Genomic DNA, 72,089 nt, shown 5'->3' on the forward strand with positions numbered 1-72,089 from the left:
ATACAAATACAATGCGCCGGAACGCGAAATGTACCGGAGGCCATCTTTAAAAATGCAATCCATTGCAATCCTCAGTCTGGAGCGGTTGAACAGGAGAACAGAGTAGCCAGGAAGAAAGCAGTGGAAGATGTCAACCAGACAAGGCACCGTCTGTCGCCATAAACCAAGGTTTAGCGACACTGAGCTGAACATGTTGGCCGACACACTTGTCGAACATGCAGACGTTGTCCTCTGTGCCGACCTGTGCCAGGCAGTCCAATTACGGAAAAATGCTGTGTGGGAGGAGGTGGCTCGCAAGGTATCAGTGGTGGGGACAACACCCTGGACTGTTAGTGATTGTCGCAAGCGGTGGGACGATCTCTGTCTGCGGGTCCGCAATCTCCTCTCTGCGGAGCGCAACTAGGGGCTGGGCACAGGAGGCGGACCGCCATCTCCCATCAAACTTGCCACATGGGAGGAGACATGCAGCACTATCATCAAAATGGAGGGCATCAAGGCGTTGGAAATGCCGAGATGGGAATTGCAACATTGGACGATGATGGTGAGTGTCCCTTACCATAATCCCAAAGTCACATCCACCTTCATCCCCAACGTCAATGGCATAGTCCAAATGGCAAGTAGATGGCACCAAATTCATGCTGCATTTGGTCCCACCTAAAGCCACTGCCCACATAACTAAAATTTCCCTGCCAGGAGCACAACCAACAAACCCCACTGACACACGCCACATGAGCCCTTAATTGCCAAAACAAGCACCATCTGCATGCGCACATACACATACACATCACTGTACAGCTGCAGGCCTCACCACCGTGCCACCTCATGGCAATATGCACACATCACCTCCACCACTTGCACACCTGACACACCCACCATGTCTATACACTCAATGTAAACATCAATGCATCAACGTACTGAATGGAAGCACATCAGTTCCACAATTAAATACCACATGGCACACAGCCCCTGTGGCATGGCCAAAACACGCAAAACACTAGACACCTGTAGGCCACCCAACAGACACCATGCACAACATGGCTGCACCAGAAGGATGGTCTGACACTGCAGCCACCAACCCCCATTCTTGTGTGCACCATGCCAGGCCCTCCAACATGTCCATGAGAATGGGCATGACTTGGAATGTACTAGCACCGATGTATGTCGGATGTATGCCAACCCATGACTAATGCCCTGCCTCACGGTCCCCCACAGGCACAGCAAGAGATATTGAGGGTGAACACGCCCCAACACCACAGGGAGCTGCTGTATGTCGGCGCTGTGGCAAAGACACTGCCTCCAGCCAGGATCCTTCAACCTCCACGGGAAGACTGAAGCATGCCACACCTTCTACGCAACTGCCCCCGCCAAGTGGACACACAGCAGGCCGAACAGGCATCACCTACCTCCAGCGAATCCCCCCAGCAAACTTCCACTGCTGGCAGCAAGGCCCCTCAGCCAAGACCTACTCCTGGCAGCAAGGCCCCCCGGCAAAGATCCACATCTGGGGTACAGCTGGAATCCCCCCTGGCCAGTGAGGAGGAGGTCATGCGGCTTTCCCTTCTATTGCCTAACACAGTTTATCTGCATTTCATTGCATTCATGGTAATGCTTACACCTATTTTCAGTAATGATTATGGATTCATGCATGTGGTGTGCACTTGTGCTCCTCATGCATGCAATCCTGTGCTATGTTACAACACCCCTCATGGCCCAGCCAGCAGACACGTTGCCTATGCTTCTGACCCCCCCCAATCAACACCCCTCATGGCCCAGCCGGCAGACACGTTGCCTATGCTTCTGTCCCCCCCAATCAACACCCCTCATGGCCCAGCCGGCAGACACGTTGCCTATGCTTGTGATCCCCCCAATCAACACACCTCATGGCCCAGCCGGTAGGCACGTTGCCTATGCTTGTGATCCCCCTCCCCCAATCAACACACCTCATGGCCCAGCAGGCAGACACTTTGCCTATGCTTGTGATCCCCCCATTCAACACCCCTCATGGCCCTGTGGTTAGACTCATCCAGCAGCCAGGTACTTTGTACAGCGTGTCATGCCATGTAGTGGGTAAGCGTGGAGTTGCGCAGCAGCATGGCATCATGTGTGGAGCCAGGGAATCTTGCACAGCAATGTGTGAGGATTTTGCGTGCATGACACACCATCTGCACATTCAGGGAATGGTAGAGCTTCCTGTTGCGGTACACTACCTCCACAGCATGCCGGACTACCAGCTCCACATGGGTACTGTCGAGTGCACCAATTACAGTTGGCATGTCTGTCAGTGCACAGAATGCTATTTTGGTTGCATTCACCTCCTCCGCAGTCTGTGGTAACTTGATGTGGTTCCTTGTGTGTTTCAGGTGTGCATCTGCCACCTGGTTGAGCACACGGGAGAAACAGGGTTGTGAGATTCCATGCAACTGCCCCACTGCGTGCTGGTAAGTGCCTGTGGCAAAGAAGTGTAGCACAGAAACTACCATGGGGATGGCTGTCTGGATATTGATGAGGCTCACCAGGTCATCATGAATGAGCTCCACTGTTGTGGAGATGGTGTCCCTGTCCAGCCCGTACAGGGTGTGGATCTGTGCAGGGGTTAGGTCATATAGACTGGCCCTTAGGCAAGGGATTGGTGGCTGCCTGCAGGGTACAACTGCCTGCACTATTGGTATGTGCTGGCCCAGTCTCGCCGTCCTTCTCCTCCTGCGCCTCCACTGCATTCTCTGGATCACTGCCTGCTCAAAGAGTAGCCGTGCAGGCATGTCCTCCAGCTCCAGTACTGTAAGTGGTAATCATAGCATTGTGGATTTTGGAGGGGGTGGTGTGTTGGAGTGCTCCTTTTGTGCTGTACCAGACTCCATTGCCTCCACCTGTGCTGAATGTGTGCACCTGTGGCAGGTTTCTACACAGCAGATTCATATTAACACCTGCACTGTGATCCCAGTATTAACGGCATAATTGGATCCGTTATTACCGGCATCTCCATTCCAGTAATTGCATGTCCGTGCACCTCTTAATGTGCACTTAACTGCGGCATGCTGATATCACTGGCATGGCTGCCGCGTGTCGACGCTCATACCGACAAGGAAGAGCCCGGTCACAGCGGGTCCCTGCCAATGCCGGTGACACCGGCACCACAGCTCGTAATAATCCGGTCTGGTAAACAATGCCGGTACGCTAATACCGGCATCGATTTAACCAGACCGCCAACCTTGTATTGAGGCCCTTAGTGTCCCTTGGCAATGCCTCAGCAGATAAAGCCACCAAAGAAGCCTCATATTTAGAACATCCACAGGTGAGTTAATACCCCCGAAGTAGGAGCCCAACATTTGCAGTTAACAGTCTCCTATATGGCAGTAACTTCGTTGCAAATAATTGAATTACAAGGTCAGGCACCCCAGGAGGGGAAGGGCCTATGGGTGAAGCTCAGGTGTTCACTCTCAGCAACATATCTCATTTGGAGACAAAATACTACATGTATAGTGGTGATGCCATGGGAATTGCTCATGGTTGCTCTGGAGCAACTGCACTACCCGGCGCACACATCTAAGCAGTATGTGGCTGCAGACATTCAGGAGGACTGGTTTGTCCCTAATCTGCAGGAATAATTTGATACATTTGTTGATTGCACAACATGTCCTCTGTACAATACATGACACATTCTCAGGACGTTGCATGGCACATTACCGCATCAGAATGGACCCTTCTGGGAACTACACATAGACTATGTGGATATGGTAAACAGGTGCAGTAACTCTTGTTATCTTATTGTTGTTGTGTAGAACCAGAGAATAAGTCAGCGGCTAAATGTTTAGTGCATGAGATATTTCCCCAATGGGGTGTTTGTGAAGTCATAAAATCAGATAATGGGACACACTTTTTCAATGAGTTATTTAAAAAATGGCATCCCTATTAGGGATTAAAAATAATGTGTGCTCGATATATCATCCTCAAGTAAACAGTGTGGTAGAGTGCCTGAGCAGTCTCTTGAAACAAAAACTTTACAAATTGTGACACACTCTGGATAAAAGTTGTCTCCACTGCCCCCCCTTGGCTTTATTCCACCTAGGGAATCAGCCAAGCAAACTCTCCCCACATGAGATTGTGACGGGGAGACGGTTGCATACACCATTCACGCCTACACGCACTGCATCTGACACTCACAGGTTGGCATATATTCTGAGGGAGGAGATCCAATGGTATGTGAAAAATTTGACAAAATGTATTGCCTTAATCTCTAAAAAGCTTGCTCCTAGAAGAGAAGACACAGCGGTTACGCCCACAATTGATTAACCGTCTTTGCTGGCTCCACAACTCTACCCGGGAGATAGGATCTTTGTAAGATCTTTGGTGAGGCGCTGGAATAAAAGAAGATATCAAGGCCCATTTACTGTAGTGTATGCCACTGCATCTGCAGTGTGGGTGAAGGAGCTGAAGTAGTGGGTGCACCTCTCTGATGTTCACAAAGCACCCAATACCAACAATATGGCCTTCGCAACCCTTGACTCTCCAAATTGTGCTGAATACAAATTGGGCATTGTACATGCTGTAATAAAAATGCGGCTGGGATGGAGCCCCAAGGCACTGAACTTTAAGATGCTCTCTTTTTCTACAGGGATCGAGAGTCAGAGGTTGTGGTATTTTTTGTGGTGTACTCTTTTTATATATTAAAAGGGGGTATAGTAATGAGTCATATTGCAATGAAAATGATGAAAAAGACAATGGGCCTCATTCCGAGTACGGCGCTAACCAATGGCGCTATTAACGCCTTGGTTGACGCCGTACCCGGACCGGCAGCGCCTTGGTGGATGGCGGAATCACCGCCCCATTCCAAGGTTGGCAGGGCGGTGATTCCCCATTAACCAAGGCTCTTCCCCATTCCCAAATGAGCCCCCATAGGGCTCAATGGGAATGGGGAAGATGCAAATAACGGTGACCGTTCATTACGGTCACCGTTATTGGCTTGCAGGCCCCTTTGCGCCCTCGACTTTAACACCTGCTCAAAGCAGGCGTTAAGGGCGAGGGCGCAGAGGGAACTCGGAGTATAGCGGTAAGGGAATACCGCCACCGGTCTCGTTACCGGTGGCCGCTATCCCTTACCGCCATACTCGGAATGAGGCCCAATGAGGGAATTATAAGAAGTAAAAAGGAAACTGAAGAATATCTTGCATATGACGCATACAAGGGGCATATTTTAATTACTGTAGTGGATTTGCAGCCCACCCCCAAGTCAGAAATTCTTTGGTATAATCTTATGCGTGCAGTCGGGAGAGCGATGTCAAATGAGAGCTGCTATGTTTGCTCTCTGATATCTGATGCCTCCGGGATGCCCAAGTTGTTTATTCCACAAGAAACTCCACCGGTATAGCCCAATGTCTGGCATAGCTCTCAACCATTTGTGTCGCAAAGGCGGGTGAAAAAACCCGATTTTATTTTTGGCGGGTGAGAGGCCCATTGAAATGAATGGGCGTGTAAGAGGCTTGGCGGGTGAGTCAGCTGTTTACAAGACGGGTGACACCCGCCAAAAGCGTGTGAGTTGAGAGCTATGTGTCTGGTACACCTGGCCCTGTGTAGACTTTGGAGCTTGTTTCAAAGGCACATAGTCCATGCAACCATAATGAGCACAGCTAAGAGTGAGTTTGCTAAGAACAAAGAACAGGCTCAATGTTAAGTAAGACCATTACTGAAGATGGAGGGTGTGCTGTTTTCCAACGAAAGATGGGTGTCAGGAGAAGTGAACTGCACAACAGGGAGGTTACTGGGATTTTCAGAAGGCATAGTGGCAAGGGTTGACCAGAGGTGTTCGAACATTTGGACAATGCATGTTTCAAAACTCACTTGGATTGAAGCAAATGAAAAAACCCAGCTACGGTGCAATTATGGACACAGATCTCATTCTGTTTTAGAGGAAATGGTACTGTATATGTAGGGACAAACTCAAATTGCAATAAGATTTAGCCCCATTATGAGTCCAGTGGGAACCTGCCGGTGCTACCGGTAGGTTGCCGCCGGACTCGTAACACTGTTTCGGCTTCCTGGTATCCCGGTGCCACTGGGACATTACCATAGCTCTCAACCATGTGTGTTGCAAAGGCGGGTGAAATCACCCGATTTTGTTTTTGGCGGGTGAGACGCCGATTGGAATGAATGGGCGTGCAGGAGGCATGGCGGGTGAGTCAGCCCTTTACAAGGCGGGTGACACCCGCCAAAAGCGTGTGAGTTGAGAGCTATGCATTACAATGGCCTTCGGCATGGGATATCAGGCCCCGGAAAATGTTAGTCCCCATTCTCACAGGGGGACTCCACGGGAATGGGGACATGGAATCACCGGCATCGTTGCTAACAGTGCCGGTGCTTCCATGACAGCTCTGCCTACTGGGGGCGATTCGCCCGGTAGTTCAGACCAGTCGGGCAAAACACCCCGCTAGTCAGAGTTGGAGTGTGGAGGTGTGGAAAGGGTGCCAGTACGGTGCAACCAGAATGCTTATTTCTAGACGGCCACACTCATAATGAGGCCCTGTGTTTATTCCAGACCTGACTCTGAACACTGCGGCGTTGATGGACCTGTAATGGATATGTGGCCAGTACTCTATTTCCATCTTCCACCATCATGGAGAGGTGTATGTTCACTTGCGACCCTGCACTCAGCTGTTGTGATAGTTCCTTACTCACACTTGTCCGTGGACAACCTGCCACCCCCAGTTGCCACCAAAAACCCTACCCATCAAAAGGTCTTGTAGCTCAATAGTAATGCTTCGGCAAAGAAGATCAAACTACTTGTACCAAGGTTCCGCAGACAAGCTCAAGGTGGTGCCAGACTAGTATAGATTGTTCATGAAAACAGAAACATTTTTTACATCCCTTCTTGTACCTGGCATCCAGACTGCAGCCAATGCAAAATGGGTGCAGCTAGCCAGTGGGGAGATGATTCAGATAGGCAACCAAACACAGTATCGGTTAAACTCAATCAAGACTGAATTACGAACATTACGTCTAACAACCCTCCAGAACAGTTATGTTCTGGATTTGCTCACGGCTCTGGAGGAGGACGATGTAAAAAAATAAGATAAAAAATAAGGGTGGACCCAGGGCACCAGGCTGATCTTGGGGGCACAGGCCATCAGGGACCTGCAGGACTGTGGTGACACGATGTGGGCCTGCAGGCCAGGGCTGCAGGACCGTGATCACAGGGTGTGGGCCTGCAGGCCCGAAATGAGAGACAGAGTCAGCAGATCCATTGTTGGAGTCTGCAGCCGTTCTGAGTCACGTGCTGGCAGAAGCTCCCTTCATTAGTTTGGTGTCATGACACCGTCATGATGTCTCTTAAAGGGGCAATACACATATGGGAATGATACACATAACACTTTTCCTTAAAAGGGCATTTAAGGGCGCCTAAAACGTAAGGCAAACTGGCCAAAAAGAATGAAAGCTTGAGTAAAATGAACGCGATAATACTACTTTCCATCCGGTGTCATTAATGAAAGCAGTATTCTAAGTTTATTTTGCTCCAGTCTGCATTCTGTTTGCCAGTTTGCTGTAAAAGCTACACAGTCACTGCCGCAGAGACAAATCCACTTACGGTGCAGGCCTGCTCCTGCAAGGATGAAAAAAGAAATGAGCTGCTCGCCAGCAACGGGCTCATATAGTGCGGAGGGAGGAACATTTGCGCCGTTTCCAGTCCTGCCCACACCTCCACCCGATTGGCTCCCAGCAGCGGTCTTTTGCAGCCAATCAGATGGAGGATTGGATGGTACCCAGAAACTGCATCGAAAACCCGGAGAGAGGAGTCAGAAGTTGCGGTTAGATAGAGTACAGGCGAGGGCATTGAGAGTGTGTTCGGGTGTGATGAGGTCCTCCCCAGTGAATGCGGTTCAGGTGCTTGTGGGAGAGATGCCATTGGGGTTGAGGAGGGATGCGTTAAATATGAGATGGTGGGTGAAGTGTAGTGCGAAGAGTGTGGCTCATCCGGTGCGTGAATGTTTGAAGTATAACTGGAGGTTTGACTATTACAGGGATCGGTGGAGGAGGAAGGGGGGCACTTTTGGGTTTCACATGTGGGAGAAGGGAGTGCAGTGGGGTGTGGGTGATTTGATGATTGTGACAGATACGGATTTGGAGAGAAGGCCGAGGTGGATGATGAGATCTCCAAAGGTGTGTTTGGAGTTGGCGAATGTGGTATCGAAGAAGAGAGGTATGCGGGGTGAGATCAAAGCTTTGGGTCAGGAGTATGTGGCAGGAAAGGAAGGATACAAGGTGTTTACGGATGGTTCAAAGGATCCTATGTCTGGGAGAGTGGGAATGGCGTATTATCTAGAAAGCATTGGGGAGTATAAAATAGGACGACTGACGAATGATGTGTCTATTTGTACGGCTGAGTTGGTGCGATTGCATTGGTGATTGACAGGGTGTATGAGTTGGGGTATGAGAAAGTGGTGGTTTTCTCAGATTCATTAAGTGGGTTACAGGCGATTGTGGCAGGGGATGGTGATAGGAAGGATGTGATTTTGGACATTAGGATGAAGATTGATCGGTGTGTGCACAGAGGTATGGATTTGGAGTTGGCGTGGGTTCCCAGTCACAGTGGCATTTTGGGAAATGAGTTGGTGGATCTGGCGGCGGGGTGAGGGTATGAGGAGGGGAGCGGTTGATGTGAGGTTGCCTTTGAGTGTGGATGAGGTGAAGGCTGTGATGATGAGAAGGGTCCTGGATGAGTGGCAGGAGAGGTGGGTGAATGGGGTGAAGGGCAGGTGGATGTTCGGTGTTCGTGGGAAAGTGTCGGTGAAGGTGGATGCAGGGAGTTCAGAATGGAGGAGGGGGGAAGAGGTGATGCTGAATCGTTTGAGGATGGGTCATGTGGGGCTGAATGACTGTCTATTTCAAATAGGGAAGCGTGAATCAAGGGACTGTGCGGTGTGTGGGGTGCCTGAAACGGTGGGACATTTTTTGATTAGGTGTGAAAGACATGTTACAGAGGGAGAATTGATGAGGGTTCGGTTGACTGCGTTGGGTGTGGCTGAGCTGAGTGAGAGGATTATACTGGGAGGTGATGGGGAGAGAGGCAGGAGGAGGAGTAGTGTGATGTTGGATTTTGTGAGGCAGACGGGGAGGTGGGAGGAGTTGTGAGCTTAAATAGAGCCAAATAATAATTAGTGGGTAAGGTGCACATCATCCTATAGGATGGGGAAGCGCCTGCGTGGGTCCGCCCACGCTTCCGATAATTAAGAAGAAGAAGAAGAAAAACCCAGAGACGCCAGGGTCCTCCCTGCAGTCCCGGAGAAATGGCTAAAAACCTGGAGTCTCCAGGTATGGTATGGGCACGTTTTTAAAGGGGGCATTATTCTATTTACATTAATTGATTTGACAATGGGCACATATGTTCTGGTTAAATGGTGCTTTTTGGGGGTCTTCAGTTGCAAATGTCCCGGCCATCATGTATAATAAAGCGTTTACTGGTGACAAAAGAAATGTGCTTGAAAGGTTATGTTATGCTGATTTACACCGCCCAAGGGCAGTCTCCAGGCGCTCAAGGTCAATAAGAGGCACTGGCTGGAGCCCCGGACTGTGCTGTGCGTGTGTCCCAGACAGGCCCTGGCTAGGAAATGAGGCGTGATGGGGGAAGGGGTGTTGATTTTAAATGTGGCCACTAGTTTGTGCCTCTTTACACACACGTTAAGCACTTTAAAATGGAAGAGAACTGGTGTAAAGGATAGCTTTGTATTCAATTTGCACCTCATTTCATTTTCAGTTAATGGACGGGACAACTGGTCCAAAATAACCCAAACATCCGTAACAAGCAAAAGCGCCGAAAAATGTCCCGCTCAATTGTGCAGGAAATAGCCCAATTTGTCAACACTGAGTTTAGGCCTGCAACTGACTCTGCGCATGTGCTGCAGATTAGTGTCGCCAGGTCTGGTGTGTCTCGAGTACCGGTGATTAGTGTCTGCTTTTCAGAGCAGCCTCAGGGAACACTTGGGATCTCTCCCCGGACGGACCCATTGTCCCCGAGACTCTACCTCGGCGGGTGTTCGCCTGAATTTTGCAAGAGATCAGTGTAGAAGGATCCACCCAGGATATCTAGGGTGAAATCCATCCAAGATCACAGGGGTGAAATCCATCCAAGATCACAGGGGAGAAATCCACTCAAGCTCACAGGGGAGAAAGCCACCCAAGATCACTGGAGAGGAATCCACCCAAGATCACTGGAGAGGAATCCACCCAAGATCTCTGGAGGGGAGGGGCCGGCAAGAACCAGGTCAGGTGAGTCGCTGCCACTGTTGTTTTCATGTGGTCTGGAGTTATTGCTGCCAGCTGGACCCATGTGACTGGGCTCGCCTTCAGCTGTCTCTGTCCTTTTAGCCAACAGTGCTTTGGCCTCTGGGAGATGTAGTTTCACTTATCCCATTATAAATGTTCCTTTAAGTGTTAGCATTCCCGGCATGCAGCGTGCTGTCATATAAACAAACAAGACTGGGCAAAGGTGTATTTTATTTCATGGGGCCTTCTGCCAGGCATGCAGCACTTATAATTGTATTTTTGGAAGATAAAGCTGAATGTTTATATCAGAAACACTGCGCATAATGAATAAGAATGACGAGTTGCGCTATACCTTAGTGTGAACAAGTGGCGGTGCCCCACGCCGCCCCACACGCACACAGACACATGCCAGGTAAGAACACGCAGGACACGTCTTGCTGGTATGTGGTCCTGGCGGCAACTGCCGTCTCGGGACCTCGTTTATTAACGAGCCCATGCGCGAGTCGGAATGAGGCTCGCGCATACTCAGAACCATTGCGTACTACGCAACATCCCTCCTTTTTCCTAAACAAGAAAACAATTAAACATTAACCATGACAACAACCCAAATGGAGTTAGCACAAGCGGTTCTCGGCCTGCTAGGACACCAGGTCCATGAAGTAGTCTTGGAACCTCGACGGGCGTTGGCGCCCTTCTCTGCTCGGATACCTTTTGCTGCCCTTGGGGCGGCACCAGTGCTTCTGGTGGGGCGGAGCCCCCTTCATCCTCTGGTTCCGTTGTCGGCTGGGTAGCCCCTGAGGGCACCTCCTCATGAGCCATCGGATTCTCCTCCAGCTGGTTGATGTCCATTTTTTTGAAGTATGACACATTCCTCGTGATAGTTCCTTGCTCGTTGGCCGCAGTTATCATGGACCCTTTCACATGGGTCCCCCCTAGCGTTTGAGGTTCGTATGTGAGGAACAGTTTCCCTTCCAAACGTCTATTCCTCACCAGCACAGTGTCTCCTACTCCGATTGGCTTTTCCTGGAGATTCTTTTGTTCACTTTCCTTCTCGTTCTTGATCCGCCACTCTTGTCGGACTCGTTCGTCGTCGATTACCCCTGTTGTTCTCCCTTCTACCTCTGGTAGTAGTCCTCTGGGGCAGCGGCTGAACAGTACTTCTGCCGGTGCGACCCCAGTGGCCGATGTGGGGTCGTTCGATACTCTCTGAGGAACTCGAAGAGCTTCTGGCGCAGCTCTCCTACCCCGTTCATCGAGATTCTGAAGACTTTATTTAGAGTTCCCATGAATCGTCTAGCTTTTCCGTTTACCCTTGGCCAGAGCGGGGGGGCTCTCCTATGTCTAATTCCCCTTCCTTCCAGATATCTGGCGAATCGCTGTCCCTGAAACGGCGGGCCGTTATTGGAGCACAGTTCAATCGGGAACCCGTGGGTGGCATATATCTTTTCTAGTGCCAACATAGTGTGGTCACACGCCATTGAATCTACTAGTTCAACTTCTGGGTATCTTGACCACTAGTCTACTATGGGCAGGAAGTACATTCCTCTTCCCGTTGATCCAAAATCGGCGTGTACCGGCCCCCATGGTTGTTCTCTTCTCTCCATGGACCTTATCGGTGGGCCTCTTTCAACCGGACTAGCAGCCTGGCAAGAAACGCAGGCACGCACAAAATCGTCCACCGCCGCTCCAATTCGGGGAACCACACTTTTGGTCTCAGGCGCGATTTTGTTTTGGCTGCCCCTTGGTGCCCATTGTGAGCCAGCTCCAACACCTTGGTCACGAGAACTCGCGGGATGACAATCTGTCGACCTTGTAATAGGAGGCCATCCTAGGTCACCGAGAGTTCATTGCATGCCTTCCACATCGCTTGCAAGTCTTTCTGGGCACTGGCCTCCCGCCTGGCATTGTTGGGGCAGCATTGTTAAGCACATCTTTCCACTCATCGTTTCCCATCGCTGCTCTGATGACCTGGAATATCTCGTCGTTGTCAGATGCCTCTGCTATTTCATGACGTGACAGTGCTACCGGCAGAGCAGCCTCCACAATGTTGCGGACCATTTTGATGCAGTCCACCACCTCGAAGTTGTCTTGATCCCTACCAGCCCCTGGGTGCCTGGACAGGTAGTGTGCGGGGTTGTGGGTACCTGGTCGATATTGCAGTCTTACTCCATACTCGATCCAGGACAGCATCCACCGTTCGATACGTGGTGGTGGTTTGGAGGATGCCCCAGCCCTGATTGGTATGAGTGGCTTGTGGTCGGTGATAACTACCACGGGCTTGCCCAAAATGTACAGTCGGAAATGCTTGCACCCCCACAATATGGCCAGAGCCTCCCGCTCAATTTGAGAGTACCTTCTCTCGGTCTCCGTGAGAGCTTTTCTTGCGTACGCTATGGGGCGCATGTGTCCATGTGTGTCCGCTTGCATCAGTAAGGTGCCAAGTTCCACTGGGCAGGCGTCCACAACGACTTCCGACTCTCTGTCTGGGCTAAAGTATGCCATGGTCTCTTGGCCAGACAGTGCTTTTTTGATGTCTGTGAATGCCTTGTGTTCCTTGGTTGTCCATGTCCATGCTACATCGTTTCTCGTCAACGCCCGCAGGGGTCCCGATAGCGACGCCAGATCACGAATGAACATCCTGCAGTAGTTCACCATGCCCAGAAAGCTTATCTCGGATGGTGACTCTGGGGGGGCCGCTTCGCAAATGTCTTGCACCTTCTCCGGGTCCAGAGAGATGAAAACAAATCCGAAGAACTCAATGCGGTCCTTGAAGAACTCGCACTTCTTCCTGTGTAGCGTTAGGCCTAGGCTTTTGAGTCTGTCCAGTGCGCGATCCAGCCTTTCTAAATGTTCAGCCTCTGACTGCGCGAAGACCAAGATGTCGTCACTCATGTTGATGACTCCTTTTAGTCCCGCCAGGGCTCCATGGATGACGTTTTGGAGCACCTCTGTCGCTGACGAGACTCCAAAACGTAGTCTTTTGAATTGGTATAACCCTTCGTGGGTGGTGAATGTGGTTATGTAGCGTGACTCTGGGTGAAGTTCCAGTTGGTGATATCCTGATCTTAAATCTAGCTTGGAAAACACTTTGGCCCCTTGCAGATCACCCACGATGTTGTCCAGCGTGGGCGTGAGGTGTCTTTCCCTCTTGATAGCAGCGTTTGGTAGCTGGATGTCTATGCAGATGCGGACTGCTCCAGGCTGTTTGGGCTTGGGCGCCACTATGATTGGGGACACCCACGGCATCAGGCCTTCCACCCTTTCGATGATATCCATGTCAATCAGTGATTGGAGTTCCTTCTCTACTTACGCCCTTAGGTGGAACGGTATCCTTCTGTACTTTAGGGCTGTCGGCCTCACGTCCCATCAATATGTAGTCTAATCGGGTCCCCTTTCAGCTTGCAAACTCCCTGGAATATGCTCATGAACTGGTTCAGAAGACGGGCAATATCTGTTTGGTACACCGACATGGTAAAATGTACAATGTCTAAAGCCTCGGAGGCTGCGCAGCTTAATAGAGAGTGCAGGCTTACGTCGGTTACAAAGAATCTTGCCTTGATTGTATTCTGCCCATGGGAGACGGGTGCCACGAAGACTCCGTGGATTGGCAGCGGTGTATCCCCCCCAAAAGTATATATTCTCTCCTTGGATGGTTCCAGTTTAGGAGGGCCTGGGAGAGCCTCATAGTGTTCTGCTGCCAGGACTCAGACCGACGCTCCCGTGTCGATCAAAACAGGTGTCGGTACATCTCTAATGTTCACCGTGAAAGTTGGTTGCCTTCTCTTCTTTGCTCCTGTGGCAATGTTTGAGATGAAAAAGACCTCCTCCTCATCTTCCTCTTCCTCAGCAATATCTAGTCACTCCCTGTTCGACGGTCGACACACTCCTAAATCTTCTGGAGTTGCCCCCACTCACTCTCGCTGGCCCCCTTGATGTGGGCACCGGAACAGCTGCTCTACACACCCTTGCATAATGTCCGGGTGTGCTGCACCTGCCACAAACTCTCGTTTTCGCTGGGCATTCTCCTGTGTGAGGCAGATCATACTCACAAAATTCTCAGGACTGTGGGTTAGAGGGAGTTGGAGGGCCTTCAGCTTGTTTCTGGCCCCAACGTGACTTCCCTTGTGCGGGCCGACCAACAACAAAAGCTTCCCACTCCTACCTGGGCGCACCGCCGTGTCCATCCTAGCTCCCCTGTTCTCGGCCAGTTCATACGCCCGCCCTGTGTCCAGGATCTGCGTGAGCGTCAGGCCTGGCTCCCGAAGGACCTGTCTTTGCAGTTTCCCTGAGCTACACCCTTGGATTAATTGCTTTCGCACCATCTCCTCTTCATTCACCCACCTGCAGGTGCTTGCCAGGTGTCTTAGCCTCACACAGAACTGGTCTAGGGACTCTTCATCTTGCTGCTCTCCGCACACATAACTAATCTGTCGAAGTCCACATTTGCCAAGGGGAGGAAATGGTTCTGGAGGGCCTGTTTGACAGCATCGTAAGTGGTCACCTGAAGGTTTAGAGAGTCAAATATCCTGTGTACTTCTGTTCCTGCAGAGTACACCAGCAGTGTGGCCACTTTTGCATCGTCATCTGTCTCTCCTGTGGCTCTGAAAAACATTTTGAGTTTTTTTCACCCACAGCAGCCATCGATGTCCAAGTTTAGAGGGGGGCCCTGATTTATCGAAACTCTGGCATGGGCGCCAGAGTACCTTGTCGCCTGCGTGGTACTGGCACAGGTCCATCATCTCCATCTTCCTGCTCACCCATCACAGCGATCTGTGTGAAGACTTTGCTGTGTTATCAGCCTTTCAGTTGCCGGGTGCCCCCACTCCCTTGATGAGATGTGGTATTCCGTCACCTTTCTGGTAGGGTTGGTTCCTCCAGCACAACGTGTCCCCACTGACCTTTTCTTCTTCTGGGCAGGAAAACTGGAATCCCGCAGCTCAGTGTGGTGACTTTTGCCAGATAGATGCCTTGTGTGCCAGCCAGCACGCTTGTGGTGCCTCTAGCACCTTCAGAAAAACGTTGCCACGGCCATTAGACTCCTAACAGCCATGGGGTGTCCACATTTTTTTATCAATTTAGTCAGGGACGGCGCACAAGCACACTTTTGGGCCCCAACGTCGTGATCGTTGAACTTAAGATGGCCGCCGGGCTCTCTCTGCTTTGGGTCCGTATCCGTGCAGTGTGACGGATTGCTTTCTCCGACTTCCGATCGTCATAAAAGATGTTGCAATCACACACACGGTACTGCCTCGTCGCCAGTGTTAACCAGTGGCGGTGCCCCAGGCTGCCCCACATGCACACAGACACATGCCAGGTAAGAACACGCAGGACACGTCTTGCTGTTATGGGGTCCCGGCGGCAGCTGCCATCTCGGGACCTCGTTTATTAACGAGCGCATGCGTGAGCCGGAATGAGGCTCGCGCATGCTCTGAACCATTGCGTACTACACAAGACTTAGCAGGGTGATTTACAATCATAGTGAATAGTGAGCAGCTGATGGAGGTGGCAGAGGCAGAAAGTACACGTTTTGACAGTACACCATATACATCATTTACACTTATTTACACTCCCGTGCAATAGGGGGAGAGGTTGGGGATTGGAAGAAAGGGATGATGCCACTGTAGCAAATCTGCAGTCTCCCACAACTCCCAGGAGTCTCCAGTGTGATGTCATGGAGGGAATCACGTGGGTCAGGAGGGTGTTCTCAAGCACGGGGTGCCGGGTGGGTGGAAGTGGTGGGGCGGGATGAGGAGGAGTCAGTTGGAAGTTGGGATGTAACAAATAAAGACGTGTTAATCCCCCAGCTCCGTGTCCACTCTTTTCTATGATACATTTGGGAAAGCAGCCGTGTGGGATGGCCAGGCGCGCAACGCCATTGAGCTAATTGGGCTTCACCCCCCCTCTGAAATGTGAGTTGAGGGGGGAGGGGCTGAAGCCCGATTAGCTCAATGGTGTTACGGGGTGCCGGGGTCTCCGGCCCCCGTCATGATCGTGGTGCCCCTCGGTGTGGAACGGCCCGGTTGCCCCATGGCGCGTGGGTCGCGGTGCCAGAAAAAAACATATAGTCCCATCTTTTTGTGTCTCTGCAACTGCCGAGTGGGAGAACGCTCCGCACCTTTATTAGTAAGGGCCATGTGTCTGCACACGTGGCCCTAACATGTGATTGCACACGAGCCACGGCGCTCGTGCTCACGTTACAACATCCCATGCCAAGGGTAAAGACAAACAAATCATGAACATTTAAGATGGCATGTGTCACAACAACTGCTAACGCTCACGCTCACCAGGTGAGGAACCGCTGAATGGCAGCAGGCAGACCCTTGCCCAGCTTCTCCCTTCAGGCCCAAGTTCTTACTTGCAACCGCTGCAGCGGTAGTCCCACCCTGCTGCAGGAGTTGGTACTTGTAGCGATCAGGGCCATGCAGTGCCCGGGTCTTCCCTCTGCTTCAAAGATGGTACTTGCGTTGGGACAGCAGCGGTGATGGCTGCGCCGTGGCCAGACTCCCCAGTCAGGAGCTCTTCCTGACCTGCCTTCTGCCTGGCTGCATGAGCACTCTCTTCAGGGAGAGCTGCAGCCTGGCTGGCTGTTGTCCTTTGTGGCCTCCCCCAGGCAGGAGTTCGTCCTTGCTCTCCTCCGGTGTACGGCCACTGCGGCAGTGGAGTTTGCTGCACCGGACTCGCGTGTTGGTGGTGGCGGGGACGTAACCCGCTGCGTGATCTGCTCCTGGCTCGTTGGCCACATGGATAGGCAGTCACTGTAGTGGCTTGCGTGAAGCCGTGGCAGCGCCAGTTGTTGCTGCCATCTTCTCCCCGGGCAGGGGCTGATGACAGCCTTCTTCGTCCAGGCTCGCCTACATGCTCAACTCCTGCCTGACTGCAAGAGCACTCTCTTCAGGGAGAGCCGCGGTCATGGCAGCGTTGTGGCACGGATTTATGGTGCTTGGGTGCAGGATGGGCAGCGTTCCATCTCGTGCCATCTGCGGGCTCCCTTCCAGGTGGGAGTAGCTTGAGGTGCAGAATGGGCAGCGGTCCATACCGTGCTCTCTGTAGGCTCCCTTCCAGCTGGGAGTGTACACTTGCTGTCCTGGGCTCCGGGGTACAGCTACTGCAGCCACGGTTCTTGTGCTGCTCTACTCCCGTTGAGTGTTGGGGATGCGCCCCAATGCATGACCTGCTCCTGACCCGTTGGCCGCAGGGATAGGTAGAGTCATGTTGAGGGCTTCTTGTGAAAGCCGCTGCAGTGCCGGGTCTTGCCGAGTTGCGCGTCTTCTTCAAGCTTCTCCCCCAGTCTGGAGTTAATTTAGGCAGCGCACCTCTCCCCCAGACCGAAGTTTCTTGTTTGAGGCAGTGCACCTCTCCCTCTAGCAGAAGCGCCTGCTTCCAGTTTCCAGTGGGCCATGGTGCTCCTTTGGCTTTTGCGCCAGGCAGGGGCCTGTGGTGCTGTTGCAGCATGGGCCACCTGTTCTCCCCCAAGCAGGAGTGTCCGAATACACTGTCATGGCATGGGCCGCTGTCCTTCCCCAGGCAGGAGTGCATTACGTCCTTGTGGCAGCATGGGTTGCCTGCTCTCCCCTAGCCAGAGTTAGGAGAACCTAAATGTCTCTTTTGTTGGAGCAGCGTGGGCTGCTTTCCTCTCCCAGGCAGGAGTACACAATGTCCATGGGGCAGCATGGGACACCTGCTCTCCCCCAGACAGGAGCTCACAAATCATGTGGCATGAGCAAACCAGTCTCACCCCAGGCAGGAGTACCAGCTGTTGTGGTGGCATTGGCCAGTTTCTCTCCCCCAGGCAGGAGTTCATACAGTCACTGTGGCAGCATTTGCCACGCCTCTCCCCCCGGGCAGGAGCATTGTTATGCTGCTGGCGCAGCAGTGGCAGCTCTTCTCCCCCAAGCAGGTGTGTGTTCCCATGCTGGAGCAGCATGTGCTGCTTTTCTCCCCAGGCAAGAGTTTGTGCCCTCATTTCCTTGATGGGGGCACATGCACCCCTTCCTTTTCCCCCAGTTAGGAGACTTGCTGTCTTTTTCCATATCGAGGGCAGCGAGCGGGCCGCGGTCTCTCCTCCAGGGGGGAGGGTTGTTTTTCTACTAACTCGCCGGCTACAGGCTTGCACTGCTTGCTCTCCCACAAGCAAGTAAAATTGAACATTGCTGCTCACATCTCCATCCAGGCAGAGTGTGCCCCACACTCCTCCTCTCGTGCAATGGAAGCTCTTTTATTTCCAAGACTGCATATGCCCCACCACCTACTCTCCCCCCAGGCCGGAGAAAACACATTGGGCCTCATTACAACTCAGGCGTTAAGGGTTTCCGCCGTCGTTAACCCTTAACGCCTGATTCCGATTTTAACGGCTGCTTTTAGCAGCCGTTAAAATCCATGGCGCTAAACCGCCTTGGTGCTAATTACGGTGGCGTAATTAGCGCCTTCCCCACTCCCATTATGCCCTATGGGGCAAAAATGGGAATGGGGAAGGGTAAAATGGGAAATGGGGATTTACCGCCCCACTCACCTTGGAATGGGGCGGTAAATCCGTCATCCACCATGGTGTAAACGTAGTTTACGCCATGGTGGTGAAGTTGGCGTACTTACCGCCTGGGTCGTAATGACCCCCATTCACTTTTTTTTTTCAATGCGGTTCGCGGCATGCTGCGTCCTGCCTTCGGGCGTGAGTCACACTTGCTAGTGCGTCGGGCGGTCCTCACCGCTGTCCTCCCTCCGGTAGGAAGAACTCAGTATGGGCTTCTAATTATTTTTTTCCATCAGCGGCGGGTGCCACGTTGCATACTCCGCCAGGCGGGGGCAAGCCGTTCCTTGAGACGGTGGGGGCCAGGCGTCACGATAGCTGTCCTCTCAGCAGTAGTGACAGGCATCGGCCCCTCACTCACCGTGTCAGGCTCACACAGTCCAGGGCCTTGGGGCGGACAGGCCTGTCATGATGGTGGTGCCCCTCGGTGTGGGGTGGCCTGGTGGGCCCCTGGCACGCGTGGGACGCAGCCCCTGAATAAACACAAAGACCCATTGTTGTATGTCACTGCAACTGCCGTGCGAGAGACCGCTCAGCACCTTTATTAGTACAGTTCATGTGGCCCCAACATTTGACTGTGACCGAGTCACAGCGCTCGTGCTTATGTTACAAAATCTGGTGTTGTGCAAAATAGTTTTTTGTTAGAGAGGGGAAAGAAACCAGCTTTTTTTTTTTTATTTTATTTATTAGCGAGCAGCAGTGGCAGGTTCACAACACAAAACATAAACAGTTACCATCTTATATTCAGATATTACATTACGTTTGAGAAGTATTTAGTAGGATGGGTTATTAGTCCAGTGTGTTTTACAAAGTTCGGGGTCCAGATTTGTCCTGTACACGTGATGAGCGAGGGGAGTCCGGTTCATCGACCTCCTTATTCTTGAGATAGCTACAAAAAGCTGTTCATACATTTCTGGGACGGTTATGCATTGGGGGGGCACTGATATATCCTTCTTGGCAAGACTGCGTCCATGTGAGGGCACGTAGCCACATCTCGAACGTAGGAGGGGAGCGACGCTTGTAACATTGTAATATACATTTTTTGGCCACCGTAGAGCTTACATTTAAAAATGTAGACCTTTTCTTCACTTCATCACCATTCCATATCCCAAAGAGTATAGCTAACAGATATGGGTCCACTGTGGTCCCAACTATCTCTGAGAGGGCTTCGAGTATTGCCTTCCAGAATGTGTCGAGTGCATTGCAAGACCAGAGCATGTGTATGTGATCAGCATTTCCAGATCTGCATCTAGGACAAGTGTGTGAAACCAGTGTTTTTTAAGTGTTACTGTGTTTGTGCAGATAAATGTCTTTGCACAAACACAGCAACACTTTAAAGCTGCCAGTTTTAATGAAAGGCTTCCCTCACCTCTCTGGCTAACAAAAATCAAATGCACACATCAGCTCCCTCCCCACAGATGCGAGCGAGCATATAACAACGATATATGTTCTTTCACATCTGAGGGGAAGGGGCTGATGTGCACACTTGCTTTTTGTTAGGCAGAGACGTGAGGGAAGCCTTTTCTGAAAGTAGCCGTGTTAAAGGGTGTTGTGTTTTATCTCATAATGTATGCATGTGTGCAAGGAATGTGTATGTAATGTATGTGAGGGAATGTGTATTTGCGTGTGCGCCTATGTGTAATGCTGGGCACCTACCATTTGATACTTGGGCCCCATGCCAGACAACCCTTGGGGTTGAACAGAGGGGGCACATCCTCCAAGTTTGCCACACCCAGTTTAGAAAGTTGTACCTCCCATCCCCTCCCTGGCAACTCCTGCACTTGGGGACTGTTTTCTGTATCCCTACAGTCCCCCTACCAGCACTTATGTTCTGCACTACCTTGCATTTGCCACCAACTGGCCGTTTTTGTATCTTATTTATTCTACTATCCCATGTACTGCACTTTCCCGTCTCCCTTCCCACACGCACCTTTCTCTTTCCCTCTTCCCATGCACGATCTGATTGACACCTGGCCTAGTAAGATCGTTGTCTGTCTTCCCATTGGTCCCCCTCCATTGCCTCATCGCGCCTTGAAGCATTTGTGTATAGGCGCGTTATAAATGCCCTATATCATATCATACCAGTTACCACACCGCCCCAAAATATAGGTTGTGTGCTGCCCCTGGTGAAAACGGTACCTCCAGCAACAAAATGCTGCCTCCCCCACCTCTGAGACAGACTTTAATCATGACAATAAAAGAACTTCATGGCGTCCACACACTTGGTCATTCTGCGAGGCAACACTCAGGAGAGGGGTGTGTTGTGCTGAGCGCCGCATAGGACACGATTTCCACTGCAGTCAGGAACACTATTGCAACTTGTACTCACCTAGATGTGTACAAAGCAAGATTAACTCTCCCAATAGACATTGATAGCCTGAGACCCGGCCTTACATCCTCTAAAATGCTACCGGTCTCCCAAAAGCAGCGACTCTCTCCTCATATGGTAGAGGAAGCATGAGGAGCAGGATGGCTACCCCAACGGAGGGCAGATTCTTTAAACGTTTTTTTATTTGTGTGGGATCATTGGTTCGTTCAGGTATGGTAGATTGCCACTTTCTGAATCACTCACCTTATTCATCAGTCTCAAGAATCATCAATATAACAATTGTACAAGTTATTGTTTTGACATTTGCCTGTGATAGGTAAAGGTCAGGTTAGTTAGTCGGTGTCGTGCCCGCCATTGATCCCTTAGTACCCCAGGAGGCTGTGGATCATTCTCAGACAGGATTGGCAGATGTCACAGCCACATCCAAACTCTGAGTCTGTCTAAATGAGTTTAAGTGGCTCGTGGCTAGAAACACCTGAATGCTTGGGTGAGTGTAGTGAAAAATGAAACGAGCACCAATGCCGTTATGGCTACCAAGCGCCCAACCTCTTGATCACAGACATATTTGTCAAATGTAAAGATCTGTGGTCATTCTTATGTTCCCAACTGCTGCTTCATTTTACGCAAAGCAACCGTGGACCCTCATTGCTGCTATTGGTCTCACCCACTTTCTCATAGGGTTATTCCCACAGAGTACAATGGAGTGTACAGGGATGTGAAACTTGGAGTGATAACCTTGTTTCAGAAAATAAAATAATGTATATGGTTAGTGTAGGTTTTAATAATGTATTTTGTCCATTAAGATACGTGTGTCATTCTCATTATGACTATGGCTTTCTTGCCCACTGTGGGGGTCGGACATGGTCTTTAACAGCCCACCAGCCCATGCCCAGGTAGGCCAGGCTGAAGTAAGGGACTCAGCGAGTGCTATTGGCCGTTACAGGCCATGTCCCATGTCAGCCATCCCCCACCAGGGTTTATCTGGGGTGCAAATGGTTTTTATTTTTCTCTCTGTAGATTGATGTCTCTTGCACAGCCAATCTCCCAAGGGTAATTTTTCTTTTTAAAAGATGGCTGCTGCCACAAGTAAAATGGACTACGTCCTTTTTCGATTTCTATGGGGGCGGCCAGGAGCGCAGGGATAAAAGCACAAAGCTTCGGTCCAGGAGGTAAGTGGGGAGGGAGGGTTGATGATTAAGGGGTAAGGATTGTTTTAGGTTAGCCTCAGGTGATACTGTGCCTTACTTGTGATGTAATGTATTTGTGCTTCTGCACTGAGTCAAGGCTTCAAGCACGACTCCCAAGGTCTTGACCTTCATGACAGTACAAACTTGGTGGTTTTGAATCAAAAAGCCTCAATATTTGTCATCAAGCTTTGAGCGTGCCTGAGCCGAGCCAAAGATTAATATCTCTGTTTTAGCTGAGTTAAGGCACATGCCATTTATCCAGCTTTGAATGGTATCATAGATCATAGAGATTTTGTGAGAGCCTTTTTCATGGTCTCCACTAATATTCATAATCAGCTGGGTGTCGTCAGCATCATTAGAAAAGCTAACTCCTAATGTATCTAGGAGATCGCAAAAGGGGCGACAATATATGTTTAAAAGGGTTGGTGAGAAACAGGTGCCCTGTGGGACCCCGTACTGTAGCCTTTCTGGTTTAGAGCAAGCTTCACCCCACACAATTTTCGACATTCTATTTTGCAAGAAAGATTTAATCCAGAGAGCTGCCTCATCAGAGCAACCAGCAAGATTCTCCAAGCAATCTAGAAGTCTTCCATGGTCAACAAGTTCAAAAGCTGCTGAGAGATCTAATAACATCTGCAGCCCGACCTTGCTATTGCTCATAGTTTTGAGCATTTCACTCTGTAAGTCCAGCAGGGCACTTTCCGTGCCATGTTGTGACCTGAACCCAGACTGTCTGTGGTGGAAAACCTGAGATTTCTCCAGGTACTCTTGTAACTGTTGGGTAGCGACTTTATCGACCACCTTCATTAGAAACAGCACATTGGTAATGAGCTTATAGTTAGTATAGCCCTTATGGTCCAACCCTGTTTTTTTAAGTAGCAGAGTCACCGCCACGTTTTTTAGAGAATCAGGGATACAACTATCTAAAGCGGACCAAAAAAGAAAGGAAGATACTAAGGTTTTCCAATATTATTTTGGAAGGGAGAACCTCACCTTCACAGGTTTTAGGCTTCATTTTGCTTAGTGCTTTGGCCAGAAATTCTTCCGAGATCTTTTGAAAGGTGAAGACGTGATTACATTCATTTAAACTCATTACTACTTTCTACAGGAGATTCAAACATAGGTTTGGTAAGGCTTTTCTTATTTTCGACATGTGCGGCAGTGATCTTGTCTCCAGGTGCCTTCTGCACTGCTTCACAATCCTCATTGTTAGGGGAGATTTGGGGAAGCGTCGATTCAGGTTTTTCTAAATCTCTGAGGATTTTAAATGGCTTCCTGGAATCGTTTTTAGAGGCTAATATCTGTGAGTCAAAGAAGGATTTCTTCGCTGACAACATTTCCTTACTATATACTTTGACCAGGGTCTTCCATACCTCCCTGTGTTCCTGTGACTGGTCTTTATGCCAAATTCTCTCTGCTTTCCTCCTTTCTTGTTTACAGGTGGAGAGAGCTGGCGAGTACCATTTCTTGTTATTGGTCTTTTCTCTGATGAGCTTACATTTAATGGGCAGTAAATTACCCAAATATTTTGCTACAGCCTTTTCATATTCAATCACCAAGAAGAGCAGTGAGTCGTCATTTTTAGTGGAGTTCATGAGTTCTGTGAGACATTTCTCCAGATCAACACTATTCACTCTGTTGACATTTCTACTCACTACCCTTTTTATGGGATTGATTTTCTGGAACGATGTCCTTTCATTGTCAGGCATTTCAAAGCCTGCAATTGAAACGTGTACAAAATAATGAGAAAGTTAATCACATTTTTTTGGAAGGGGTGGGAAAGGGCAGATAAGTGGTTGGGTAGAGTTAAAAATAGGGGCGGGAGGGGTGCTGTGGGGCCATGGGGACCCCAACAACAACAAAATAATTCAATGAACTTTTTCATTATTTTAGACACGTTTAAATTGCAGGCTTTGAAATGCCTGGCGATGAAAGGACATAGAACCGTTTTTCTGAACTAATGGAAATGGAAGAGTCCTAGTAAAGGTCACCAAAAATGATCGAACCAGATACAAGGGTCCACACAAATCGGGCTGAGCATCAGGTTTCTTGCTACAACCCAGTCAGTCAAGAACATTACCTCATGTACGGGTTGATTCCCTGCTGTGTATAGTAAAATCATTAGCTCTAAAAAGCTGTTCTAGGTGGATCGCTTCCGTGTCTTGAGGGCTGTTAAGCCACCTATTGAAGTCCCCCAGAACCAGCATGGAGTTGTTCGGGTTTTTATAATGAGGCTAAAATACCTGCAATCTCCTCATAAAAGCGTGGCGTGTCCGAAGGCGGGCGGTATAGAAGTGCAATATTCACACAGTTTTTAGGAGTGGGTGTAATCTTCAAAAGAATAATCTCATAACCTGAACAGGTGATGGGTACTTCCATTTTTGTTTAGTTCTTCTCGTGCCACGCTTGCCACTACTACCCCCCCCCCCTCCCACTGTCCCTGTTTTTGCCAAAAAAAGTATAGCCGGCGGGTATCGCCAAGTGGATGTTGGGGCCACTGCAGTCCTGTTGACACTTTTCGGTGAGGCACATAATATGGATCTCATGTTCTAATATGAAATTCCGGACCTGATACATGTTTTCCTATGGGATTGCGCCATTGTAAAACGCTTCTGTGAATCAGCCCCCTAGTGTTCCATAAGGCTGTTTTAACGTATCTATGATTGGCTCCTACGACCTCTAGGCTTCTAGGAGCTTCAGACTCTGTATTGTGCTCAGGAGGCATGATATCATTTAGCCAATATGTTAGGTAGCGAGCCCACCTGCCATTGATGCCAAACCCTACCTAGTACTATGTTTGCTGCACAGCATGAAAGGAAATGTGCTTTCTACATTTACTACTTTCATGTTATGTAGTGAAAATAGTGAATACACAGTTACCTTGTTTGTTGTCGTACTGATAACATTGTTAGATAGTGCAGATTGGTGCATTCAGTACATTCTAAGCAGCAAAATCGGTGCTAAATTCGTTTGCCCCTAATTCTTTATCACATGCGCAAAGTTTTGATCATCTGTCCCCAGTACTCTGCTGCCTCTTATCTGCCTTCTCTAACCACAGACTGTGCCCTGCCAGCAGTCTGCAGTCTCTAAAATGACCCACCTCCCCTGCCAGTGTCCCCCATCAGTACTCATCCGTCTATAAAAGTACCTGCCTTCCTCTCTCGCTTTCACCTATAAGCACTCAGTCTCTAAAACTGCCCACGTTTCTCTGTCACTGTGACCCATCAGTACTCCTCATTCTGTAAAACTGCCCACGTTTCTCTGTCACTGTGACACATCAGTACTCCTCATTCTGTAAAACTGCCCACATTTCTCTGTCACTGTGACCCATCAGTACTCCTCATTCTGTAAAACTGCCCACATTTCTCTGTCACTGTGACCCATCAGTACTCCTCATTCTGTAAAACTGCCCACATTTCTCTGTCACTGTGACACATCAGTACTCCTCATTCTGTAAAACTGCCCACATTTCTCTGTCACTGTGACCCATCAGTACTCCTCATTCTGTAAAACTGCCCACATTTCTCTGTCACTGTGACCCATCAGTACTCCTCATTCTGTAAAACTGCCCACATTTCTCTGTCACTGTGACCCATCAGTACTCCTCATTCTGTAAAACTGCCCACATTTCTCTGTCACTGTGACCCATCAGTACTCCTCATTCTGTAAAACTGCCCACATTTCTCTGTCACTGTGACCCATCAGTACTCCTCATTCTGTAAAACTGCCCACATTTCTCTGTCACTGTGACCCATCAGTACTCCTCATTCTGTAAAACTACCCACATTCCTCTCTTACTGCCACCCATTGGTATCAGTCTCTAAAACGACCCACTCCTCTGAGTGCGGCGGTCACTGGTTCACCTCTCTCCCCCCACTCAGTAGCAGGATACTAGCTCCGACAGGGGAGGCCTGTATTCAAGGTAAGCTCCTCAGGGCGATAGCACTCATTACAGCGCTGCGTACGTGGACCTGTGTGTGCTTTCATGAATATTTACTGATGCGTGATTAAATCTACTTTATGCCATTCAAGCTCCTCCTAGCCTCTTACTATCAATCAGCAAGCGTGCGTAGCGACAATTCAAAGCTGAATCATCTTCTCCAATATGGCCGCCCTCTTCCTCGGCACAGGAGTGCCTCCAAGGGTTGCTCTGGCAAACAAGTTACACTGAAGGGGATTGGGTCATTCTCACTTCAACTGGCACCAAGGTCCCTCACTAAGTCGGTCCAGGCCGTGGGTGGTCTTGGGCGGCCCCCTCCACCTGTCCATAACTTTGCCTGCTGCCTTCCCCATCCTCACCATGTGGCACTGTTCACCAGCTTTCAGCCATCCACTCCACAAACCTGTGCCTCATTTGTAGAGTTTTTCTTTCCTGACTACCTGTGAGTTCTGCTCGGAACCGCCGGATGCCTTCCACTTACTCACTAATGCTGTACCTAGCTGAGCCTTAAGTCAACCTCTGTGACCCTGCCTATGCCTCACTCCCCTCTTTTCCCTTTACTGCATTTTGTGCTTTTCTGAATTTTTGAATCCAGGTGTGTTCCATCTCCACACCCCATTTTGCATTGCATTGTGTGCCTTTCTGAATTATTTTGAATCTAGGTCTGTTTTTCCATCTCCACACCCCATTTTGCATTGCATTGTGTGCCTTTCTGAATTATTTTGAATCTAGGTCTGTTTTTCCATCTCCACACCCCATTTTGCATTGCATTGTGTGCCTTTCTGATTTTTTGAATATAGGTGGGTTCTCTCAAATTCTACTCTCCTGTGCTCAAGTGTTTACACTATATCAGTTTTCTCTCTCTCGGCTACTCGGTCACCTCTTTAGGTTTTTGCATGTGCGGTGTAGCCTTTCTGCTATCCTCCATCCTGTATCTCTTCCACCACCCCTATGGCACTCATCATCTCCTCTACCTATTCCAACTGCTACACTATCACCTATCCCCCTTCCCTCACGAAGTCTGGAAGGAAAACATTTAAAAAAGATTTCTTGATCACTAACCCTGACTTACCCATCGCAGACACCTAAATCAGTGCAACTTCCAGACCGATTGTTACTGATATCGGGCCTCATTACACGGTAGGCGGTAAGGGTTTACCGGTACCGGTATTTTACCGGTACCGGTAAACCCTTACCGCCTTACTACGAGGTTCCTTTGCGGGTTGGTACATTAACGCCTGCTTTTAGCAGGCATTAAAAAACGAACCCGCAAAGGGACCGGGGTGCTAATTATGGTACCGCAATTTGCAGTACCGTAATTAGTGCCTTCCCCATTCCCATTATGCCCTATGGGGCAAAAATGGGAATGGGGAAGGGCAATGGAGGATGGAGGATTTACCGCCTTCCCAACCTTGGAATAGGGCGGTAATTCCCCTTTCCTCCAAGGCGGTACCGGTAAATTACCGGCATGAACCATGGCGCTAATAGCACCATGGTTTGCCGCCTACCGTGTAATGAGGCCCATCCTCTTTTCTGTCCCCTCTCCAGATCTCTGTACTCTTCATCTTATCTCTACTCTCTCTCCTGTCTTATCCTCACCCATTAATGGTGGCACTAGATGAAAAGTACTCTTGGCGGGCTTCTCATCATCCAGAAGTATCATTAATGTCTATCGCAATTTCACTATCATGGCTTGCGGTCCTCAACTCAACCTCCTCCTCTTTGACACTTGTCGTCTCTCATCAACTTCCTTCCTGCACCTGCTACTCCTTCTTACACTCTCTCTGTCTGTCTGTCCTCCTCCTCCTCTTCTGCTCGGGTTTCAACACCCCTGTACTCCTCACCAGAAAACCTTTAAAAGCAGAGACCTGCTTCACCTGACTATGCTAAATGCCTGCTCTGCAATCAAACACTACGGACATCTGCCTTCTCCTTGAAGACCTTGATCTCGACATCCTTGCTCTTACCGAGACATGGTTCAAGGCCAGCTCAGTCAATGTTTTTGACTCCTTTCTCCCTGATGGCTATAACATTATCTCTAAGCCACGCTCTAACCGTGATGGTGGTGGGGTTGCCCTGATCTTCCCTGAGTGGGTCCCTTCTGCCCTTATACCCACCCAATCATAATCCTCCTTTGAGAGTCTGGTCTGCAAGCTGGTCATCTCTCCTACCTTCTCATTGACCATTGCCACCATCTATCAACCACGTGGCTCCATCACACTGTCCCTTTCAGAATGGGCGGATTTCTCCTCATCTCTCCTTTCATCTACCTCTAAACTCCTTCTACTAGGAGACTTCAAAATCCACCTTGAGTCCTCAATCATGGCAACTTCTCTCTTCCATGACTTTTGTACCTCTCTCTCTCTCCATTCTCCCCTCTGGCCCAACCCAGTCGGCCAGACACACTCGCAATGCCTTCATCCACACTGATCTTCTGCTCTCCCCGCTCTCTCCTGGTCAAACCACACCTCTCGTCTCCCCTGGGCCCTCTCGGCCCCCTAACCTCTCCTACCCAAGCCCTGCTAATCTCGTTCTCGAACATTCAGCCGAAGAAACAAGTGTCAGCTGCTGCATTCGCATTTACCTTCATACCCCCTCTCCTCCCACTGCAGATTCTACCACTGATGTTGCTATTAGCAACCTCCACCTCGCCCTCACCAACACTCTCAATACCTTTGCCCCAGTCATGAGCATTTGCCTGAAACATGCCACCAAGCACAACACTTGGTACAACTCTTATCGAGAAGCCTTGAAGGACAAGTGCAGGGCTGCAGAATGGAAGTGGCAGATCTCAAGCACTCTTGTACCCTCCTCCCTAAAAAGCCATCTGCCCACCCTGAATGTCCTGCATGTCCGGCTAGCTATCACCCCATCTCTATCAACCCCTTCCTTGGGAAACTCCTGGAGAAATTGGTCCTCCCACAATTGACTCAGCATACTGAGTCGGTTGGTTGCCTAGATGTTACGCTCACCTGGTATCCACGGGGATGCCACCCAGCCCTGGTTGGATGATTTGCACTCTCAAACCCTCTCCCGGTCCCTTGGTAAGGCCTCTGGTTAAAAATGTGTCTGCAATATAGGAGAGCTGGATTCAATACCAGATTGTCTTTATGTTTTCACACCTCCCTTGGCCTCAACTCCTTCCTCCCCCTTGGGCCCTCTTCTCACCTTAATATTGTAAAAGGTGGATTCTCCGTCCTGCTCCTCGTGGCAGGGGCGCGTAGATGTGGGGCAGCAACCAAGTGACTTCACTTGTGCAAGCCCCCCTTCTGTGGGAATCCAGGCCTGCTGCGACTACGTAGGTTTGCTGCTTTACAGTCTTTATATGCAGTTCTTATGTTTCTCTTAGTTCGAATAATAATGTCTTGTTTCTTTCCTTTTAGGTATGGAAAGGTATTTTGGTGTTGTCATGCAGTTTGAAGATGAGCATGGGGCGGTAGGCGAAAGCGCGGTGTGCGCAATGCTGTCTGGTGAGTAATGCGTGATGCGCAGCGCTGTTTCGCCTTTTATATTGCTAACCTGTGTCTTTTCTTTCCTTGCAAGTTGTGATGTTCCTCACCGAGTGCCTTAATGTTCCAGCAATGATACTGACCAGGAGATGACTACCCAGGTAAGAATTGTGTGGCTTTCTTCATTCGGGAGGAAACGTGAGTAAATGCTTACTAATGCTGTCTTTCTTTCTCCTCTTTCCAGGTTATGGTATTCCGGGATGCATGCGGTGCCGGATGATGGAGTTTGTACCTTCAGGTGAGTGGAACTGAAGTCGGCGATGGATTGAAGACAGGATACTGTTCCAGGTAAATTTCGTAGTGTTCTTTCTCTCTCTGCAGGTCCTTGGTTTCAGGGAAAATGGCATTAAAGAACTGGACACGGTGAGCGTTACGCTGCCTACAGCAGACTAACGCAAAGCATGTTCTGCTGTTTGGGTGTGGTTTAATTATCTCAGGTAAAGTAGTCCAGGTAAAATAGTCCCAGGCCTGCCACACCCAAAGTAGTCCAGGTAAAGTAGTCCGAGGCCTGCCACACCCAAAAGACTAGACCACATAGCTCAATTCCTTGTAACTGAGCTGTGTGTGTGCCTCCATGTTGGCAGAACCCCCCCCCAAATTAAATAGTCCCAAGTAAATAGTCCCATTCTAATGTTGGTCTTCATGATGGTTATGAGCCTGGCACCAAAGGGGTTGGGAGATCCAATTCTGAAGTACGTGGGTGTCTACCATATATAGGGCCTCATCACGAGTTGGGTGGTAACCCTTAAATGCGGCGATAGCGTTATTATCGCCGCATTTAAGGGTCCGCCAAATCACGGGTTTGGCAGATTTCCCCCCAGCTCTGAGCTGAGGGGAAATCCGCCGTAATTTCGCGCTCATACCGCCGGCGGGAAATCCGTCGGCGGTAAGTGCGCGAAAATTCCCCATTGAGCCCAATGAGGAATGGGGAATTCCCGAATGGGCTCAGTGGGGAATGGGCAATACCCGTTCCGCCAAACCCGTGATCCGGCGCTATTAGCGCCGGGGGGTTTGGCGGTAGGGCTATTAACGCCGGCGCTAATAGCGCCGGCGTTACCGCCCAACTCGTGATGAGGCCCATAGTGTAGAAAGGGGTTTGTCCAGTGCTGGTGTGTAATGAATTATTATAGGCATATTCAGCTATCCATAACAAGTCCTTCCAAATTCTTTCCACCTGATGTAACATGCAACGTAAGTATTGCTCGAGGGTTTGGTTTGTTCTTTCTGTTTGGCCATCTGTTTGAGGATGTTGACTTGGGGATAGTCGAATGTCAATTTGGGCCATTGAACAGCATTTCCTCCAGAAGTTGGATACAAACTGACTACCTCGATCTGAGATCAAGACGGATGGAAAGCCATGTAGCCGTACGATTTCCTCCAGGAATACTTTTGCTAAATTGGATGCCTTTGGAAGACACTTAAAAAGAAATAAAGTGTGCTATTTTAGAGAACAAGTCTACAACTACTAAGATGGTGTTGAATCCTTGACTGGGAGGTAGATCTGTAATGAAATCAAGGGACAGTGTGTGCCATGGTGCGGGAGGAATTTCCAATGGTTGGAGAAGACCAGCTGGTTTCTGTTTTTGGGACTTGTTTTGTGCACACACACACACCGCAAGATTGGGTAAATTGTATGATGTCTTTACGCCATGTGGGCCACCAATAGTTTCATTTTACTTTAGCTAGAGTTTTGGCAATTCCAGGATGACCTTAAATCAGGGAGTCGTGATAACCCGAAATAACCTGCTCTTGTAAATCTTTACTTGATAAGTATAGACGGTTCCTAAAATATGGTAACTGGTCTTTAATGGTGTAATGTTCTCCTTGAGTACACCACTCTTGTGAGAAAGTGGGATCCATTAAGAGTTGGATCTTGTTTTGGAGTTCACCCTGTGTCAATGTTGTCGTAAGACCCAGGAGTTTGTCTTCTGGAATGATGGCTACTGGATCTGGAGTTATGTATACCTTTTCATCAACACCCATGCGGGACAAAGCGTCAGCCTTTCTGTTTCGGACTCCTGGGCGATAGGTGATCACATAGTCATATTCAGCGAAGAAAAGAGCCCACTGCAGTTGACAGGATAATTGAGTCCTTGCTGTTTTTAGGTATTGCAGGTTTCGATGATCAGTTATGACCGTGGCAGTATGTCTAGCACCAAGGAGATAGTGTTGCCATGCCTTGAAAGCTGATTTTATAGCCAAGAGTTCTTTGTCTGTGATAGCATAGTTCAGTTCGGGAGGTGAGAATTTTCGTGACCAGAAGGCCACAGGGTGTAACTGGCTAGTTCCTGGGTCCCTTTGTGAGAGAACAGCTCCCATGGCCATGCTAGAGGCATCTGTTTCAACTATATAAGGGAGGTCTGGGCGAGGATGCCGTAGAACTGGAGCAGAAGTGAATTTTTTCTTAAGTTCTTGAAAGGCCTTCTCTGCTTCTTCGGTCCAATGGAACTTTTTATTGTTTTTTCTTAATAGTGATGTAATTGGATGCACTATTTGGGAAAAATCTGGGATGAATCGGTGGTAAAAGTTTGCAAAGGCCAACATACTGTGGATTCCTTTAAATGAAGTTGGTGACGGCCAGTTAAGAATGGCATTTACCTTGTGCCTATCCATTCTGATACCTTTTGGTGTGAGGATAAAACCGAGGAACTCCACTTCGGTGACATGAAAAGAGCATTTTTCAAGTTTAGCATACAGTTTATGTTGGCGGAGTTTAGTAAGGATGGAGCGGACATGCCTGACATGGTCTTCTTTTGTAGCAGAATACACTAAGATATCATCAATGTAAACCAGGGCGCAAACGTCGATTAACTCCCGCAAAACATCATTCATAAAGTACTGGAATGCAGCAGGAGCGTTGCAAAGTCCAAAAGGCATTACCTGGTATTCATACAAGCCATATTTGGTACGAAAGGCGGTTTTGCATTCGTCTCCTTTCTTCACTTGAAGAAGATGGGACGCCCCCCTGAGGTCCAGTTTGGTATAGATTTGGGCGTCTTTGACTTGATCCAATAATTTGGGAATGAGGGGCAGTGGATAATGGTTTTTACTGTGATCTGGTTTAATGCGCGATAGTCGATGCAAGTCCTCAAATCTCCTTCCTTCTTTGGTACGAAGAATAAGGGACTGGCTGCCGGTGAGTTAGATGGGCGGATAAATCTATTTGCCAGGTACTGATCAAGATAAGATTTCAAATGGAGGTTTTCTGGTTCAGTAAGTGCATAGATTTGACCACAAGGAATTTGCACACCAGGAATGAGGTCGCTCTGACAATCGTAGGGCCTGTACGGTGGTAGAGTATTGGCTTGTTCTTTCTGGAACACGTCTTGAAAATCTTGGTATTCATTTGGTAGAGTACTAGTCACACCTAGTACAATCCCCTCCGTACTGGGAGTAGCAGATGTACATAAGTCTGTTTTCCCCTTTTCTTGGTAATAACAGGTGCGCGCACAATCATCGGAAAAGGCCAACTTCTTGGCACGCCAATCTATAAGAGGGTTGTGCGCTACCAACCATAGCATCCCTAAAATGAGTCGAAACTGAGGAGCTTTGATGAGATCGAAAGCAATAGATTCTCGGTGTCCATCCGGGCACAGTATGGTTAGTGCTGCTGTGCATTGGGTTACTGGTCCGGAAGCTATTTCTGTCCCATCAACAGTAGTAACGTTTTCAGTAGTTGACTTAGAGCATAAGGCAAGCCCCATCTCTGCTGCCAGATCTTGGTCTACATAATTCCCAACTGCTCCGCTGTCTATGTATGCTTCGACAGCATGCATCCGAGACGGTTGTTGGTGATTGATCAAAATTACTGGTAATGCAAAGTGTGAGGTCTGTGGCTCATCCTTCTCGCTCGACAAGCGGACCTCTACGCTTGCCGGGCCTGGTAGTTTTCCGACTTCTTGTTATTATCTTCCTTCTCTGTGGCACCAACAGTTCTCCTTGGTGGTTTCACTGGACATTCTTTGAGTAAGTGGCCTGATTTTCCGCAGTATAAGCATAATTGCTGTTGCCTTCTCTTGTCTCTTTCAGTTTTAGTTAAAGGGGGCCGTACACCTCCTATTTGCATGGGTTCTACCGTGTTTTCCAATGTACGTGGAACATTATCCTTTGACCGGCCATACACAGCTCGAGTGTCTAACCTTATCCGGTCCGCTTTTCGGTCTTGTAATCTGTGATATAATTGCACCACAAGGTTGATGAATTCTCCACAGTATTTAGGTGGGTTAACCACTTGAGCAAGCACATCCTTTAGTTCCCCTCGTAGACCCCGATGAAATAGTGAGGTCCTTTTTTCCTCAGGCCACCCAGCTTCAACGACTAGTCTGTTAAATGTTGCTATATATGTAAGCAGGTCTTGACTTCCTTGACGGAGTGACAAAAGTTTGTTGTCTAATGCTTGGCCTTGGGTATGACGAGCAAAGAGTTTTTCCATTTCCATCTGGAAACCCCCAAAGTCATGTAATAACGGGTTATCTTGACTTACCAATGATACCGACCAATCCGCAGCACTGCCACTCAGCTATGACAAGACAAACGCGACCCGCGCTTGGTTGTTAGGAAAAGCCCCAGGTCTGCAAAGGAAATGAAGACGATACTGGTTCATGAAGGTTGTGTACTTCTTGGGGTACCCTGTAAATCGTTCAGGTGGAGCTTCAGGAACTGCACCAGGAAGGGTTATTTGTACTGGATTGGTGGAAGAAGTTGGTACAGGTGCTGGCAAAATGTTACCAGGCAATGGGGTCTGTCCTGCCTGTGATTGGACCAATTGTCTACTTATTTCGTCGGTACGATCCTTAGTAACAATGAAATCCCGCCTAAGAGCGTTGGTTTCTTGCCTGGCTGAATATACTTCAGCGCGTAATTATCCCAACAACTGAACTAACTGGTCAGTCTCTGAAATCTCCATGACGCGCAGGTGGATAATATTATTGAGGCTTTGCGTTCTGCTACGCTCACCTGGTATCCACCGGGACGCCACCCAGCCCTGGTTGGATAATTTGCACTCTCGAACCCTCTCCTGGTCCCTTGGTAAGGCCTTTGGTTAAAGATGGGTCTGCAATATAGGAGAGCTGGATTCAATACCAGATTGTCTTTATGTTTTCCCACCTCCCTTGGCCTCAACTCCTTCCTCCCCCTTGGGCCCTCTCCTCACCTTAATATTATAAAAGGTGGATTCTCCTTCCTGCTCCTCGTGGCAGGGGCGCGTAGATGTGGGGCAGTGACCAAGTTACTTCACTGGTGCAAACCCCCCTCCTGTGGGAATCCAGGCCTGCTTTACTGTCTTTATATGCAGTTCTTATGTTCCTCTTAGTTCGAATAATAATGTCTTGCTTCTTTCCTTTTAGGTATGGAAAGGTATTTTGGTGTGGTCATGCAGTTTGAAGATGAGCATGTGCCGGTAGGCGACAGCGCGGTGGGAGCGATGCTGTCCGGTGAGTAATGCGCGATCAGCGGCGCTGTTTCGCCTTTTATATTGCTAACCTGTGTCTTTTCTCTCCTTGCAGGTTGCGATGTTCCTCGCCGAGCGCCGTAATGTTCCAGCAATGATACTGACCAGGAGATGACTACCCAGGTAAGAATTGTGTGGCTTTCTTCATTCAGGAGGAAACGTGAGTAAACGCTTACTAATGCTGTCTTTCTTTCTCCTCGTTCCAGGTTATGGTATTCCACAATGCATGCAGTGCCGGATGATGGAGTTTGTACCTTCATGTGAGTGGAACTGAAGTCGGCGATGGATTGAAGACAGGATACTGTTGCAGGTAAATTTCGTAGTGTTCTTTCTCTCTCTGCAGGTCCTTGGTTTCAGGTAAGCTGGCATCAAAGAACTGGACACGGTGAGCGTTACGCTTCCCACAGCAGAATAACGCAAATCATGTTCTGCTGTTTGGGTGTGGTTTAAATAGTCTCAGGTAAAGTAGTCCAGGTAAAATAGTCCCAGGCCTGCCACACCCAAAGTAGTCCAGGTAAAATAGTCCCAGGCCCGCCACACCCAAAAGACTAGACCGCATAGCTCAGTTCCTTGTAACTGAGCTATGTGTGTGCCTCCATGTTGGCTGACCCCCCAAGTTAAATAGTCCCAAGTAAATAGTCCCATTCTAATGTTGGTCTTCATGATGGTTATGAGCCTGGCGCTAAAGGCCTGGACTGACTCCAAGAGAGTCTTGGATGAGGTTTTAACGCCTTTGTTCTGGCCCTAACTGGAAGGCTGACTTGCCAGTGAGGGCCAGGGGCAAGGGTCATGACACTAGATGACCATCAATCTGGATTCCGAGCATCCAGAGGCACGCAAACGGCTCTCCTGAACACCTGTGAAGAACTGCTTGCATCCCTGGACTCTAACTCTCTCTCTGTTCTCATTCTACTTGATCTCTCCTCTGCATTTGATACAGTCAACCACTGCATCCTCATAAAAAGGCTCTGCAATACCCTTGCTATCTTGGTGCGGGCACTGGACAGGCTGACCTCCTTCCTCCCTCCCAGGTTATCCTGTGCTCTTTCTCCTCTCCCACCTCTATCTCTACCTGTGGTTGACCCCAGGGCTCCAACCTCTGTCCGTGTCTCTTAAATGTCTACCTCGCACCACTTGCTCACCTTATTTCCACTTTCTCCCCCCACTTCCAGTGTTATGCAGATGACACAAAACTCTTCTTCAAACTTCCCTCTGACTCTGTTGCTACTTCCTCTACCATTCCTGACTGCCTTTCTGCTATCCAGTCCTGGTGTGCCTCTAGCAATCTCTGCATCAATGCCAGCAATACTGAGATCCTTCCTATTAGGATTCCTGCTCCCACTCTCCTCCCTTCTCTCTGGCCACCCTCTATGGGCTCCCCCCTTCCTTCATCTGAAGCCAGAAACCTTATAGTCATCCTCTTTTTCTTTCCTCCCTCACATCAAGGACCTTGCCAAGAAGGCCCATTTTCAAGTCAGAGGTATGCTTCCTTTCCTCACCTTTCCCCAGAAGCCCTCTTCCTCTCCCTCTGCCCTTTCCAACTTTTCCAGAGTAGGGCTGCAAGGCTTAAGCCCTCAAGGCATGGCCCTCAAGCCCATGGACTGTACATCTCCAGCCCTAAAATCTCTCCATTGGATCCCGGCTGCTGCAAGGATTACATTCAAAGCCCTCTGCATCATTCATAAGGCTGTCTGAGGACAGAGACCTCGCTATCTGATAGCTGCTCTCACCAAATACTCTCCTTCCAGATCTTTACGTTTTCTTCCGACTCCAACTCTCTGTGTGTCAAACTCTTCTCTAAGCAGCAAGTTGGAGGATGATCTCTTGCCTCGGCTGGCTCCCTCCTCTAGAACAGCCTCCTCCTCCCTCTCTGTCTTCAGCTGGATTTCCTCAAATTTTAGAAGAGCCTCAAGACTTTCATCCTTTCCCCCTTCCCCTCCCGTGCTAAACCCCATAGTCACTGAGATTGGAGACCTTGGCCTTTATGTGTCCTTCTGGGTCCTGGCCTTTCTCCTAAACACCTTCAGCCCCTCCCACTCCTAACACTTGCCCCTGGGCACCCACTGGCCTGTGTTCCCTCACACGATAGACAACTCTTTACTATGTGACCTCTGCCAAGTACTTATCGGTTCCCGGCAACTTACTCCCTAGCACTTCCCCCTCCGTGGAATTTCTTTGCACTTACCGCCCCGGCCCTTTCCCCACTCTCTCTTTGCACTTGCACGTTCCAAATGCTCACAAGGCCTAGTAGGACCACCTCTATCCTGTTCATTATTGTATTCTATTGATTTGTCCCATGTTCCCTCCCCTGCCCTGTGGGCGCTTTGAAACACAATTTCTTGCTGTATAAGTTCCTTACAAATGCACAATAAATAAACAAATAAATATGACTGTACCGAGCCAGCTGAAGGTTACATCCCAGACACTGGCTGAGACCAGGAGGGCAATCTGCAGCTGGTGGGTTACAATAGCACAGCCTTAAAAACACTTTAAGCAAGGTTCAAGGTGGGGCAACCTGCAGCTGGAGTGACAGTATCCATGTCTGGTAAATATCCTAAAGAAAACGTGGAGCACTTGCTGGTAGGAGATTGCCAAGAAGTGAGCTGGATGCTATACACCCGAGACTTTAAGAATTACCAAAAAGTGAGCTTGGCTGAAGAACCCCGATACAGTGAGCTCAGGAAGCAAAGCAGGCGCTATAACCTGGAAGGGGTACTATTGAAAACCTTAGTAATCCCAGGGAAGACTAGTATTCCCATGGTTAGGTCACAAAGACACTTGGAGTTCACCTAACCTGACACTAGTATAAGAATAGTCTTTATTATTTGCAATTTGCTACCCCTAGGACTGATAGACTTTATCGACACTGTTCCTGGACACTTTGGTAAAGTCCTTGAATCTGGCCACTGCCTTTTGTGTGCCTTATTGAGCCTTCATCAAAGTTGGCAAATAAATGATCCAGGTGCCAAAATACAATATGAACAATTTACCAGCAATATGAGGTACAGTGGGCAGCATTGGCAACTAAAAAGAATTAGCTTCATCAGTAATATTTAACTGCAATGCCCGTCACATTGGAGGTTGGGTAATTAGTTGGTACATAGAAGGGTGGCCAGGGAGCAAACAAGAGCAGCTTAGAAGATGGTGGTGCATTCAAATGGGACCTATGTATTCTGCCTCTATGCATGCACTCATTAACAGAGCACAAGTCTTCACTGGCACACCCATGAGTAATCCACAAATATTTTAAAATGAAACACTCTTCATATCCTGGGATATCATGTTTCAGTGCTGACCCCTTTTTCAAGCACCCTCCAATTGAAAACGGCACACGTTTGTCTTGGAAGCAAGATAACGCAGCGCAACACAGGTTTGAATCCGAATCCCACGCTTAGAAACCACTCGCTGGTATTAAGCGTGTTATAAATGAACAATAAAATAAAAATTTAAAAATAAACGTCTTTTACTATGTTAAGTGAATTTAACGTGTACACAATACCTGCCTTTACAAAGCCCTTGATTAAGAAAGGCATACTAAAGAGATCAGAATGTGAATCCAGCATAATCTAAATTCCAATTGCGTATCCACAGCGTGTCCTGCATCCAGAAGACAGAAGGCTTGCATATTGTCAATGAAAACTCTGCAGTTTTTCTACATCTGGGACGTGTTGTGTAGTGCTTGCTTCCTTCCTGGTCTTCTCTGAATGAATGGCAATGTCATGAGTGTGGAATGTGATGTGTGTACTGTAAGGAAGGCATTGTATCAACAGTAAGAAAGACACAAGTGACCACAGTTCAAGAGTGTTTATTGAACTTCAACAAAGGCATGATAAATGCCTACCTAAACCTAAATCTACAGATGAGAGAAAGCTACGACCATCAAATAATAACACAGTCCTAGTGGTGACTTGTCAAAATAAAATGGCCTATACTAAAAAACCTATTGCCAATCCTTACCTCTAAATACAAACAGCATGGGGAATAATGTTACAAAAAGTGTTCAAAATTATATGTCAGGATGTTCAGGCCGTTGGCCTCCCTTCCCCACATTTTTAGCACTGGACAAGGCGGTTCACTTGAGCATAGCACAGTCTCTGGCTTCTTTAGCACGAGGATACATTTCACTCATAACATCGGGACCTTCTGTATGCAAGTCTCTTTACTCCGCAAATCTCTGCCTTCAGAGGGCCTGATGCAACCAAACAAAAACGATAAGTTCTTTTCCTCTTTGGATTTCTACAAGTATTCACTTTAGGTGATTCACTATTCACTCGGATCCCCCTAAGTTGGGCTCAGATTTCTTTAGTATAATGTTTGCAGGATATTCTTCCCGGTGACGCAAAGTTAACCCTTGATCCCCTCAGCCAGGTTCAGATCCCCTTTTTAACACAATTAGTCTTCCTCAGCCGGGCTCGAACGATTTTTAATCAAGTATCGAAGACTTTCGAATGTGCACATGGTTTAGCTTGACACGTTGCAGAACCACTTCCATTTTACAATTCCTTCTCTTTACATTTGTTCCCTTTGGGTTTGGATACCTAACAGAGACTTTCGAATGAGCATGTACGTGGTGCCGGATCACTCTGTTTACGGTATCTATCTTCGCTTCAAAGTTCAGTCATTTATTCAGTGAATTAATTATGTTCGCATCACTGGCCACATATGCTTCATGCACTATCCTCTTCAAATTCCTTCATACAATGTTGCCGCTCGCAACCTTGGGTTCCAGACAGCCCAGGTTGGTATCAGTCTCTCCAACTCACTAACTGAGCCAAGGACAGTACCACAGCAGCAACCGGTTCTCAAAGGTAATTTGGACCCAGGCCCCAGAATGCCTTGTGGACAATGCAGAGGGTTTTAAATTTAATCCTTGCATCCACTGGGACCAGTGGAGAAATTTCAGGGCTGGAGAGATAAGATCCCAGGGCTTGAGGCCAAGGACAAGTCTTGCAGTCCTGTTCTGGATGAGTTGCAAAGGGCAGAGAGTAGAGGCAGGTAGATTTAAAGAGAGGCTGTTTATATTGAATAGTCCAACGTAGAGAGAACCAGGGCTTGGGAGACAGTGAGCTTCTGGGAGAAGGAGAGGAAAGGCAGAGTACCTCTGCGGAGGTGCAGTAGGAAGTTATACTTTTTAGAGACCTCAGAGATGTGGGCAGAGAAGGAAAGTGTGGAGTCAAAGATGACACTGAGGTTCTTGGCCTCACAGGTGGGGGTAGGAGGAGGGCCAAGGCAGGCTGGCCAGAGAGTGAGGGTAAAGGAGGGTGAAGGTGTGACGATGAGGTGGATCTATGCTGGCATTCAGACAAAGATCGTTGGTGGCACACCAATCTTGAATGGCATTTAGGCAATCAGAGATGAGAGATGGAGAGGGGGTGGCAGAGGGCAGCCTGAAAATAAGTTGAGTGTCGTCAGCGTAGCACTGGAAATTTGAGCAGAAATAGCAATGCAGTGGGCGAGAGTTGCCAGGTATTGGTTGAGAAGACAGGGCGAGAGGTTAGACCCCATGTGAACACCACAGGTAGAAAGAGAGATTGATGATGGGAAGGACCCAATTTGGACCTGGGAGGGTCGATCAAGAGGCAAGAGGTCAGCCAAGCCAGAGCCTGATCGATGATACTCAGGTTGTCGCAGAGACAGTTGAGCAGGATGATGTGGTTGACTGTGCCAAAGGCAGAGGAGAGATCGAGTAGGATGAGAACAGAGGGAATATTTGAGTCAAGGTTGGAGAGCAGATCTTCCCGGGTGTTCAGGAGAGCAGTTTCCATGCTTCTGGCAGCTGTAAAGCCAGACTGGTGGTCATGGAGACAGCCAACAGAATCAGAATGAAGGTTAAGCTGAGAGATGGCCAACTTTTCCAGGAGTTTGCCCAAAAATGGAGTAATGAAGATGAGGAATGAAGTTGCACTCATGGTGATGTATTCTCTTTAGATAACTGTTCTTTCTGTGATTTATTTCTGTTACAGTTTATTCCTTCATGTATGCTTAAATATGATTAAATAGCCGTATAAGAGCTAACTTATTTTCTAACTGTGTGAATTATTGCATTGCTTACCGGCGTCCAAGGTTTGCCCTTCAGTTTACTGGTGATACAACGACATACATCTGTCCGTGCACTTTTTGGCAGGCAAAACATCGCTGTTGCCGCTTCTAGGCACCTTCACTGGGAAGGCCCCAATAAAGACTGGGAAGTGTTCTGCTGACACTCATGAGTCTCATCTCTGCCCAGCGAGTACGGTTGATATGGGGGGAAGGGATGGTGGATTCAGTGGATTGTCCTCTGCCCCATCTTTTAAATCAATTGAAAGCTAATGGGGGAGGCAGTAGGGATGCATAGCCCCCACTTTGGCTCCTCCCTTCTTCCTCTTAGATGCTTCAGTGGCAGAGGCGATCTGTTCAGTAGAGGTGAATGGTGGGCCTTGTTTGAAAGATTGTTTGGCGCGTCCTTTATTCCTCAAGGTGACCTGCATGGGGGATGTTCTTTTGTTCGGTCACTGCACGGCCTGATGGGTGAAGATGTAGTGAGTTCCAAGCATCTCCTCAGAATTATTTCTGTATCTTTTCTTTTTCTTTTTTTCTTTTTGCCTTCTCTGTTCCATGTGATTTTCTTTGGCCTGTGTAACGCATGTTATAGTTCCTTATCAAAGACCACTGTGCGAAACACATATTGGTCTTAGTTGTCTTTGTTTTAGTGTATAGCTGCTGCAACAGTATTTGGAGAACAATACTGATTGTAACATGTTCTAATTATATATAATGCATGAGATTGTATACTCTAAGAGTCAAACATCTGAGCGAGGCTTAGAGTATTAAGTTTAAGAGCAATTCTGAAGAATTAAGTATAATTGCACTCTTATTATACAAGACTAGATAGTACGTGTTTTATATTTCGATCCTTCATTGGACTAAATATAATACCATGGACCCATTTGTGCCCTCTGAGATCACATGGACCAGCACTTGCGTAACATCTACTTTTCTTTATTGAAATTTAGCAGGATGTACACAAGGGGAGAGAACACACATTCATCACACCATCTTCCCAAGACATATTCATTAATAGCGTTGTTGTGTATAGCAAAGGCAATTGTTCTCTTTTCCCACCCCATATTGTCTCACTGTAACATCACAGAAGAGGATTATGGAATTAATAATCAATAGCTGTGATATCATGGACAAGGTTTCCAGCATTCTCTCTACCTCCCCATGCCATATGAGATCTGAGGGAAGCAGGAAAAGTTCAGCACCCCAGCCACATACAACAGTAGCTTCCCCTACAGTGCAGAAGTTGTGATTCTATCTGTTTGTGAAAGCTTTGGCTCTGGTGCTGCCACCGGCCAGACTGCATTTGACCACACAGGAGCCATGATTCTGGCTGTTTGTGAAAGCTTTGGCTCTGGTGCTGCCACAGGCCACACTGCATTTGACCACACAGGAGCCATGATTCTGGCTGTTTGTGAAAGCTTTGGCTCTGGTGCTGCCACAGGCCACACTGCATTTGACCACACAGGAGCTGTGATTCTGGCTGTTTGTGAAAGTTTTGGCTCTGGTGCTGCCATGGCCACACTGCATTTGACCACACAGGAGCCGTGATTCTGGCTGTTTGTGAAAGCTTTGGCTCTGGTGCTGCCACCGGCCAGACTGCATTTGACCATACAGGAGCCATGATTCTGGCTGTTTGTGAAAGCTTTGGCTCTGGTGCTGCCATGGCCACACTGCATTTGACCACACAGGAGCCGTGATTCTGGCTGTTTGTGAAAGCTTTGGCTCTGGTGCTGCCATGGCTACACTGCATTTGACCGCACAGCAGCCGTGATTCTGGCTGTTTGTGAAAGCTTTGGCTCTGATGCTGCCACCAGCCACAGTGGTTTTGACCACACAGGAGCCGTGATTCTGGCTGTTTGTGAAAGCTTTGGCTCTGGTGCTGCCACTGGCCACACTGCATTTGACCGCACAGGAGCCGTGATTCTGGCTGTTTGTGAAAGCTTTGGCTCTGGTGCTGCCACCAGCCACACTGCATTTGACCGCATAGGAGCTGTGATTCTGGCTGTTTGTGAAAGCTTTGGCTCTGGTGCTGCCACCGGCCACACTGCATTTGACCACACAGGAGCTGTGATTTTGGCTGTTTGTGAAAGCTTTGGCTCTGGTGCTGTCACAGGCCACACTGCATTTGACCGCACAGGAGCTGTGATGCTGGCTCATTGTGAAAGCTTTGACTCTAGAGCTGCCACTGGCCACACTGCATTTGGCCACACTGCATTTGACCGCACAGGAGCCGTGATTCTGGCTGTTTGTGAAAGCTTTGGCTCTGGTGCTGCCACCAGCCACACTGCATTTGACCGCACAGGAGCCGTGATTCTGGCTGTTTGTGGAAGCTTTGGCTCTGGTGCTGCCACTGGCCACACTGCATTTGACTGCACAGGAGCCGTGATTCTGGCTTTTTGTGAAAGCTTTGGCCATGGTGCACAGGAGCTATGGTTCTGTTAGGGAATTCTCATAGTGATGGTCAGGGGTATTTGTTGGTGGTGCACTTGTTTCTCCTTCAGAGGTAGTTAACTTGATTTTTTTCTCTTGTATACATTTCCCCCATACCTTCTCTCCCCAACCACTGCACTGCTGAGGACAGCTCATGGAGTGTAAAAAAGACACGCGGGCGATTGACATCATAAAATATGGTTGGGTAGTTATCAGTCACAGTGGTTATTCCACCTCGGGGTACATGTTGGCATCATGCACTCGCGTTCCACTTTCATTGTTTTCATTGTTTCTCTGAACTGAAGCTGCCAACAGCGCATACAAGCTCTCATCCTTCTCTCCCTCTCAACCCCACTAACAAAACCGCCCCGCAAACCTCCTTCCGTTGCAGTTCTGCTAGAGTGCCAAGAGACCACAAAGTGTCAACATCACGCAGTACAAGCATCAGATTTCTCTCAGAACCTCTGCATGGAACATAGTCCTATAGTCGATAGCTTCTCATTGATAATGTCGCTTTCACACCCCGGCTGGAGGGGTGGACATGGTGTTTAACGGCCGGCGAGCCCAAGCTTCAGGAGACCTGAGCGAAGCAAGGGCCTCAGCTCAGGCTGCGGGCTGTTAAACGCCATGTCCGCCCCCAGACAGGGCTTGAACGCTATTTGCACCCTAGGATTTCCCAGGGTGCGGATATTCTTTTTTTGTACGACAGCAGATGAGCTCAGCACAAGCCCATCTTTCGTCGGAGGAATAATAATTACCAAATAAAATGGCCGTCGCCATTAAAACGGAAAATGGACTAAGACCCTTTTCGTATGACAGCGGCCATGGAACACAAGTTCCAAAAGAGCCAACATCATCTGAAAAGGAACCTAGTCCTTTTTCTATTTTAATGGTGGGCGTTTTGAATTTTTTTTTTTTTTTACCGTGAGCGGTGAATGCACAATTGTGCCCGGGAAAGGCAGATTGTGATTGGTCAATCTGTATTTCCCGGATGCAAATTCTATTTTTCTCAAATGAATTTCTTGTTTTAGAAAAATATTGCATCCAACAGTGAAAGTGAATTTCATACCCAGGCCTCAGCTATTCATGTATGGGGGCAAATACAACTAGATTTGTACTAAATATTGTATATGTAAGTCCGTGTAGGATTCTCTCAGCAAGTACATTTTTTCCGTGTCTCTCTCCTGATTGATGAAGTCTCACAAATGTGGCTTCTCACAGGATCACTCAGTGAATTTGCGAGCAGGGTGTAAATTGGGGATTAACGGCTCTGTGCTAGATCTATTGATTTTTAGACTGTACGATGACATAAAATAATATGTTTACCTCTGCTTCTTTCAACAGAGAATGAGCAGTCATCAAAGGATGAATGCTGGGGAGAAGTCCTATGAGTGCACAGAATGTGATATGCACTTTAATTGGGTGTCACACCTGAGAATACATCAGAGATCCCACACAGGGGAAAGACCTTTCAAGTGCTCGGAGTGTGAGAAAAGCTTCACTCAGGGCTCCCATCTGCACCCGCATCAGAAGATCCATACTGGGGAGCGACCCTACCAGTGTACAGAGTGTGAGAAAAGCTTCACTCATAGATCAAATCTGCAGCAGCATCAGAGGATCCATACTGGGGTGCGACCCTACCAGTGTGTGGAGTGTGAGAAAAGCTTCACTCAGAGAACACATCTGCAGCAGCATCAGAGGATCCATACTGGGGAGCGACCATACCAGTGCTCAGAGTGTGTGAAGAACTTCACTTGCAGATCAAATCTGATCCATCATCAGAGGATCCACACTGGTGAGAAGCCCTATCAATGCACAGAGTGCAAGAAAAGCTTCACTGACTCCTCAGCCCTGAGCAACCATCGAAGGACACATACTGGGGAGAAGCCCTATGAATGCACAGAATGCAAGACAAGCTTCAGTGTCCAATCTACTCTGAATCGCCATCAGAGGATCCATACAAGGTAGAAGCCCTATGTGTGTACAGAATGTTTTAAGCACTTCAATCAAACCTGATGACTCATAAGAGATCTCACACTGGATTGAAACCCTCCCAGTGTACAGAGTGTGAGGTCTGTCCAAGCATCAAACTATCTAGAAAAGCCTCCGTAAACATTCAAGTCTTTTGCGCCATCTGATGATCCATACTGGGGGGAAGCCCTATCAATGCATAGAGTGCAAGAAAAGCTTCAGTTTACCTTCAGCCCTGAGCATTCATCAAATGATCCATACTGGGGAGAAGTCCTATGAAGGCACAGAATGTGGTAAGCACTTGAATCGTGCATCAAACCTGACAACATATAAGATATCCCAGACTGGATTAAAAACCTACCAGTGTACAGAGTGTGAGAAGAGCTTCACTCAGAGTTCACATCTTTATAGGTATCGAAGGTGCCATACTACAGCCTGACCATATAGTGTAAGAGCGGGGGAAGCTTCGTTCATGTAGTTAAAAGCCATATATAAGTTGGACAAGGACTTCCATGACAATGGAGCATTATTTATTGTAAAGAAAATCAAGAGATATTTTGCAAAGAGAAACATGCATATTCCTAACAGTTCCGCAAGTGGCCCATCTGAGGCTAGAGTTGATATAGGGGCCAACAAGTGGAATTTCCTTCCAATCACTGTTGTGTTTCCTAATGATAATCAGATCTTTTGGGAATCTTGGAAGTCCTGCATAAGCAGCCCTGCTACACTCTCATGTGGTCCAAGCACCCAGCTCCAGGATACCTTTTGAGTGAATGTTGCATGTTATATAATTGTTAAATAGTAAATGCTTATGGGTTAAGAAACCAAACCGAATATCCACTTATAAACTGCATGGCACCTGCACCTTTCCCAGTATGATAGCTCAGCAGGTCGGATGTTTAGTCCTCGGCCCTCGCCACCTCCACAGGATCCTGTCCTGCTGCTTTGCTTTTCTGTGTGCCCACACCATCTTGCTTCAAAAGATGCTGGATATCAGGCACTCAGTGAAGCCCAAGGACAAGAGCGAGGCAGTTTGCGGCGTTCTGCAAAGGGCTGTGAGCCTTTGAGGTTGTATGTTTTCTGTACAGCCCTTTCTACACCACCTTACTTCATTTGATAAAGGCTCTTTGGATAACTAACGGTAAAAGTACTCAGATGTCCATTTATTTTTTAAAGCTTTTTTCTTGCTGTCTTGACCCAGCTACAGATTTATAGTGTGGTCTGAGACCTGGTCCCTCAATCACAACTTATTTTTAACTTATAATGCTTCTGTGAACTTGGAGTACAATTACTTTCTTATATCTTTCCCATCTAGAGTGGGAGTGACCAATGGTGTTCATCTGTTTTTACTTAAAGAATTAACGTAATTTGGGGTGCCATAAGGAGACAGACAAAAGCTGCCCCTTGGGCCAGTCAGCATGTCCCACTGACTTGGTTCCATATTTTATGATACGCTTTAAATGTTACTTCAAAGAGGATGTTGAAGAATCAAGCTACACCACACATTTCACCTGTCAATGGATCAAAGAATATGGCCTGCCTGGTTGCCCTCTTAACAGAGATAAACTCGTTAATAAATGAGATTGAGTGCCTCATAGACAATATTAATGGTCCAGCTTGGAGCACCTTTATCAGACCTCCTTGTTTCAGATAAACAGTCAGTAGCACTGAAGGGGACAACCTGCCAGAACTCTGTGAAAACCCACCAAACAAAGTTACCTTTTTCAAAGTCTAAACAAGTAAAGATACCACCAAATGTCAACATTCTTCGTCTGTAATCCCATTCTGATCCCAAAACTGTCTAACCAAGTCTGGGATGTAATGATGTCCTTCCAGCTGAGATGCATTGCACCAGGCAGGGTCCAGAGATTCCTCAAGTGACCAATTGTCCAATAATCAACCATCAGCTGAACAATCAGAGGCAGAAGACTCCTTGCAAGTCCCTTTTGTTTTCTCTGAAGGAATCAAAATGTCCAATCGCTTTGATCCAATAACTAACTGAGCGGTCCCTAACCCAGATTATACTGTTGCCACCCCGATGTTGAACCATGATGAGCAAAATGAAAATTAACTCTCGGATCCATTACATTGTGCGTGTTCCAATTGCTTTTTGTTACTTGCTGAAATTAAAGTTTTCTACAATCTGTCAATGATTTTAAAAAGGAGTTTGGCATAGTCAAGCAAGTAATGAAAAACCTAACAACTATGATGAATCCACCTGTGGGTAGTGCACAAGCTGGGATCACTGTAGCGTCCCATTTCCCGCTAACTAATAAAATGCCTGCTAACTGAATCACATTTTGCAGGTGATTCAAAATAATATTAAAATCCATCCATCCCCAAACATGGGGCTTATTCCACCTAGAATTGATGTGGCAAAAGGCCCCAAAGCCTCTGATGATGCACCTCATACTGTGGTGGGGGATGGCTATCGGCCCTGGGGAGGTTAGGTACCAAGTTTAGAAAATACATACACCCCTATTAATACCTCCTGATTATAACCACGGAGGAGGAGTATTATATATGACCAATGTAACAAAATGAGTATTAGGAAAACATAATAAATGTATCCATTGGATACGCCATCAGAAACACTGCTTGTCAATCGTGAGAGATGATACTATGGAAGCTCTGGGTTTTCATGCCCTGGGGAAGGTGGCCAAGATTATATCACAATCACCTTTTGTAATGAGGGACTGGCATAGGGGCTTCTATCAATTGACTTCCACACTATTCCTCCAGCAGGCCTTCCCACTAAGCGGAGAGGTTGATCCCCAATTGATTTAATACATGCAGAAGCTGCTAAGAACCCTTGCCCAACTGTGATAACACCCTGGATCTCGTCACTGTCACGGGAGCGGGGGGTCTTCCCTGTGAGGCTAGGCATTTGAAGCTGTTACCTAATAGTCCCCCTAGGGGTGGTAAACAGCGGCAGGACCTCATTGAGAGAGAGTTCTCTCATGGGTATAGGACTCCCGGCCGGAAAAAGACTTCCCTAAATCCTTGCCCCCAGAAGCCTTATCCTTGTTGACTCCTTCCCTTTCACAATTGGAAACTAATGCTGCGTTATTGTGAGGTTTTTACTATCTCATCAGTAAAGGTTAATAATACTGAGACGAAAAAGAACCAAGGAAACCTACAGATTACTAATGAATGGAGTCATCTAAGAACTGAGATGAGGTGGCCATTGAAAGACATGAAGATCATCTCAAAGACATTAGCTGTGAATGTTGACTCTGCACAGGGGCAGGCCCAGCCATAGAGAGTAAACAGTAAGGAATGACTAAGAGAAAGGAGAAGCAGGAAGAACAGTATGAGAAGCTGCCGAGCATTCTGTACTGCCTGGAAATTTCTAATCTGCAGTGACTCGAACTCAGGGAGACTGCTGGTCTCTGGATCAGAGGAAGTTGGAAGACATTGCATGAGCCGAAGTGCGACCAGAGAGCTGTAGAGAAGTAATTAATTTAGCGGTGAACTGACCTCTAGGAGGTGGACCATCTGGTCTATTAGCAATGCCGAGACTGCCGCGTTGGCTCAGCAGAACTGCACTGAGAAGGAAGAAGTTGGAGAGATACACGAAGAGGACGCGTGTAGCGGCAACCCAGAGATAAGACCCCAGGAAGACATGGCAACCCTCCAACTTTTGAATAGAGGTAATGGGAGCTGTGCTGAGTTGGGTGGAGTTTGGGGCGGAAGAGTCAAGTATTCTTCGGAAGTGATTTCCTTTGCCACAATATTGATACCCAGAGAACCAGGAGTCAAGTATCCCTCGGGACTGATCTCCTGCCTCACAGTAGTGATGCCCAGTGAACCAAGAGTCCTCAGGAGTGATCTCTCTCGTCAGAATAGTGATACCCAAAGAACCAAGAATCAAGTAGTCTTTGGGAGTGTTCCCCCTTATCACAATAATGATACACAGGAAACCAAGAATCAAGTCTTCATTGGGAATGGTTTTCCTTGTGGAAGTGCGAACATAAAATGCCATACACTAGAGGAGGGCTTCGGGAGTGCACTCCCTTATCACAGTGAGAACGTTAATACTTGTAAGTAATAACAAAGAGACAAAGAACTGTCTGAAAGTGACTTTCCTAGTAAATTATTGAATACAGAAGAGTGCATAAAGTCTTGACATAATTGTTTGAAAGTCTGTTGGAAGAACTAAAGAGACTTTTCAAAACCAGTGACCAGAATTGTCAAGTATCAGTCTATGGAACTTTTCCAGACGCACCCAGCGAACTTTGTCATTCTCCTGGTCTAAGTCTGGCCAGTAAATCAGAAACTATTTCAAAACACAGCCATCGAAACAACCTGAGAATGGAATAATTCACCAGGAGAAGGGAGTCATTTTCCTGGTCTAAGTCTGGCCAGTAAATCAGACACTATTTCAAAAGACAGCCATCGAAACAACCTGAGAATGGAATAATTTACCAGGTGAAGGGAGTCATTCTCCAAGTATAAGTTTGGCTGGTAAATCAGACCCTATTTCCAGAGACAGCTGTTAAAGCAGCCTGGCAGTGGAATAATTCACCAAGAGAAGGGAGTCATTCTCCTGCTTTAAGTCTGGCTGGTAAATCAGACACTATTTCAAGAGCCAGCTGTTAAAGCACCCTGAGAGTGGAGGAATTCACCCGGTGAAGAGAGCCATTCTCCTGTTATCTGTATATGAGCTTTGCTGAATGCTTTTGGTTTACTTTCTTAGTGGATGGCATAGAGTTTTTGGTTTGGACAGAGGACAGTATATATTTTTCTTTTTACTTTCATCCTGACGAGTACCCGAGTTATAGTATGTTGAGGAAGGGATAACCCCGCCTATCAGAGTTAGAGCGAGTTAGGTTTCTTCCTTTACTTTATAAAAGTGTCCACCTAAAAATGATATTACTTTGTCAGCCCCCTTAATACATCACACCACACAACCCAGTACCTATACCCTTCAACATCAGTGTTTGACATTCCCTTCCATGCTGTCCAATGTTTTCAATATCATTGCATTAACACAAGAGAGGAACCGTATGCAGGAGCTGAGTCTGGTGTCTTGGAGCACAGCTGGCCTGCCCAAACATCTGGACGACCTTGATTGTGTTGATTTCATTAGATCTTTAGAATTGATATGTTTCCAGGAAACATGGACTTGTCGCCCCTATATTTAGAGGGTTCTATGTGTTTCATGGTTCAGCAGTCTGTCCCTCAATAATATAGGATGGCCAAGTGGGGGACTATGTATGTGGGTTAAAATAGAATGCTCACATAACATATATCGATACGGGTTCACCAGGTATACAAGGCTTATTTATTGAAATCCCAGGAGGTGTTCAATTTTTGCTATTCAACATCTATAACAGTAACAGACCCCGTGGATTAAATGGTATGAGGACATTCTATAAGTTGGTAGCCAATTGGGTGGGTGATACATTAAACTAAACTATTAAGTTAATTGTGGGAGATCTAAACCTTCAGTGAACACTTACATGAAATGTTTGTTCCTAGTGAGGAGGACTTGATTCTTCACACTCCTCTCCTAAATCCACCAAAGCTAAGGAAATCCTATACATTTGCCTTACAGACTGCCCAGCTTTGTTATAATGTGGGTATTAAGGAATGTACACAGCAATGATCCACCTGAGCCTACTTATCATAACGCCAGGACCTTTAGCGATATTGATTATATACTAATTGGTGTAAGAATCTGGAAGCCAGCAAAGTTATTAGAAGTTCTCCAAAGATGTGAAAGTGTTCACTACCACCTGACTATAACTCTAGGCACCGAGTTGGCAAATGTATATCATTTGAGACGGCCCACGTGTTACGTCCATCATTAAATGATAGGCTTTTGAGTTGGGAAGACTGTGACATCAAGAATATTATTCCATTGATTTATCATAAATGTATCCCCGGTTTTTAAATTATTTCTAACGCTCAACATTCTGGTCTTAGTGTCATATGGTGTTCATATAAAGGGATCACTTGTAGTCTTGCTCCCTTTTTCACCAAAATCATTAAGCAGTGTCTGCAATCCAGCTGAAGAGGGAGTCCTAGTTTGAAGAGAATTGCATGAAGCAAATAAATGAACTAGTTGAAGCACATGAAATCCAAAATTGCGTGGATAACGACACAGTAATGCACTAACCCCATTTCTGTTGGTAAGTGCTTTAGACAAGGGTGTATTCTAGCCTCCACCTTGTTTGATGTGTTCTTTAATGGGGTGCTGAATAATTGTGATGACTCCTGCAGTTATTGCTAGACCCTAGCCTTAGATTTCCTCCCATTTGGCCTGGGGAAGGCAGCTGCCACCTAACTCTGGGGATGGTAACATGAGGGAGGATCACATGGTAGGAGATGGATGTCAGGGGGGAGTAGTGAATCCTTTGGGAGAGACGCAGTATTCAACTTCTTATGAGGATGAAATCCTCAAATATTTAATGACATGTTGGCATTTAACAAGTCCTCCTATGAATACCCAAAGAACATGTTGTGAAAAGTCATCTAATCAGAATAAGGTTGGGGGTTCAGGAATTCAAAACCAAATGTTAAAACACCAACCTTATATAAATTTCCCTGACACTGACAATCTTAATTTCATAAAACAATCCAAAATAATTGAACATCAAAACCCCAAACCCATTATGGACTTCAGGATCCATAATGCCTTTGGGACTAGGATGAAGAAGAGGAGCCCAGAGTTGGTAAGGATCAACTATGCCATTAACTAGAATGTGCGGTCTAGTTGTTACAGACCACAACACCATATCTGGACATTTAAACTCAGAAATTAGTCGCAGATGTCAGAGAACGCTGAAGGAGTAGCTGAGGCCGAAGCAGACCAGACTGTTGGGTCGATTGAAGAAGCAGAGAGAAGAACACCAGCTGATGCTGAGGTAAGATATGAACGCTGGTGGCGTGGCGGAGTGAGCGCAGCAGGAAGCGGTGTCTGGAAGAGAAGCCCAGCTGAGAGGGGGACATGCTCCCAAGCCAACAGGCAGCGCATCAGTGCAGGACCGTCGGACCTGTCAGTGCTCCGGGAAGAAGCTGTGCAGACCATGGGACCTGACAGGAAAGCAAAAAGAAGATGGAAGGTCCACCGGAGCACCAGCAAGGGAAACGGATGCCAAAGCAGACCAGTGAGATGGGGCACTCCAAATAGAACATTTATCAGACAAAATTACTTTTGAATACCGAACAAATAAAGCAATACAAGGGCATCATTCGCCTTACCTGTGACACCAATTGGGGTAGACCTGTAATCCGCATTACCAAAAGTCACAAGACTATAAAAAGAGGCAGGCATTGTTCAAACCTCCCCACAAAAGATACTGGTGTGGAGAATCCTGGAAGAACTATACCACAAAGCATAATTGTATTTGCATGAGTTTACATCCTAGAGCCGAGTAAACCAGGATAGCGATCAATAGCAGTTAGTCCTAGCAGGTGAGTGGACCAGGAAAGAAGATGTTTTTGTGGCACAGAAGTGTAATGAAAAGAATATGTTAATGGTATATCAAGTGAAGAACAAGTGTTGCATTACCAGAAGTATTTGCTGTGATATCCTAACAAAAGTATTTTCATTTGAAGAACAAGTATGGCATGGCTAGAAGTGCTATCTTGACCAAAGCATTTTAATTTAAGAAGTGTGACATGCTGATAAATGCTTTGATTCATGAACTTGTGTTTTGAGAAAGACAATTTTGCTTTACCAAGAAGGATACTGTGAAAGACACCCATTACTTTGATTTGTGGAACAAGGGTTTATTAAAAAGACATTTACTGTAACAAGTGCACAGTCAGATTTGAAGGAAGAGACCCTTTGTGTTGAACTGAACAGAACCTTACTGAATCTGAACTTTTCTAAAGGTATGCCTGCATTGAACCGGGGGAAGGGAATCCAACACTGGCCACAAGGAGTACTTTCAAAAACCTATAAGGTTGAACATTTACTTTATTATGTTGAATTGAAGACAGCCAAATATTCCTTGCATTATTTTGTTCTATGTATTAGTGCGAGGGTCAGAGACCTTTGGACAGTAGGTCATCTTTCTTTAGTGTAGTTTGCTAGGCAGTGACATTTGCATTAGGATAAGATAGGCATTTATATCACCCTTTTTGATTTAAAAATGGCAAACCTTGAGAAAATTTACCTTTATGTCTGTCTCGTATTTCTGACCCCTGACAGTAATATAACCTCTATCACACACACAACTGATGTTCCCAGTACAGGGTGAAAAGATTCCATTGCTAATTTTTCAGGGTGATGGTGTCCTTATTTCCTGCACCCCACAGGGCCTAATTCAGCTTAAAGAGCATTTAGTCAACTAACACAATTAACACAGATGAGACCAAATTGCAGAGGGCTGGGGAAAACTCTAGATCTCGATCCTGCATAGAACTATTTATAGGGGAAATGAGAATCGAGGATGTCCCTTTATATGATTACCTCGGAATCAGGTTTGGGTGAAACACGAATTGGCAAAACCATATTGCTAAAGCCAACCTGATCCTAACGAAAAGGAGCAGTGCAACCTTGACCTATTCCAAATCTTTTGGTAACAATATTATCCTCTCGGCTTTGATAATATAATTGTGTATCTAAGTGACATTGGTGATTACTTAAATCTGGCAGCTCTAGCAAGTCCGAAAATTCAACACCTAAAATGAATATGGTTAGCCTATGCCGATGATTTATTTGTATTGATTTAATTGATATACATTTTTTACAATTGTTTTCTTTTTTAGAAAGAATATACATTGTTCTTTCAGAAGTCTCTTTATCCATAAGGACCAAGATTCACTGTATCGTCATCCTCAACCTTGTCTCTTTCTTTCCAGCCTTCGTACATATGACTAATGTTTACGTTTCGGAAACATTTTTACCATAAATGACACCGCTGCTATCACAAATGTTATCTTGTCAGCACACATTAAAGCAGTCCACCAGTCCGCTGTGTCACATGATGGAAAGTTCATAAAATGTTGGCCTAATGAGCTATGTCTCTCCTTAATGAGACCTGGACAGTAGAGTAGCAGATGCTTCAGATTTTCTACGTTTTCTTCTCCATTGCAGTATCCACATCTACTTTGGTCAGTTTTCCCTCTTATGGCAATGATCTTATTAGTAGGTAGGAGATTCAAATGTTCAAACGCATCCTTAGAAATTGTTCTAGAAAGAGTCTACTAGGGAACTTTACCAGATAACCCAAAGGTTGGTTTAATTTTCTGCATATCACTGGTAAATGTGCTGTTAACTGGTAGCTGGATGCAGTGGCAACAGTTAAAATCCAATCGTTTTCCCCTAGTTTTTTTAAAAACTCTTGTTGGATTAGGCTCAGGTCCTCTTTCGTGCAGTCAATTTCTCCCAGTTTGTTTCTGATTTTGGTTGCCCAACCCATCAGTGGTTTATTGGGTCTGCCAATTAATTCTTTGTTGATAATCTCAAAGATTTCTGGTCTGCTTGGTAAAAAGATGTTTCTGAATAGCGCCAAGCTATTCCACTCGACCACCCACTGCTTGGAGGGAAAGAAGGCCCAGCTCTCTCCGTATAATCGCAATTGGGGTGGAGTCTAGGAGTCTCAAAACTCGCTTCCAGAAGAGACCCTCGAGCTTGGGCCATGTTTTCTTAGGACTATCTGGCAAGGCTTCGGCCCCATAGGTCAGTGAAGGAACTACTTTTGATTTATAATAGTTCACCATCGGTAACAGAGAGAAGCGGCCACATTTCTCATCAATTGCTCCCGTCTGACTGGCCAGGGTAATTGTTCTCTCATGCAAAAGGTCTATCATAGGAGTTTGCACTGAGCTATTATTCAGCCTGACTCCTAGTTATTCAAATTGTTTACCTTGTTCTATCTGTTAGTGTCCCAAGAACCATTGCAATTTCTCATTACATTTTTTTGATTTTTCAAAGCACATAATTTTGGTTTTCTCTTTATCAATCTCCAGGTTGTTCTCGTTGATGTAGTTCTGGAGACTTTCCTACTGTCTTTGGAGACCCACTGCAGTTTGATCTATTATCAGCAGATCATCAGTATATAGGAGGCGAGTAAGACGGATGCCCCCATAGTTTGAGGAGATGATCTGATCGTAAGCTCAACATGTTGGCGATCGGCCAAGAAAAAGTTAAACAATGTAAGGGGGCAGCCCTGTTTGATGCCTCTGGCTGTAGCAATTTTCCTTGATAGAGTTCCATCTCAGTTGAGACACACTCTCATGGTAGTATTTGAGTGTAGAGATGAAGGGTTTTGAAATTGTCATCTGGCAACTTCAAGCAGCCAATTTTCCCCACAGTTTATGATGAATGACCTGGTCAAAAGCCTGGACCAAATCCACGAAGGCTTCAAGATCCTTGGTTTTTCCTCCCTCACCATAGCCTTCAATGTACTTAGCAGAAGAAGGTTTGCTGCTGTACCGATGTCCTTTATGAAGCTGGTTTGAAATGGATCATTGCAACCAGCTGTCTTAGTCCAATCTTGTAGGTGTTGTAGAACTAATGATATGATATGGCATTTCTAATGCGCCTATACACAAGTGTTTCAAGGTGCGACGAGGCAAAGGAGGGGTAACAGAGGGAAGACGGAGACAACGATCTTACTAGGCCAGGTGACATTGAGATCGTGCAAGTGCAGGGGAGGGTAAAAGTGCAGGGGGAAAGGGGAGGGGGCAGTGCAATACATAGGAAAAACAGAAATGATAAACAAAACAATAAATAAAAATTGCAGCCAGCTGGAGGCAAGTGCAAAGGTAAGTGCAGACATCAGGTGTCAAGTGCTGGCAGGGGGCTGTAGGGATACAGAAAACATCCCCTGGTAATGAGCCAAAAACCTTCCCAATCACATCTAAAAATCTAATGGGGCAGTAGTTCCTTGGATTTTCTTTTTGGCCTTTCTTGAAAATGGGAACCACTGGGGACTTCCTTCATGATTTAGGAATCGAGTGGGTTTGTATAATTTGTTTGATAAGTTTGTAGATGAAGACTGGCCAAGACTCTGGATGCTCTTTCAGGATGGCATTGGTCAGAGCGTCGGGTCCCGGTGCCCTTGAAGCATTCAGTTTATGTATTTTCACAAATATAAGTTCTACATCATGGGGGATGTCCCATGGTTCGGCCAGCTTCACTGGTACCTTATGAGGGTGGTCCTCGTCTCCATAAAAAACGTCTGTGAAATCATCCACCCAGTCTTGTTCCTTCACATTATTTCTGCTGCAGGTCGATAGTGTTAGCCCTTGTGGACTTGATCAATGATTGAAAGTCTTGCACTTTTCTACCACAGATCACTTGGAGCATGTTTTCAGAGTTGTTTTAATACATTACTCGTCTGTGTCTCAGGATCCAGGTTTTGTAAGTCTTAGATGCAAAGATTCCCTTTTCTCTGTCCTCCCAGGAATTTGTCTTTACCGCTAGGCGTTTATTTGACCCCATCGGATTGCAGCATCTTTTATTGGCTTTTTCTAAATTTGCAGAAGTCCACAAATTGAGGATTAACCCAAATAAAACCAAAATAATGCAATGTTCTGGTAATTGCACACCAACAAAAGTGAAAGGTTTTGTATACTTGGGATTCCCTATTTCAAACAAACAGAATACAACATTTGTCAAGGATTGTTTGTTTTCTCTAGGAGTGGCACTTGGAAACCAACTGGTATGAGTTGACATCAAGTATGGGAAGTTTTCTATTGTTCCCTCCCTGAAATTTTATGTAGGGAAAATGATTCCTAAGTTATTCTACGGCTTTGAGATATTCCCACCTTTGGCCTTAGATTTCCTCTCAGATATAGAGGTACGGCTGTGGAGGTGGACACTCCAGGTCCCTCGAGGAACACCCCTCTCAGCCATTCCTTATGAACTTGGGCTAATTTCACATAAAGGTTGTGCTCAATGGAAGTTCCTATCTCTTTATTATAAGTCTCTGTGTCCGCCTGTACTCGCTCTATATATACGGAATGAAATAAGGTGTTGACTGACAAAAAGGAAGCTTGAATGTGTGAATTGGCAGGATTATTGCGATAAGTTGCTTGCCGACTTGGATTTGGTTCCAGCAGATCACAAATTAAATCCTTTGCCATTCAAAAAATTGGTTTATAGGAAAGATTCAGGGGCCGATTCATGGAACCAACGTGCGCCGAAAATCTAGGCGCAAGCATGCGCAAGCATGCGCAAGCATGCGCAAGCGGAAAAAAACAGGCGCACACGCACGCGTGCGATTCATGGAAGTCCCTGCGCGTGTTCACCGCGGGATGTGCGCCAAACCCGTGCATGGCGCACAAGTCACTGCAACATCGCGAAAGGCATGCGCGACGGTGCGCGACGCGCACAGTGAAAGCGCACAACCTCAGCGCACACAGCAGAAAGTGGGCGGGACATGGGGCGTAACACGCGGAATGGGGAACAACACGCGAAAATAAGGGCGTAACTGGGGATGTACTGCACGGAAGCGGAGGGAACGCCCACACGCACTCGAACCACACGTATTCATGGAATGGAATAGGGCAAACCCACGCACAGCCAAAGCCACGCACAAGCTGAAACACGGCCACCACACGAAGGCAGGCGGTAGAGTCCCAGCGCATCAAAAAAGTGGCGCCGCTGGAAGTAAAATAGGCGATAGAGCGGGGTACGTGTATTCCGGGGGTGCGCGGGAAGTTACACACGCGAATGAGCGGGGTACGTGTATTTCGGGGGTGCGTGGGAAGTACCACACGCGATTTGGCCGGGTACGTGGATTTCAGGGGTGCGCGGGAAGTTCCACACGCTATTAGGCCGGGTACGTGGATTTCAGGGGTGCGCGGGAAGTTACACACGCGAATGAGCGGGGTACGTGTATTTCGGGGGTGCGCGGGAAGTTCCACACGCGATCGGGCCTGGGGGAGCGGGCTGCGTGGATTTCAGGGGCTCGCGTGAAGTTTCACACGCGATCGGGCCTGGGGGAGCGGGCTGCGTGGATTTCAGGGGCTCGCGTGAAGTTTCACACGCGATCGGGCCTGGGGGAGCGGGCTGCGTATATTTCAGGGGCTCGCGTGAAGTTTCACACGCGATCGGGCCTGGGGGAGCGGGCTGCGTGGATTTCAGGGGCTCGCGTGAAGTTTTACTCGCGATCGGGCCTGGGGGAGCGGGCTGCGTGGATTTCAGGGGCTCGCGTGAAGTTTCACACGCGATCGGGCCTGGGGGAGCGGGCTGCGTGGATTTCAGGGGCTCGCGTGAAGTTTCACACGCGATCGGGCCTGGGGGAGCGGGCTGCTTGGATTTCAGGGGCTCGCGTGAAGTTTCACACGCGATCGGGCCTGGGGGAGCGGGCTGCGTGGATTTCAGGGGCTCGCGTGAAGTTTCACACGCGATCGGGCCTGGGGGAGCGGGCTGCGTGGATTTCAGGGGCTCGCGTGAAGTTTCACACGCGATCGGGCCTGGGGGAGCGGGCTGCGTGGATTTCAGGGGCTCGCGTGAAGTTTCACACGCGATCGGGCCTGGGGGAGCGTGCTGCGTGGATTTCAGGGGTGCGCGAGAAATTCTACACGCGATCAGGCTGGGTACGTGGATTTCAGGGGTGCGCGAGAAATTCTACACGCGATCGGGCTGGGTACGTGGATTTCAGGGGCTCGCGTGAAGTTTCACACGCGATCGGGCCTGGGGGAGCGGGCTGCGTGGATTTCAGGGGCTCGCGTGAAGTCTCACACGCGATCGGGCCTGGGGGAGCGGGCTGCGTGGATTTCAGGGGCTCGCGTGAAGTTCGGGGTACCAACCACCGTCTGCCTTGCGTGTAGAAGAACGCGTAGCCAACACCCGCTGTGAAGTAACAGCGTGTGAACCCCAACGGATGGAAAACACACGCACCGCACGAAAAGCACGCGGGATCTCCAAGCCCTGCCAGGGCAACGCCCGTGCGCGAAACATCACACGCGCTTACGCGCTAAGGGCCTTTGGTCCAATGAAATCGCGTCCGCGTGCTGACGTGCCTACGCGCTAAGGCCCTTTCCTCGAATTACACGCTGACGTGCAGATTTTTCACATGCAAATTCACTCCGTATCAAGCTGGCCACGCGTAAGCACACGGAAGACCACGCTCCTGCCCAGAAGGCCGAATTACTGCCCCCCATAGCCCCGAGCAGCCTCCCACGAGCCATCTGCTGCTGCTGCCTGCCTGCCTGCCTGCTGCCACATTGCCCTGCCATTTGGTGCCTGCACATCAGCCATCTGCAGGGGTCCAGTTGCTGTGTCCACCCCTGCTGGAACAGTAGACTCCCGACTGGGATACCATCGCTCCACAGCCCAGCCCCAGGACCCAGTAGCCCACCCACGCCTGCCTCGGGGGTCGCCATGTCGGGGCAAGCACCACCTGAGACCAGTGGCGACCCCCAGCCACAGAGGCAGAGGGCCACCAGCTTCAGTGAGGAGGAAGTTGGTGTCCTGGTGGAGCATGTCCTGGGGCATTATGATGCCCTCTTCGGAAGACCACGCGCCGACAAGGAAGGACGGGAGAGGATCTGGGACGATGTAGTGGTTGCCATCAACGCGGAGGGGGTGGCAACCCGCGACATCAAGCACATCAAGAAGCGCTGGGAGGACTTCAGGTCCAGGACCCTCAATAAGGCCCGGCGCCTCGCGGAGGGGGGCCGGGCACGCCTGACTGACATCCAGATGAGGGTCCTGGAACGCGTAGACCCAGCGCTCCACGCCCAGATCCTTCAGAGGCAGACCCGTCTGGAGTTGGCCGGTAAGTGGCCAGGCATTGCTGTGTGAGACAGGGCATGTTGCAGTGTGCTGGTTGTCTGATACATGCCTGTATGTGTGACATAGGCCATGTACGTATGTGCGTGTGCAGGGACATCATGGTCAGGCATGTGAGTACAGTGATGTGTGAACCACATGGTTGGTGCATATGTACAATTGCAACATGGGGGGCTCTGCGCGGAATGGACACATGGAAGCATGGCAGTCTCTGTTCCTGGACATGGGTGGGGGTGAGGGATGGGTGCTGGTCCCATGTACACGTATGGTGTCCATGTGTGTGTGTCTGACCTGCGTGTCTGTGACTTGTAAATGCCATGGATGCATGACACATGTCTGTGACAATGTTCAGATTCACTGATGCAGCCTAGTCATCCTTGTATCCACTGCATCTGTGGTGTGCGAGGCCGGATGGATGGAACTACGGTGAGGTGTGTGCATGTGATGGCAAGGCCCATGATGCATGTGAGTTCAAAACCAACATTGTATGAATCATGAGTCCCTTGGTCATGTATGCCAATGTCCATGGCATGCGCCATGCCTGTTACTGCATGTGTTTTGCCTGCACTGACCCATGTGTTGTGGAGGGACATGATGGAAGTGATGCATGACAGTGCCACTCATCTGCTATTGCTTCCTGTCTAGGGGACCATTGTACAGTACCCTAATGCTTGTGTTCTATGTCTCCCTCTACACAGTGGCAAGTGAAGAAGAGGGCGGAGAAGGCGCTGTGGAGCAGAGCGGCGGGGATGCTGCCATGGCTGCAGCGGAAGGGGTGGGTGAGCCCCCACAGGGGCTTGCAACGGCGGAAGACGGCGTGGAGACATCCAGGTTGGTGGTTTCCACAGAGGGGGAGGAGGCCGCTACTGAGCCACACATGGGGCCTGGTGGGGGCATCCCCGCTGGTGCAAGTGGTGCAGTCCAGGGCCAGGGGCAGGAGGCAGCACAGGTCGCCGTGGAGGGGCCTGTGCATGTCACTGTCCCTGACACTGTGACTGCACCACCATGCACCAGCAGGGATGCCCCATCCCAGGCCCGTCCGCAGGTAGGGGAGTTGTCCATGTCATCTGACACTCCTCTACCTGCGGACGTGGGGACCCCTGGCCGTGTGGAGAGGGTCCTGATTGGTGTCGCGTTGCGCACGGCTGGCATTCGTGATGAGGTGCATGCTTCCCGGGAGGAGCATGCACATCATCACGAAGAGCACCGTGCGTACGTGAACCATTTGGGAGCCGCCATGGTCGGGGGTTTCCTACATGTGTGTGGCTTTCTGGCGACCCTCTCCTCCTCTGTGGAGGCTATGCGCCAGTCGTGCTCCATGCCGTCTTCCGGCCCAGATGCCACCAGGGCCCCCTGTGGACCTGCCCCGACCAACGCAGCCAGCTCGGTGGGGACCCCATCCCTGCCACAGTCGGGAGTCGAAGGTCCAGCAGGGGTGGACACACCCGCAACTGTCCCCCTGCAGATGGAGGATGTGCCGGCATCATCTGGCAGGGCACGTGCACGACGGCATCGGTGGATACCATCAGCCTGGATGCCGTCGTGCTGGCAGAGGCAGTGGCGTCGGAGGCAGCAGCAGGCTCGACGTGGGAGGCATCATGGCTCGGGGCCATCAAGATCAGAGGGGCAGGCATCGGCTGGAGGGCAGGAGAACCCTGGAATGGCAGTGTCTTCCGTGTGGGAGCAGTTGGTCCAGCGGATAGGTGCGGAGCGGCAGCGGGCGGAAGAGGAGCGGCTCTCCATGGTCAGGGCGGAGTTCTCCATGCGTCGGGCGTTGAGGCGGGCTGAGTGCCTCGAGGAAGCTCGCAGGGAGTTTGAGTTGAACACGGGGTTGTCCCTGCGAGACCTCGGGGCCAGGACAGAGTCCCGCCTCCGGGACATCGACATGGAGTTCGATGATGCCCTGGCCGGCAACATCACGGAGTGAGCCGCAGGACTTGCCCGCTGCCATTGTATATAGTTCTTTAGTTAGTTAGTGGTAGGTTTCCTTTATTTTCTTTATTTTTCTTTGGACCGCTCGGACAATGGCCACTTTTCTGTATATATTTGTAGTGTTAGGTAGTAGTAGTTTTCATTTGTGGTGTTGGGCTCATGGACCCTGGGATATTCTTTTTGCATCGTTTTTATTTGGACAACATTTTTTGGATTTATATGTGTGTTCTCCATGACTCAGTTGTTTTTCCTTATTTTTTTCACCCATTTTTTTCCTTTGGACTACATTAGTTTTTGAATTCCTTTGTTTTTTGATTTTTTCTATTTGTTATCGGACATGGACCATTTGTTTTGTCATCCCCATTATTGTGTGTTTCATTTCTTTAGTTCTTTTTCATCTTTAATACATATTTATATTACTTTCATTTGTGGTATTTTCTCATTGGTTTCATGCATTTCATGATATGGGTTTTGACATTCACTTGCACCCATTGTGTATGTGTGTGTGACGGACATGTGTTCATTTACATACTTGCCATTGGGGTTGTATCATGTAATTGCATCTACTATGTGGGTGGATGCAATCCTTGGCTGGCTGTTTGTGCTGGGTGTGCTGCCCATTACTGCCATGATTGAGTTTCGTCAGGACCTGGGGGCAGGGGGACATGGGTGGGGGCCTGCTGGCAGGTGCCCCACAGTGCTGGGGGGTGGGGGTGGTGGGAGACATGAGTTGGACATGGGTGGGGGCCTGCTGGCAGGTGCCCCACAGTGCAGGGGGGTGGGGGTGGTGGGAGACATGAGTTGGACATGGGTGGGGGCCTGCTGGCAGGTGCCCCACAGTGCTGGGGGGTGGGGGTGGTGGGAGACATGAGTTGGACATGGGTGGGGGCCTGCTGGCAGGTGCCCCACAGTGCAGGGGGGTGGGGGTGGTGGGAGACATGAGTTGGACATGGGTGGGGGCCTGCTGGCAGGTGCCCCACAGTGCTGGGGGGTGGGGGTGGTGGGAGACATGAGTTGGACATGGGTGGGGGCCTGCTGGCAGGTGCCCCACAGTGCTGGGGGGTGGGGGTGGTGGGAGACATGAGTTGGACATGGGTGGGGGCCTGCTGGCAGGTGCCCCACAGTGCAGGGGGGTGGGGGTGGTGGGAGACATGAGTTGGACATGGGTGGGGGCCTGCTGGCAGGTGCCCCACAGTGCTGGGGGGTGGGGGTGGTGGGAGACATGAGTTGGACATGGGTGGGGCCCTGCTGGCAGGTGCCCCACAGTGCAGGGGGGTGGGGGTGGTGGGAGACATGAGTTGGACATGGGTGGGGGCCTGCTGGCAGGTGCCCCACAGTGCTGGGGGGTGGGGGTGGTGGGAGACATGAGTTGGACATGGGTGGGGGCCTGCTGGCAGGTGCCCCACAGTGCAGGGGGGTGGGGGTGGTGGGAGACATGAGTTGGACATGGGTGGGGGCCTGCTGGCAGGTGCCCCACAGTGCTGGGGGGTGGGGGTGGTGGGAGACATGAGTTGGACATGGGTGGGGGCCTGCTGGCAGGTGCCCCACAGTGCTGGGGGGTGGGGGTGCAAGGGGACATGTGGCTTGGCTGGGGGGCATGCCCATGGTGGATGGGCTGCCTGCGGGACATGACCAGGGGTGCAGGGTAGTCCCCTGTGGTGTGGGCTGCCTGCAGGAGTCGTGGAGGGGGTAGGGGGGAGACCTGGGGGGACCCACACTGGCAATTCACCTCTTCAACTTCCCGCACACCCACGTAATACACTGCCCCACTCGCACAGGCCCATTCGCGTGTAGAATTTCTCGCGCACCCCTGAAATCCACGTACCCAGCCCGATCGCGTGTAGAATTTCTCGCGCACCCCTGAAATCCACGTACCCAGCCCGATCGCGTGTAGAATTTCTCGCGCACCCCTGAAATCCACGTACCCAGCCTGATCGCGTGTAGAATTTCTCGCGCACCCCTGAAATCCACGCAGCACGCTCCCCCAGGCCCGATCGCGTGTGAAACTTCACGCGAGCCCCTGAAATCCACGCAGCCCGCTCCCCCAGGCCCGATCGCGTGTGAAACTTCACGCGAGCCCCTGAAATCCACGCAGCCCGCTCCCCCAGGCCCGATCGCGTGTGAAACTTCACGCGAGCCCCTGAAATCCACGCAGCCCGCTCCCCCAGGCCCGATCGCGTGTGAAACTTCACGCGAGCCCCTGAAATCCACGCAGCCCGCTCCCCCAGCCCCGATCGCGTGTAGGATTCCTCGCGCACCCCTGGAATCCACGTACCCAGCCCGATCGCATGTAGTATTTCTCGCGCACCCCTGGAATCCACGTACCCAGCCCGATCGCGTGTAGTATTTCTCGCGCACCCCTGGAATCCACGTACCCAGCCCGATCGCGTGTAGAATTTCTCGCGCACCCCTGGAATCCACGTACCCAGCCCGATCGCGTGTAGTATTTCTCGCGCACCCCTGGAATCCACGTACCCAGCCCGATCGCGTGTAGAATTTCTCGCGCACCCCTGAAATCCACGTACCCAGCCCGATTGCGTGTAGAATTTCTGGCGCACCCCTGAAATCCACGTACCCAGCCCGATCGCGTGTAGAATTTCTCGCGCACCCCTGAAATTCACGTACCCAGGCCAATCGCGTGTGATGACACCCGCACACCCCTGGAATACACGCTCCCCGCTCTGCGTTTGCTGCTGCCCTTTGCGCTGGATTGGGAATTTTGATGGCTTTTCCCTGCGCGAGGGGCGTTCTTGGGGGCGTTACTGGCGCTGCTGCAGGGTCGCTGCGCCACTCTGCGCCACGGCTGGTTGTGGTTGTTGGAATCCATGAATACGCTGTGCGCCTGAATGTGTTTTGGCGCACGCGGCTGGCGCAGACTACCGCACGCGCACACTGTGCGCCACTTGTGCGCTGGATTCTATGAATCGGCCCCTCAGTCTTTTCATTCATACACATCTCTTGCCATTTAAAGTATGACTCCAAACCAGTTGGAACGATAGCTCCTTATCTTTCTGTATATCCTCCAAGATCAGCTTCTTTAGGTTTCGAATGAACCAGGTGTATACCAAAGAGATTTTAATTCATTACAAAATGTTAGCAGTAGACCAATGTACCTGTAAGTTCTGCGGGTCTGTAAATATTGTAGAAACCTTGGAACATTTGATCAAATCCTGTACACACCTTTGGGGTCTCTGAGCGGGAGCCATTTTTGTTGTTTCTTACTAATCTTAAAAATGATGACTTGTGATACTTTTATGCAGCTTTGTTTATCAGGTCGTACCACCTCTGTGGTCATTGCAGTAACAAACCTTTTTAAAATCCTTGCATTTAGAATGAATTATTATGAGTGTTCATTCTGATTATATGTTACAAGTTTTCACTTCTGAATTTGTGTATCTCGATGAATTGTTTGTTAAACTTTTTTTTATTAAAAACTGTATGACAATAAAAAAAAATCTATCAAATGCGGGTACATCTGGGGGAGTTGTGGTTAAATCCTTCAGTGATCACCCTAAAAAGTAGACAAACTGTCATCAAAGCACATGTAGAGTTGTCCATGGGGAAGAACATTAACAACTGTTTGTCACTGTCAAGAGACTGTTCTTACTTAAATATCAAACAAGCACATCAGTGCTTCATTAGCATTCCATTGAGAAGGTCCGTATACATAAAACTGTGATTGGTCTCTTTGCTAATTGCCTCATTTAAGTCTTGTTGGAATAAGGGCCCCACAGATTGATGTCCATCTTGTTCTACAGCGGCTGAAAGCTTACAGCATTTTCTACTTATGTGACCCAGGCATAAAGGGGCATGCAGCAAAAATGTACATTTATATGAAAGTAATAGAGGAATACAATCTTTCAATGAGGCAGAAGCTCTGTGCAAGAAATCGAAAGACCTAGATGTCATCTTTACGATTTCAACCTATTAGGCCCAGCCATGCTGGATAAGATGTAGGGGCTTGGCATTGTCTGCCATTATGGTCTCATCCAAGAAATAATGAGCTATAGTGCCATTTTTGCAAATTGATAGTAGACTATTATATGGTTAGGGTGTACTCTCCACTGCTGTTCCTTATCCTTTTTTCCTTAATTGAATAATAAAATCTCATATTACTATGCAGTTTTCTAGTAATTAAATATAATAACTGGTGTGATTGATTGTGTATTATAAATTGAAAATAGTTCCTAAACTAGCGTGTATTTTTTATTTTTGTTTTAATTATCCATCTATTGAAATGTATTTTGAATACTGCAATTTGATGTTGTTTGCTTGATAGCCACTTATCAATTATGATCGTCAGTGTGATTGCCCATTCTGTTATTCATGGGACTGTGTCTTACAACTCGTATTATGTCTTATAAATTTATCGGTATATGTTAAGGTTGTAAACTCTTTTATTCAATACATTTTATTTCTGTTCTGTACTTTTATGGTTACTTACAACCAAAATAAAGTTTAACAAAGATCATCTATGTTTTACATCAGGAGAGACGGGCTGTAACTTACCAGAAGCTCTATTGAACATCTCTTATACTGCTTCCCCTTGTGATGCTTCTTTACCTTTGAAATTTGTAATGATGTTATTGGTCTTAGCCCAGTTAGTTGGCTCCTTTAGCATGAGTAATGCGAGATCTTTCATCTAGAAAAGCTATTCGGCAGTAGCGACTAGCCTTTAGATATTGGCTTGTAGTGTTGTGTATCCCCTTGGCTTACCTTTTTGAAAATCATGACTAGCAAAGATACCGCCCAGGCCTGGGTAGAATTAAGATATAATCTCACAGACCATAACTGCAAAGCTCTCGGCCCATTCCATTGTATATGTTTTCATGATGTTTGCCATCGTAGGGTCCTGATGTTCTGGAGATCTTTAATTTCGCAATCCCCTCTGCTATATCGCAGGATGAGAAAAAACGCTCACATTTCGTTAGCTTTCAACCATTTTCAAAATAAATACATGATTTTTGATGAAATTTACCCATGTCACTTTTATATGAGATTTCGAATGAAAGGCAAAGTACAACGCTATTTCGAGGCCGTTCTGGATAATTTCAAGCATGTACCTCCAATTGTCCCAAAGCTAATTTGTTTATACCATTTAACCCATATTCTCTAGATCTGTGTTTGCCTTAAATTGCAGGGATCAAAGCAGCTCTTGGGTATTGGCATCATAGAGGAAGCACGAGCTAACTCAGGGGAACAAGAGTTAATACATAGCGCACCACTAATCTAATTTCCATGCAAGAGGCAAGCTATAACCTTTTGTCTAGAACATATCATCCAGTACGGTTAAAAGGTCTTCTAGATGTTTCCCGAAGTCCCCTTAGATACATCCTCAAACACAGAGAGGTAACTTGTTCTGGGAGCAAACGTAGCTCCTGGTAGCTGATGGTATCAAGCTGACCAGGCTCTTTAAGGCTACAAGCAGAAACAAAATAGCTACCAGCTTCTGGCAGTTTCTAACCCTGCGTTGTTGTAGTTCCTCTCATTTGATCCCATTAAAGTTACCTACTTACCTACAGCCCTTAGAGTTGTATAGACTCGTCCACCTTCCTTGCCTCACAACAAGACACCAGTCAGTCTTGGGTGATCACAGGTGTATTATTGATGGGGCAGTGTTGTCATGCTGCTGCTTTTAAATCTTTTAGCAGCCTTCGACACATCAACCATGGTATTCAGGGATGCTGGCTGCAGGAGGCAGGGATTGGTGGCAAAGCACTGACTTGGATTATCTTTCTTGCTGACCAACAGAATTCAGTAATGTTGGGCCTTTATACCTCTACCCCCACTCTGCTTAAATGTGGTGTTCCTCAGGGCTCATCTATATCACCCATTTTATTTAACATTTACATGCAACATCTGCCTAAATGTAGTGGTAGTGGTGAGTCAGTTCCGCAGGGCTCCACCGGTGGTGTCATCGTGATAGGTCGGCTCAGCTTCTCCCTCATCGGATTCTCAGGTTCTGTGGCGACTTCTGAAGTTCCAGTCCCAGGTAGTGTAGAACTACAGTTTACTTGTTTTCTCTCTGCGCTCCTACCCTTGTTATTCCAGTCCAGAGTTACTGTTCCCTGTTACAAGTCTGCAGTTTCCAGTCTCTTACCCCTGCACTTAGATGGTAGTTTTCTTGGGTTTAATCTTTCTTCCAGGTTTCCCTCCTGAACCTTGCTCACTTTGACTTCATTTTTTCCATGGATATTTCAGTTACAGTTCTTGTCTTCACTTGTGCCTTGTGCATTTCCTTTGTTTAGAGTTTGGCTGCTGTATTTCCAGCAGGCAATCTTTGCTCACTTTCCTTTGTGGCGTTTCAGTATTGTACCTTGTGCCATTGTAAGAAAGAGTAATACACCAGTAAAGCAATACATTCTTGAAGTAATGTGCTTGACAAAAGTCAGGCGATTTATCATTACTATGTAAATCTTACCTACCGTAGGCCATCAACGCCAGTGCCATGCTATGCATGTGTGAATATGGTTTGGGTCTAGCAGAGTGTTTGTCAGGCACCAAGCCTCAGTGTACCTTTTGACCGATGGCAATCATCCATTTGCATATAAGTGTTTATGCCACCCGAATGGGTAGTGCTGTGCCGATCTTCTATGGGAATTCAATTCTGAAATTTGTTACCAATAGCAACCACAGAAATGTGTCTATTATCGATAGAGGACCAATCATGAAAATGAATGGAAGGTAAAAGTTATACATTAATGAATAGTACACCCGATCAAATTAACATAATTAAATACTTTTTAATACTTTCTTTTTCATTGAAATTGCGAGTGTAATAGCATTAAATTGTTAATATACAATGTACAAATAATTGTGGATCATATTAAAAATGTTATTGTGAGCAGATTATGATAACAGCCACAAATAATTTAAATCTGGAAGTCAATGGGCCTCATTCCGATTTTGGCGGTAGCCATGCCGCTATTGGCGGCATGGCTGCTGCCAAAATCGAGTCCGGGTCTTGGTTCCCAGAATGGGGAATTACCAGGCCATTCCAAGTTCGGAGGGCCCGGTAATCCCTCCCTTCAGGAACCCGGGCCCGGACCTTCCCCATTCCCATTTCAGCCCCCATAGGGACTGAATGGGAATGGGGGAGGGAGCAAACAACGGGCCGATTACGAGCGGCCCGTTGTTTGTTCCCTCTTCCCCTCGCGGGACCTGGTAAGCACGCCTGGTTTGACCAGGCGTTACTTACAGGGTCCCATGAGGGGAGCTTGTAATGAGGTGGAATGGGTTTAACGGGTCCGCCTACTTTAGTGGGTCCTCTTAACCCATTCCGCCTCACTTGTAATGAGGTCCAATGTTTCAACAAGTTCCACTTTAGTTGGACAGGGATCGTTTGTAATATTTTGTGGCATTGTATTAGTCCTAGGAACCCATTCTGGATCGATTCCATGAGTATGTATGGCCAACGCAGTCAATGTGAGATCTTTCACAAATTCAAATTCCATTTCCTGGTATATTGGCTTGTCCACCATTGTTTGCCTTGTTCTGTAAAGGCCATGAGGTAATGAAGCATCCCAAAGGTTCCTGCAGTGTTTGCTTGTTCCCACCCAACGTTCTCATTGTGTGCAAGCACAGCTAGTCTTATTCTGGCCTTCATACCGTCTATGCCAAAATGCAACCTTTTGGGCCTGTACTTTAGGCACATATTATGGACCACCTCCAAATCTCCGGTATGACAGAATTCTGTGAGTCGCTTCAGGTCTCTTGAAAGCATTGTATCGTACACAATCTTCTCAAGTGCTTTATTCGGAGGAGAACATGGCGCCAACCACTTCTGCTTGTGCTCCTGCTCCTTCGATAAAGGTCCATGTGAACAATGATGCATCAATGACTGTCATTTTTCAAGTAGAATTTCCACAGACCCATTGCAAGTTTTGGATCTCCACCAAAGATGTTTGCTCACTGACTGACACTACTTTAAAATACTTAGCAAACCCGTTTTTTTTTTTACCAGCAGCTGTATTTTTTTTTATTGTTTCATTTGGCAATATGCCATACATCAAATTGAGGATGAATGTGCAGAAACTGCTCTTGCATGATCTTGGCTATTGAAACGTGCCTGTCAGTGGCTATCAGGTCATTTTGCATTCCCCTGGATTCAAGAAGTTCAACGGATTTGATGAAACCATGTTTCTCCATGGCTACAGAAGATGTACATTCGGACACCTACACAATCTGCAAGCTCGCCATTTTTTTACTTTCCATGGGTGTCATTACAGGTTTGGAGGTAGCGATGCCTGTAATACAGGCAGGCTACCTCCAAACTTGCAAAGAAGTCCAGCACCCGCAAATGGGCAATTACCAGGTCATTACGGCCCAGCCGGACCCAATAATTGCCCATCCGCGGGTGCGGGAATTGGGTGATCCCCATTCCCATTGAGCCCCATGGGGTTCAATGGGAATGGGGATGCCTGTAGCACCGGCACAGTTAATAATGGTGCCGGTGCTACAGGCATGCTGTGCTCGCGGGTGTCTTTGATTCTGCCAGGTCAGAATGAAAGGCACCCGCGAGCACAACTCAGAGTTTGCTGGTCTGGATACAACGGCACCGGCAAGCTTACTGGTGCCGTTATATCCAGACCAGCAAACTTATAATGACCCCCCATGTCTTGAAAGTGGTATGTGCAGTACTTTGCAGAAAATCCTGGCCTGTCACACTGTCCGTTGCCAGCTAGCCTGAAACATTTGCCAGAGAATGTTCTTTCCATTGACATCTGTTCTATTTTCAAGGCTTGACTAATAGCAGAGAATACAAATTCACTTTGAAATTTGTAGTACTGGGTTTTAGCAAGGAACTCAACTCCCACAAATTGACAGAAACTTGAAATTTTACCGAAAGTCAACCCACTGAAAAGTAAAGATGCTGAACATAGTAGATTTCTAGCAGGCACCTTGCCCAGCATTGGTTGAGCCGACCATGAAAATGTATTATGGCGGTGGATACAGCTGGCTTGGATTTTCAGGTTAGTGTCTTGTAGTACGTGAGACACATTCAGCAATGGTTCCTCACATATTTTCCCCTTTTTTGAATGGATACATTTGAGCATTCATACAATCTCGAGCAAACAGCTGTCGAATACAATGTATTTTTGCTCCTTTAAAAGCCAATCATCCGGCAGGAATGTGTTTTGTGACTCGACGGTGTTGGACAATTCCCCCAAACTAGGCAAGCTAAAGACAATGGGCCTCATTACACGGTAGGCGGTAAGGGTTTAACGGTACCAGTATTTTACCGGTACCAGTAAACCCTTACCGCCTTACTACGAGGTCCCTTTGCAGGTTGGTACATTAACGCCTGCTTTTAGTAGGCGTTAAAAAACGAACCCGCAAAGGGACCGGGGTGATAATTACGGTACCGCAATTTGTGGTACCGTAATTAGCGCCTTCCCCATTCCCATTATGCCCTATGGGGCAAAAATGGGAATGGGGAAGGGCAATGGAGGAAGGAGGAATTACCGCCTTCCCAACCTTGGAATAGGGCGGTAATTCCCCTTTCCTCCAAGGCGGTACCAGTAAATTACCGGCATGAACCATGGTGCTAATAGCGCCATGATTTACCGCCTACCGTGTAATGAGGCCCAATATCTTTTGCTGATTCCTCAGTCAATTGTGTCGAAGCTTCAGCCTCTGTTAGTTCAGGCTGTGATATTTGCACATGAATAGGAGAAATAGGTAACGTTGGATGTTTCTTTGGAGGCACATTTTTGGTGGGTGTAAATTGTGTCAAGGGGTCTGTGAGTAATTGTAATGCATCTTCATGGTCATCAATTTCATCTTGTAGAGTTGACACATGATAGCAATGGTCCATGGAC

General features: G+C 48.1%; 1 protein-coding gene across 1 annotated transcript; it reads left to right on the forward strand.

Annotated features, from left to right (window-relative positions):
- Window positions 1-9,973: 9,973 nt before the first annotated feature.
- LOC138489359 (putative zinc finger protein 286B) lies at window positions 9,974-47,715 on the forward strand. Its single transcript, XM_069617076.1, has 2 exons — window positions 9,974-10,254; window positions 45,006-47,715. The coding sequence occupies exon 2, from the start codon at window positions 45,009-45,011 to the stop codon at window positions 45,627-45,629; it is 621 nt and encodes a 206-aa protein (XP_069473177.1). The 5' UTR covers window positions 9,974-10,254; window positions 45,006-45,008; the 3' UTR covers window positions 45,630-47,715.
- Window positions 47,716-72,089: the final 24,374 nt, after the last annotated feature.

The sequence above is a fragment of the Ambystoma mexicanum genome, chromosome 9 (genome assembly GCF_040938575.1).
Source record: "Ambystoma mexicanum isolate Mex_15411 chromosome 9, UKY_AmexF1_1, whole genome shotgun sequence".
Taxonomy (NCBI): Eukaryota; Metazoa; Chordata; class Amphibia; order Caudata; family Ambystomatidae; genus Ambystoma; species Ambystoma mexicanum.

Bases quoted from the DNA above. Each gene is read 5' to 3' on its own strand.
- LOC138489359 (XM_069617076.1), top strand. From the start codon at position 45,009: ATGAGCAGTCATCAAAGGATGAATGCTGGGGAGAAGTCCTATGAGTGC.